Source organism: Capsicum annuum, chromosome 7 (genome assembly GCF_002878395.1).
Source record: "Capsicum annuum cultivar UCD-10X-F1 chromosome 7, UCD10Xv1.1, whole genome shotgun sequence".
In the NCBI taxonomy this organism is placed as follows: Eukaryota; Viridiplantae; Streptophyta; class Magnoliopsida; order Solanales; family Solanaceae; genus Capsicum; species Capsicum annuum.
In genome coordinates, this window is record NC_061117.1 from 51,490,208 (window position 1) to 51,562,296 (window position 72,089).

The following is a 72,089-nucleotide window of genomic DNA, read 5'->3' on the forward strand; positions in this document are numbered from 1 at the left end:
TAACAACACACGAGTTACAAGAGAAATAATACACCACACGACTACAAGATTACAACAAAGGAAATGATAGAGAGTGTGACATACATTACTAAAAAGACCAAGAACCTAAGTGTATTCAAGCACAAAGACCCTTGATAAAGATAGTATAAACACCTACACTATGTGGTGGGCACAAGAGAGGACCTCAATTCGTCTAGCACCCAACGATCCAAGCAAACAAACAACAAAAATGATTCCATATCTAAGTTATTTCCTAGTTTCAGCCAAGTTTCTATGGAAGAGAGAACTTGTGTTTTTCAAGTGTGTTATACAATCTTCAATACGAAAAAACTAAGTAAAGTAACCCTAAAATGTTTCTTATATAGTGTATTACAAATAGAAGGCAAAAAGTCCAAAATGCCCCTTAGAGATTAGGTGCTCCTCTAATATGAATTAGTGGATGTTTGGATATATTTTAAGACCTTAATTCCATTTCTCTTGAACACACAAATGGACGAATTCAATACACATCCTCATAAGTTCATATATGTGATCGTACTTGTATCATCCTCTCCATCTTGAGCGGAATTTGTCCACAAATTCAAGCAATTATCATCCGCAAGCTTTCCTCTTTAAATCATCTTTTCAACGTTCCTCCCAAGGTTAGGATGTTCAATTAAGGGTTCCATGAGGTCTTCAAGCTTGCTACTTAGACTAAAATGTTCTTTAACCTGAACATAATAAGAAAGGATGCTAGGCAAAGTGCTAGCATCTTGGTTAGTAGGAAACAAAGGGTCTTTGTGGGCAAAACCCATAGTCCTCGCTCTTGGCTTCTCTTCTTCACCCTCCTGACTCTCGGCTTCTTCTTCCACAACCTCACTAAGCATGATTCTCCTTGCATATACATAGTCACAACACACTCTCCATTCACCGGCCAAATATCTTCCCCATCTTCATCAATTTACACCTCGGCCTCAAGCTCTCCATCTTGAGCTTTTTCATCACCCTCATTCGATTCAAGTCTTACCTCCTCACCAAGGTAATACAATTTTTCCTCCCTAAGGATTACATTCCTCCGGTTTGGTCACTCACTAGCCTTGTGCCCCCACCCTTGACATTTAAAATATTGAAATCCCTTAGGACGAGAAGTAGAATTTAGTTTACCTTTATTTCTTGGAGGATACTTTTGGGAAGCATTGGTTTCGGTTTGTACAACCTTGTTCTCAGTTTAGTTGGCATTGAATGAATGCTATTGATGTTGGTTCCTCTCCATGGAAGGTCCTTGGTGATTCTTGGGTTTGGAGGCCGAGAGCTTCCTTTCAATTTCCAAGTCTGCTTGGAAAATACCATCAATCATGTCAAACTTGTAGAGGGTCATCTGAGAAGCTATGTCCCTATTCAACCCGACTTTGAATCGTATAATATCATGGCTCACTTGTTCTCCTCTATGGTCAAGCTTCAACATCAATTGTTGAAGCTCGTCATAGTATGCCACGATACTTTTGTTTCCTGACCTCAAGTTATACAACTTGGAAAGAAGTTCTTATTTGTAGCCCTCGGGTAAGTACCTTTGACACATAAGGTACCTCAATCTAAACCATGGAGGTGGCATCCCGAAAATTAACTCATCACCAAACATCTTCACATACTCCCACCAAGTGTTTGCATACCCCTCAAAGTAAACAACTTTTGTTCTCTTCGGTTAGATCATTCACTTGGAATATCCTATCACAAGATAGTGACTTCCAAGCAAGATATGCCTTGGGATCACTTTCACCCTTGAAGATCAGAAGACTAACTTTGATGGAATTAAGGCTAAGCTCTCGGGTTTGGTTACCACCCCTCACTTCTCTGCCTAAATCACCCTGCCTACCCTTCTCCTCTTTTTACCTCAAGTAAGCTTCACCATAACCACCATATCCCCATGTTTTTCCTCCCTACCATAATCCTCAAAATGGTTTGGTGGATTTGGATTTGGAGGATAGTAAGGCCTTTGGTTCAATGGAGTTTAGATTGGAAAGTAAGGTCTTTAGATAAGTGAAGGGTTCGAGTTTGGTGGTATTTGGGTTCCAAATCCGTCATGTTGGACTTGGTGAAGTAGATGGACAGTTGCTCTATCATACTCACAGTATTGGGGAACATTTGGTGGTTGGCTCGGTGACTTGTTCATTTGGTGCAAAGCTTTGGGAGTAATGGTTAGGGAAATATTTTGAGGGGTGGAAGGTTGACTCCTTTGACTTTCCACACGTTCTAATCTCCCACTCATTGATGCCACATCCGTATCTAATTTTTTAAGACGCACATTCAACCTATCTACATCTCGGGACATAGTTTCAAGGCAAGCCAAAATGAGATTGATGGCATTATTGTCCATTGTTTGAGCTTTTGAAGCCTTGGGTTCTATTATGGTTGTACCGAAAATAACCCTTCAAGTTTCTCCAAACTCAAGCTTAACAATGGTGGATGACTCAAATTACCTCCAATTTAGCTCAAATTTGAACCCTATACTCCTATAGTGTTATAGAACACAAATCTAACACTAAAAACACAAGAAAAACACAAAATCAAAAACTCAAAATTTGACCTAGGGTTAAAAACGGGTTTAGTATTTTTTTTTTTTATTTTCAAGATTACAATCCCAAGATTGATATTGTTGGAACAAAATCAAACCTTGCTTTGATACCAAATGATACAAGATCGACAAGGAGCACAAACAACACAAAAATCAGTCCACAAGTTGAAAGAACCGTGGACCCTTTTGATGACCACTCTCAGATTCGCTACCAAGAATAATAATACAAGATTTCGTGGTGTATTTGACACCAAATCAGAGACCAAAACTAATATTAACAACAATTTATGAAGAACAAGATGGACAAAACACTGTAATAATAACAACACACGGGTTACAAGAGAAACAATACACCACGTGACTACAAGATTATAACAAAGGAAATGATAGAACGTATGACATACACTACTACAAAGACCAAGAACCTAAGTGTATTCAAGCACAAAAACTCTTGATAAAGATAGTAGAAACACCTACACTATACGGTGGACACAAGAGAGGACCTCAATCCGTCTAGCACCCAACGATCCAAGCAAACAAACAACAAAACTGATTACACACCTAAGTTGTTTCCTTGTTTAAGCCAAGTCTCCATGGAAGAGAGAACTTGTGTTTTTCAAGTGTGTTATACAATCTTCAATATCCAAAATGCCCCTTAGAGATTAGGTGCCCCTCTAGGGTGAATTAGTAGATGTTTTGATATGTTTTAAGATCTTAATTCCACTTCTCTTGCACACACACATGGACAAATTCAATACACATCCTCATAAGTTCATCTACGTGATCACACTTGTATTAGGTTGGGACATGCCCAAAACCATAGCCAAAACCTATATCCAAAAAATAATCAAAGTATCTAGAAATATCCATAACATGAAATGGAGCCTTCCAAAAGAGTGAAAGCTCACCATTTCAGTCCAAATTCTGATCCTGAATCATTCACTATATAAGAGGAGTAAAATGGTCGGTTCCTGCATTGCGTGGGTATACAATCGCCAGTAGACGGGGTTAGGGAGTGACTGCTAGCATAATCTCAGGGTAAGGATAAAATAATGCCATTTATAAAACCAAGTAAAACCATCCATATGCACATAACCATACATATATATATATATATATATATATATATATATATAACCATGCCGGGAAAAGGGATTGGGTTTAGCATGCCTTTAAAACCTTTACCTAGGATGTGTAGCTTTGCCGTCCAAAACTACCCACGGGCTATATGGGTTCAGCTCCCCCTACTAAAAGGGCCTTGGAATGACTAGTACATCCCCCAAATATAGTGTGACATCATGTACACGATCACCAAGTCCAACCTCATATCGGCAAATATATGATTTCAATTTTGTTTCCTTGAGGACCTCCACGTTCCACAGTTTAGCTAAACCTCCTGCCATTATTTCCTAATTAAAACCAATTTCCAAATAGCCAAACCATTATCCATTTATTAACCAAGGTCATTAATATTGGTATCCTCATACCAATCCTTACTTGCTAGTATTACCCATAGCCAAACATATAGAGGTTTAAGGGGACTTTCAAATGCCCTTCCATTTACCATATTAAACCACTTAGGAGATTTCATGTACCCCACAAGCATAACCATTTAGCCATTTAACTTTCCAATCCATTTAAAGCATGCATAATTCCTTTACCAAGTTTTAAAACAAGCAAGATTTTCATTAAAAGTAGTCAATGCAATGAACATATCTTTATAAACATTTTGTCAAACATATTGGGGGAATAATATGACCAAAACGAATTCCAATTACCATTAAACCATTCCCATGCAATCCAATTATCCAAAATCACCATTAATGCATATAAAAGCATAATTAAGACCATGGGAAACCATAACCAACCATTTAATATCAAAATTCCCAAATCATATTTGAAAATCAAAATCATACAATAAATGAAATCATGAAAACATTCATAAAAACCATGCCTTTAGTTAGAATTAACAATGAGGGAAGAGAACATGCCTTAAACCAAGATGACAATGGAAAGAAAGCACCAAGACAAGCCCCAAATTGATCCTTTAGTCGAAACCCTAGCTTCCCTTGCCCAAAAGTTCTTGAGAGAATTATGGAGTATTTTTTAAAAGTTTCTATGTGCTAATTAATGGAATAATAGGGTAAATAAACTCTAAGTAGGTTACAAGTTATACGACCTTATTAGGATAAGTGGAAAAATATCAAGAATACACCCACTTAAATAGCACCAAAATCCCATCACAGGGGTACGACTGTCACACACGAGTCGTAACCTCCAATACGATTGGTATATTCTACTTGTATCCTAGCCTCAACCCTCGGATCCAACACTGTCCTGCATATGGATCATCCAACTAAGTCGTATTGAAAGCATATGATTCATACCCTTTATCCGTACCCCTGGCATATTTAAGCTTAAGAAAGATTCAAACACTGTCCACCATACAAGTCCATGGTACGACTCGTACCCTGACTTATGAATCCCAAAAGTAGAAAACAAATGCTTATATTTGGACTTCATCTCCTCTTCTGCTTCCCATGTATCTTTTTCCAACTTATGGTTCAGCCAAAGAACTGTAACCGAAGCCATATCGTTGGTCCACAACCGATGAACCTGCCTATCTAAGATCTTTACCAAGACCTCTTCAAAAGATAAGGAATCCATGAGACCTAATCCTTCCAAAGAAATAACCGAAGAAGGATCACCAATGCACTTCCTCACTATGGAAACATAAAAAACCATATGAACCAAGCTCAAGATAAAAGGCAATTCCAGCTTATAAGCAACATTACCAACTCTCCGCAAAATCTCATAAGGACCTACATACCAGGGACTGAGCTTCCCCTTCTTACAAAAATGCATTATTCCATCATGGGAGATACCTTGAAGAAACCCTTATCCCCAACCTCAAATTCCAAGTGTCTACACCTAACATCTTTATAGGACTTTTGGCAACTTTGGATAGCCTTAAGCCTATCTCGAATCACCTTCACCTTCTCCATAGCTTGGTAGACCAAATTAGGACCAAATATGCTTGCCTCACCAAGCTCAAATTAAACAATAGGGGATCTACACCTCCTACCATAAATGCCTTAAAAGGGGCCATATCAATTGTAGAATGATAACTATTATTGTAAGAAAACTCCACCAAAGGTAGATGCTCAACCCAACTTCCACCATAATCGATCAAACAGGCCCTAAGAATATCCTCTAATGTCAAAATAGATCTCTCTACTTGCCCATCTATTTGCGGATGGAAAGCAGTACTCAAACTCACCTTGGTCCCTAACTCTCTCTGAAAAGACCGCTAGAAGTGAGATGTAAACTGTGATCCATAATAAAAAATAATATAAATAAGCACCCCATGCAGCTTCACAATCTCCTGAAGGTATAACTTAGCATAATCCTCCGCCGAGAAGGTATTTTGCACTAGCAAAAAATAAACAGACTTAGCCAACCTATCCATGATGACCCAAATTGAATCATATTGATTTCGAGATCGAGGAAGACCAATAACAAAGTCCATATTAATCACTTCCCACTTCTATTTGGGCAAATCAATTTCTTAATAAAACCCTCATAGCCTCATGTGCTCAACCTTAACCTGTTGACACACCATGCACTTGGCCACGAAATCAGTCGCATCCCTCTTCATGCCATTCCACTTATAAATATCCTTAGGATCATATACATCTTAGTCGAGCCAGAATGAACAATGTAGCGTGACTTATGTGCCTCAGCCAAAATCTTTATTGCAACCCATCGACATCAGGAACATACAATCTCCCTTGGTACCGTAAAGTACCATCATCATTGATCTCTAACACCACTGTTTTTTTCCCAACATCACTCTTTATTTTTATCCAGATAGGATCTAATACTTGCTTCTCCTTAATCTCCACACCAAGAGATGATTGAACCACTTTTTTGTACCATCACACCACCATTCCTGGAGTCCAAGATTCGAACTCTAAGATTAGCCAAGCGATGAATATCCTTCACCAATTCCCTCTTTCCTTTCTCCAAATGAGCTAAGCTTCTCATAAATAACCTGCTAAGAGCATCAACAACCGCATTAGCCTTACTTGGGCAATATTAAAGACTCATATCATAATTCTTAAAAAACTCAAGCCATCTCCTCTGCCTGAGATTAAGATCTTTCTGGGTGAACACATACTGTAGACTCTTATGATAACAAAAGATATCCATGTGCACACCATACAAATAATGCCACCATATTTTTAAAGCAAACAAAACCACCAAAAGCTCTAAATCATATGTAGGATAATTTCTCTCGTGTACCTTCAACTACCTGGAAGCATAGGCAATCACCTTCTCATGCTGCATCAACACATAGCCAAGACCTACTCGAGATGCATCATAATAAACCACAAACCCATTATTGCCCTCCGCAAAGTCAGAATTAGAGCTGAAGTTAACTTATCCTTCAACTTCTCTTGACTCATTTCACTAGCATCTGACCAAGAAAGCTTGACCTTCTTCGGAGTCAACTTAGTCAAAGGAGAAGCTATTGGCGAAAAGCTTTCCACAAACTGCCTATAATACTCGGCTAAACCCAAGAAGCTTTGAATACCGAATGGAGTCGTGGGTCTAGGCCATCACTTTACCACAACAACCTTCTGCAGATCCACCATGATCCTCCTACTAGAAATAATGTGACCTAAGAAAGTTACAACGTTCAACCAAAACTAACACTTGGAGAACTTGGCCTACAACTGCTGTTCCTTTAAGGTTTGCAACACCCCACAAAGGTGATTAGCATGATCCACCTCGCTCTTTAAATAAACTAGAATGTCATCAATGAACATAATAATGAAGAATACTAATGAAAAATACTGTTCATTAGATCCATAAATGCCGCTGGAGCATTAGTCAACCCAAATGACATTACCAAAATCTCAAAGTGCCCATACCGAGTACAAAAAGCTATCTTAGGAATATCCACCTCCATAATCTTTAGATGATGGTACCCAGATGAAAGATTTATCTTAGAAAAGAACTTGGCACCTTGTAATTGGTCAAACAGATTATCTATCCTTGAAAGACAATACTTGTTCTTGACCATCACCTTGTTGTGCAAAAACAACACTATTGCACCCAAAGGAGATACCCCTTAACCAGAAGATTCTTTAGTTGCTCCTTGAGTTCCCTCAACTCAGTCGGAGTCATTCTATACGGAGGAATAGAAATTTGATGAGTGTTCAAAATTAGATCAATACCAAACTCTATTTCCCTATCCGAAGGAACACCAGGAAGATTATTCGAAAAGACCTCTGAAAACTCATCAACCACTAGAACCAACTAAAAATAAGTATCTTCCAAGTTAGAATCTTTAAACCAGACTATATGATAAAGACAACCTTTGGTGATTAACCTTCGAGCTCTAAGATAAGAAATAAAAATCCCCCTAGGAGCTAAAGAAACACCCTCCCACTCTATAAGCAGTTCACCAGGGAACCTAAAGATAACCTTACCGGTCTGACAATCAAAGGATGCGTAACAAGAGTGTAACTAATCCATACCCAGAATGACATCAAAATCCACCATATCCAACCCAAAACGATCCACTAAGGTGTGTTTGCCACCAATAGATACCACACACCCTCTATAGATTATCCTTACAATCACCGAGTAACCTATTGGGGTAGAATTAAAAAAGGATTTGAAATAACTTCTGAATCAAAACCAAAGATACAGCCATATAAAGAGTCACATAGAAAAGAGTAAACCCCAGATTAAGTAAATAATATACATCATAAAAGAAAAGCTGCAATGTACCAATAATGACATTAGGTGATGCCTTGGACTCCTATCGAGATTCCAAAGCATACAACCTGTTCTGACCAATGCTAGAACCAGGAGCAATAATAGAAGTAGATACAACACTACCAAGTCTAGGAGCAGAAGATGAAGTAACAAGAATCTTATTTGCCCCTGTAGCAACTTTATTAACCAGATAATCCCTGGGCTGATGGCCTGCCTGGCTATACTTGAAGCATTTGTCCTTTCTTTCATTGCAACAACCTAATAAGCACGACCACAAAACCGACAAGGAGGGCATGAAGAAACTGATTGACCTCAGCTTTCTTGAGATTGGGCACCATGTGCCTAGAAATTATCACCACCATGATGATGCCTGTTGCCCGACTGGTAAAGAGCACTAGCAGAAAAGAAGGAACCAGAACTGCCCTACTTCTTTTTCTGCCATTTGCAAAAATCTCGACCACCTGAGACTGAGCACCTCTTTGGTTAGAAAACCTACTTCTCTGAACTTGCCTATCTTTAAACTCTATCTACTTTCTTTTCTCATCCTCTACCTGTAATATATGAATAGTCAACATAGAGGTGTCCATATCTTTAATCAGCAAGGTAGTTTGGCTCTCCAAAATAAAATCCCAATTTAATCCAGAAGCAAACTTTTTTATCCTTGCTTGCATGTCAACCACTAAATCAGGAGCATACCTTGACACTTGATAAAACTTCAAGGCATATTCCTTGACATTTCTCCCCTACTTGAGGTTCACAAACTCCTCCATCTTTGCTTCCCTCAACTATTGGGGAAAAAAATTAATCTAAGAACGCCTTACAAAAAGTATCCCACATGACTGATTCTTCCACATCACTCCTATCCTTGTAGCACTCTTTATGCTACTAATAGGCAATATCTTTGAGTCGATAAGCTGCAAAGTTTACCCCCTCCATATTGATAGCCTACATCATCTAAAATATCTTTTCCATTTTATCCAAGAAGCCCTCTGGATCCTCCTCAACCTGTACTCCAGAAAAAGTGAGAGAAATTATCTTTATAAATTGGCCAACCCTTGTAGCCTCAGTAGATAAAGCATAAGTGATACCCAACTCAGACTAACCAGTGACCATCTGAGCAATAATATAAATAGACTGACAAAATTTTAAATTAGTCATCTCATCTTAAGAAGGAATAGTAAAAACCATTAGAACTCTAGAACTATCAGGGATAGGACCGTGACATCAAAGATAAACCCCAGAAGTAGGAGACACCCGTTCAGCATTACCCCAGATGGGGTAGAAGAATTTTCTTGAGTTCCAGATCTATTAGGCATAATCTGAAAGAAGAACAAACATGGATTAGAGAAGATTTGAAGACTGAGACTCTACTCTTAAAAATATAATACCAAAAAAGTGAAATATTCCTAAATGTCTTGTAGCCTCTTCCTTATGAATGTTGCACGCTACACACCCCTTAAAGAGACTCTACTTGACACAGCTTTGTGGACTCTCAATTGACCATGAACCTAGGCTGTGATACCAACTCGACATGACCCACCCTGGGGACTTGTCGTAATGGGGGCTTCAAGTCTGACCAGGACCGGAGACTACCCCCCATTACCCAACCCAACCTCCAGCCGCCTGCCCTAAGTTGGCTGAATTTTGAGAATATGATAAGATAATTCAATAGCTCATATAAATTCTATTGGATAAGATCACAACTGCGACCATCCCAACTAAGTACAACCATTCCATACCAACAATCCAATCAAACTAAACCAATACTGAAATAAGGGCTATAGACCAAGACATAACCAAGGATGTTCCAAAATATAATATAATTAACCCCAAAATAAAATAAGATGGAACAATGATAAATTATATCCTATGATGCAAACCTCAATACCAATACAAATCCTAAGGCTGAAACCTATACCGATCCCGCCCATTCTAACCCATAGAAGTGCCACAAAGCCTCTAACAAAAAAATTAATGAAATCTATTTGGGATATTCCCCCAACCATATCGAAAACCAATATGCAAAATAAAGTCAAAGTGTCTAGAAATATCCATAATATAATGTAAGACCCCAAAAAATCCTAAGCTTAATTCAGTCCATTAAAACTTGCCAAGGGATCCCAGACTTCGAAAATTCTAGCTAAGTTTTCAGACTTAGTTTATTTTTTTTAGCATTTAAAAGTTGGAAATCTCATTTTGTGACCTTAAAGTCCTTTAAATATCTATATCTCAGTTAATTCATGATCAAGGATGTCAATAGGTATTTTCGGATGAGTTTTAGATTTTTTAAACCTCGTTTAGACCTCGTTTGGTGTCTTAAAATAGTGGACCAATAGGATATTCGTGCGCCGCGTCGCCTATCCCATTGGTCAATATTGTTCTAGGATTTCCAGTCAAAAGTACTGAGGCTTGGTGCGATCATGGCGCGATGCGTCAAGTATCGCGTCAATGCGATTGAAGCGCCACATCGACCAATGCATCGGTGCCCCAGTTATCAGTCATTAAAACAATCATGACCCCAGGGTTATTTCAGTGTTTTTCCTAACTATATATAGCCCTAAAACATGATATTCATCCATTATTCACCAAAGTACACTTATTTTCCCTCAAATTCTCTCAAGAACAAGCATTAAGGTTCTTAGTTCAAGACTCGAAACATAAGAATTTCACCGTCAACCTTCTTGAAGTCAAGTATTAAGGTATGTTAGATGTTAATTCATAGGTCCCTTCCACCCAAGAAGTTCAAGAATCCCTTTTACTAAATTCAAAGATGTTATATATATTTGAGTTTTCATAAATTATGTGAATTGATATTCATGTTCATGTTGTTGTTGGGTATTGATTCATGTCTTAGATTACAAGTTTTAAGATTTGATCCTAGTATGTGTTGACTTACATAATATTCATGATAGATAATTAAATTTGCAAGTGAGTTGATGTAGACATGATGATTTAGATGTATTGATTGTTGTATGACCAAAACATGCTCCCCATATGTTTGATAAAAGGCCTATGTGAATGAGATAGAGTCATTATAGCATGTTGACAAGAAATCCAAAATTTTGTATAAGTTAATGCATGCTAAGTATATAATTAAAGACCTTATTAAATGAATCATGAGAAATTAGTATGCTTCTCTATACATTTACAAGTTTATAACTTTCAAATGCTAGAAGAATTGCCTCATTGATTATATTGTGAATGATAGACCATTGTCATGTTATTCAAGAATTTTCATGCTTTATATTATCCATGCTATCGAGTCGTGGGGGTATTTCATACCCGATAATTTAGTTATTTACCTAGAGCCAGTGTCAATTATAGAATAGTATCAGTCATGTCACTATCAGTACTTTCAGTCTATTATAGAACATAGTAGAACTCAATCAATTACATAACTTAGGAAAACTCAGTAAACTCAGTCTCAGTCCAGTCTAGTATACTCAGTTCAGTGTATTTAAGCTGGGAGTAGGACTCACCACCGAGCAAACCTAGGGATGGGGGCTCACCAGTTATATAGGAATGAGATCCCTAAAAGAAAATCCCTAAGTTCTACAACTACGTAGCCAGCGTAGGTATGAGATGTCACCCGTTAGATAGGATTGATATACTCAGAGATCATCTGCTAGTTATCGACTAATCTCAGGGTCCACCCATTAAATTAGGACTGACTCCATAGCAGTTGCCTTTACCCATGGCACGATATTGACACCCTTCCAGCTTGGGTTATAGGGTGGACCCCAAATAGTTCAGAAAGGGGCATGTCGGTTAGATGACTACCTCCCACAGTTTTAGTCTCAGTATTTAGAATAGAACTTAGATCAGTATTATGGAAATCAGGACAGTTAGACACAGTCACTCAGCTCAGTAAAAAACTTAGATATTTTGATAAATTCAGAGATCACCCGCTAGATAGGCTTGATCTCAGATTCAGTCAATAATTTTCATTATCAGTAGACTAATTATCAGAAATCTAGTTATTAGAATTCAGTATTTAGTGATACTACTATTTTAGTTATTGTTTATGTACCCATTCCTACATTCTCACTCAGTCATGTTCATGTTACGTAGTTAGTTACAGTTCATGCATATGAACCCTTGCATTCAGCCTTACCTCATCTAGTATACTAGTACATTCTCATGTATTGACACATACTTTTCTCTTGCGCTGTGCTTTCTTATACCATAGGTTCAGAAGCACGGGATCACGAGCACCCTTAGCAGTTTAGATTCAGTATGTAGTAGTAGACTTAGGAGTGAGTCCTCATCATTCGATGATGTTCTTTATTTTATTATTACATTATATCTAGTATTTCATTAGATGGAGTTAGTTGGGGGATTGTCCCATCAACTCCTTATTCAGATAGTTTAGAGGCTTTTTCAGACTAGAGTACTTTCAGACAGTTTTTTTAGTTTTTGTATTGTTATACTTTATTCAGTTTTATTTAAGTATTGAACCTTATGGTAGGTTTTTTGCTAGTTTTCTGCATTTTACAATATATTATTCAGTGCTCAATTACAGATATCAGTCATGGGTTAGCTTAAGGTCCTTTCAGGGTCATAAGTACCGTGTAGCATCTGGGGTTCAGAATTTGGGGCATTACAAACTTAGTATCAGAGCCTAAGGTTCAATAGTGTCCTAGGAAGTCTATAAAGTCATATCTAGTAGAGCCTTATGCATGGGTGTGTTGCGCGCTACATTATGTACAGGAGGCTATGAGATATTTTACGAATAATATCCCTTCATTCAGTATTCATGTCGTGCGAGTGAACATGAGCTCAAGTTAAAATCTCAGTCTAATATATTTCTTCCTTTCAATTACAAAATATGCCTCCTCACAAAGCTAATGCCTGTAGAAATTATAATCAGCCACCTCAGCCCACAGATTCTCTAAATGAGAATGTGTCACATGTAGAGTTTCGGGCAGCTTTCCAGGCGCAAGCCCAAGCTTTGACTACTAATGTTCAGGGTAACTATCAGGATTCATCTCCACCTCAATAAGATGGGGGTTCAGCCACAGCCAAAATCAAATATTTTATGAGAATGAACCCGCCAGAATACTTTGGGTTAAAGGAAGATGATGACCCATATCTTTATCTTGATGAGGTTAAGAAGATCACCCAGGTTATGCATGTTTCTGAAGAGGAAAGTATAGAATTGGCATCCTATAGGTTAAAGGATATTTCTTATGATTGGGTAGTGATGTGGAAAAAGAGTAAAGGGGAGGATGCAACTTCTATGACTTGGCAAATATCTTAGGATGCGTTCTTAGATAAGTTTTTATGACTTGAGATAAGAGAAGCTAAGATAGAAGATTTTATGAACCTGAGGTAGGGATCTATGATAGTGAAAGAGTGTTGCCTCAAGTTTAACTAGTTTTCTTAGTATGCCCCTGAGCAGATGGCTAACCCTAGAGCAAGTATGAGTAAGTTTATGATCAGTGTGTCTGGGTTGGTGGTTAAGGAGTGTAGGACTGCTATGCTCAATAGAGACATGTATCTTTCTAGGTTGATGATACACGCTCAGAATATTGAGGCAGAGAAAGCTATGGAAAAAGAGAGAGTAAATAAGAGAGCCAGAACAGATAGTTATAGTTTTTCTTAGCCACGGTCACAGGGTGGTAACCGTTCTCAGCATAGTCAGAAGTTTTCAGTCCCAGCTCCATCTTCAGCTGGTGCATTAGTACCAAAGTTTAGGAATGACTGTCAAGATGGGGCGCCAGGCTCCAAAACCTAGGGTAGTATAAGAAATGATTGTACCTATCCAATTTGTGAAGAGTGTGGTAGGAATCACCTAGGTGCATGTAGAGAAGGCAATGAGGTATGTTTTGGATATGTTAAGCTAGGCCACAAGCTACAGGAGTGTAGATTTTGTCTCAGAGGGGCAAATATTTATGTCAGTAGGGTGCCACTTCCAGTACTACTAGTGGTCAGCGTCAGAATAGATTTTATGCACTTCAGGCTCTCCATGATTAGTAAAGTTCCCTAACATAGATTCGGGTACGTTATGAGTCTTTCATCTTCATGATATACTTTGTTAGATCCTTTGCACCCAGTTGAGCTTAAGTTTTTAGAATGATTCAGTCAGTAAAGCCATAATTCAGTTTAGCAGTCAAGAAGTCAAATTCGTATGGTTTGTTTTTCCCATCTTTCCATCTAGTCATTTTATTAGAAATCTCAGGAATGTAACTATTCCCAGATAGAACATTCTAGTAGTTGTGAGTTTAGCTCAGTTCATGAATTATGTATTAGTTTTAGATCTCAGATATTCATTCTTGATTCAGTTCGTAGGTGCCTTGTATATCACCCCAGTATCTCAGTGAAGTAAGCTTTCTTATAGGGACATAGTGTCCCAAAAGGGGAGATACCCTATTATTTCGCCTATGCTTTCATGTCCTTAAACCCATCTAGTTTCACACTCAAATTTTCCTTACAAACTCGATATCAGTCACCATTGCATATTCATTCATCCATTCATGAGTCACGTATCCATGCATTAGATATGCATGTCCAGTATGAAATTTCAGTAAATTAGAAATGTCGGTTATATAGTCATGCTTCAGATGTTTATTTCCAGTAAGTAGGTTCAGTCTATCAGAAATCTCAGCTTAGTAAGTAATATTCGAGGAAGAATATTCCCAAGGGGGAGATATTGTAAGACCCCACAAAATCATAAGCTTAATTCAATCCATTAAAGCTTGCCAAGGGGTGTCAGACTTAGAAAATTCTAGCTAAGTTTTCAGACTTAGTTTATTTTTTTAGCCTTCGAAAGCTGGCAACCTCATTTTGAGACCTTAAAGTCCTTTAAATATCTATATAAGGTTAATTCATGATCAAGGATGTCAATAGGGATTTCCAAATAAGTTTTTGATTTTTTAGACCTCGTTTAGACCTCATTTGGTATCTCAAAATAGTGGACCAACACGATATTGGCACGCCGTACTGCCTATCACGTTGGTCAATATTGTTCCAGGATTTCTAGTCAAAAATACTGAGGCTTGGCACGATCATGGTGCGACGCATCGAGTATCACGTCAATGCCATCGATGCGCCACGTTGACCAATGCGTCGGTGCCCCAGTTATCAATCATTAAAACAGTCATGAGCTCAGGGTTAGTAAGTCTTTTTCCCACCCTTATATATACCTAAAACATGAGATTCAGCCATTATTCACCAAAGTACACTTGTTTTCTCTTAAATTCTCTCAAGAACAAGCATTAGGGTTCTTAGTTCAAAACTCGGAACTCAAGAATTTCACCGTCAACCTTCTTGAACTCAAGTATTAAGGTATGTTAGATATTGATTCATGGATCCCTTCCACCCACGATGTTCAAGAATCCCTTTTTCTAAATTCAAAGATTATAAATATATTTGAGTTTTCATGAATTATGTAAATTGATATGCATGTTCATGTTATTGTTGGGTGTTGATTCATGTCTTAGATACAAGTTTCAAGATTTGATCCTAGTATGTGATGAATTACATAATATTCATGATAAACCCTTAATTTGCAAGTGAGTTGATGTAGCTATGATGATTAAGATGTATTATTGTTGTATGACCAAAGAATGCTCCCCATATGTTTGATAAAAGGCCTATGTAATTTAGATAGAGTCATTATAGGATGTTGACAAGAAATTCCCAATTATGTATAAGTTAATACATGCCAAGTATTTGATGAAACACCTTATTGAATGAATTATGAGACATTAATATGCTTCTCTATACATTTACAAGTTTATGAATTTCAAGTGCTATATGAAATGCCTCATTGATTGTATTGTGAATGATACATCATTGTCTTGTTATTCAAGAATTGTCATGCTTTATTTTATCCATGCTATCGAGTCCTGGGGGTATTTCATACCCGATAATTTAGCTGTTTACCTAGAGCTAGTGTCAGTTACAAATAGTATTAGTTATGTCACGATTAGTACTTTCAGTCCATTACAGAACTCAATAGAACTCAATAAATTACAGAACTTAGGAAAACTCAGTAAGCTTAGTCTCATTCCAGTCTAGTCCAGTATACTCAGTTCAGTGTCTTTCAACTGGGAGTAGGAATCAGCACCGAGTGAACCTAGGTATGGGGGCTTACCTGTTAGATAGGACTGAGATCTCAAGAAGAAAATCCCTAAGTTCCAGAACTACGTAGCCAGTGTAGGTATGAGATGTCACCCATTAGATAGGACTGATATACTTAGAGATTACCCACTAGTTTAGGATTAATCTCAGGGGTCACCCGTTAGATTAGGACTGACTCCATAGCAGTTGTCTTTACCTATGGTCCGGTACTGACACCCTTCTAGCTGGGGTTATAGGTTGGACCCCAATTAGTTCAGAAAGAGGCATGTTGGTTAGATGACTACCTTCTATAGCTTTAGTCTTAGTCTTCATAATAAAACTCATATCAGTATTATGAAAATCAGGACTGTTAAACACAGTCACTCAGCTTAGTAAAGAACTTAGATAGTTCTATAGATTCAGAGATCACCCGTTAGATAAGCTTGATCTCAGATTCAGTCAATCATTTTCATTATCAGTAGACTCAGTTATCAGAAATCCAGTTATTAGAATTCAGTATTCAGTGATACTATAAATTTAGTTATAGTTTATGCACTTATGCCTGCATTCTCACTTAGTCATGTTCACGTTACGTAGTCAGTTACAGTTCATGCATATGAACCCTTGCATTCAGCCTTATCTCATCTAGAATACCAGTACATTCTCATATACTGACACATACTTTTCTATTACGCTATGGTATCTTATACCATAGGTTTAGAAGTACTGGATCATGAGCACCCTTGGCAGTTCAGATTCAGCCAACAGCAGTAAACTTAGCAGTGAGTCCTCATCATTCGAGGATGTTTCTTATTTTATTATTACATTAGATATAGCATTTCAGTAGATGGAGATAGTTGGGGGATTGTCCCATCAACTCCTTTTTCAGATAGTTTAGAGGCTTTTTCAGACGAGAGTACTTTTAGACAGTTGTTTTAGTTTTGGTATTGTTATACTTATTCAGTTTTATTTCAGTATTGAACCTTATGGCAAGTTTTCCTCCAGTTTTTTGCATTTTATAGTATATTATTTAGTGCTCAGTTATAGATATCAGTCATGGGTCAGCTTGTGGTCCTTCATGGTCATAAGCATCATGTCGCATCTGGGGTTCATAATTTTTGGCGTTACATATGAATAGAACCTTCCAAAAGGATGGAAGCTCACCACTTCAGTTTAAATACTAATCTCGAGTCAATCACTATATAGGAGGAGTAGAATGGACAGTTTCTGCATAGCGTGGTATATAATTGCCAATAAACGAGGTTAGCGAGTGAGAGTTACCGCTAGCATGATCTCATGGTAAGGATAAAATAATGGCATTTATAAAACCGAATAAAATCATCCATATGCACACTATCATACATACATATATATATATATAACTATGTCAGGCAAAGGGACCGAGTTTAGTATGCCTTTATAACCACTACTTGGGTTGTGTAGCTTTGCCGCCTTAAACCATCTATGGGCTATATAAGTTCTGCTCCTACTACTGAAAGGGCCCCAGTATGTGTAGCCACATGACCAGGGACACACGGTCACCAAGACCAACCACATATCAGAAAACATACCTTAAACTAATATGACGACGGAGAGAAATCACCAAGTCAAGCCCCAAACTAATTCTTTAGTTGAAACCCTAGCTTCCCTCACCCAAAAATTCTTGTGTGAATTATGAAGTGTTTTTTAAAAGTTTATAAGTGTTAATAAATGGAATAATAGGGTAAATAACCTCCCAAGTAGGTTAGAAGTCATGGGACCTTACAGGATAAGGGGAGAAATACCAGAATACCCCCTACTTAAGTTGCACCAAAATCCCATCACAGGGGAACGAATTACCCACACGAGTCGTATCCTCCAATACAATTGGTATCCTTCACTCATATCCTGGCCTCAACCCTTGGATCTAAAATTATCCTACATAAGACTTAACCAACCAAGTCATATTAACAGTATACAATTTGTACCGTTCATCTGTACCCCTGGCAGATTTAAGCTCAAGGAAGATTCAGACACTGTCCATTATACGAGTCCATGGTACGACTCGTACCCTAGCTTATGCCTGATGGTGAGCCTCTCGTACTCAGATCCATCCCAAGTAACCAAGTCTAAGATTAATTTAAGGAACCAAATGATTCATAACCACCAATAAGACTCATACCCCTTGATGTTCCGAATTTTGACGAAATATTTTGCATCTTTTTCTTGGGAAAATTATGTTTTTTCAAGCAACTAAAGTTGTATTTAACACTGGATTTGAGTGCTTTCAGGTAAAGGAGTAAGTCATAGAAAAAACCTAGAAATATAACATAAAAATACATTTGAGGGGCAAACTGGCAGACTATCGGCCATGTGACGGACTGCCAGGGTGACCACCAGAACAACACAAAATAAAGAAACCAAATGAGCTCTACGATGGTCAAAGTGGAAGACCATCATACTTGTGACGATTTTCCAACTTGGCCCTCAGGCTTAACCAGAATTCAAGATTTCAGAAGACCCAACGACAGCCAAGGCGACGATTCAGCAGTCCAGCGATGGTCCACCAACATAACCGTCAGACCTAAATAGAACCTGGTATTTTTAGACATTAAATAATGGCTCGTGCGATGGATGGTCAGGCCTTTGACGGGCCGTCTATCATACGATCAACTTGGATGCGGCTTTTTCTGAGTTTTAATTTTAAATCTTCTATACCTGGGAGAATATAAATACACAGCGTTTTATTTCTTTCATCTTGGATATTGTTACCTTAGTTTTCCATCTTTAAAACCATGTAACGTAGTATTCTGTGAATCAAACAAAACATGTGGATCTAAACATTCCATTTCTATTAAAGATTAAAGAACTAATCATTGTAACTTTTATAAGTAAATTCTAAATTTATTAAGGAATAACACAAAGACTTTTTATCTTTCTTCTATGGAGATATGTGGCTAAGCTACCATAACTAGGGTTATGGGAGCCTTGATATGAAAAACTGATTTGGGTTGTCATTCTAATTGAGTTCCATGGGAAATTGATATTGCATAAACCCTTCTTCATTTTACTGACTTTTCTTGATTGTAAATTTGAAAGGTGAGCCCAAGAACATCACTTGTTCGAAAAGAAAAGTGTTTGTTGGGAAAAGAAAGAGTTTACATGGAATCTAGAGGCTTTAATCTTTAGATTAATGGTAAATGCCTTAACAGGATTGACCTACATGAGAAAGTAGTTGAATAATTAATGCATTCTTTAAGTTTGAGAGAACTAAATAATAAACTATCTATTTAGGTTGAGAAACTAAAGGATTCAACTACTCTAGCAATTGAAGTTATTAATTAGAACTCTAAAGTGATTCACAACCCTAACTGTTGAAGCATCTCGATAACCATAACTCTAGTTTGTTTAATATCATTGAATTAATACTTCAACAACAACAACAACAAACTCAGTGTATTCCCACATAGTCAGGTCGGGGAAGGGTAAGATGTACGCAGTCCATACTTCTACCTCTAAAGAAGTAGAAAGGTTATTTCCGATAGACCCCCGGCTCGAGACACGGAATACTACACAAATACATAGTAAAGCATGGAACAAGATGGCATAACATAAATACGACACCCATAAGTAATAGAAAATAGAGAAAAGTAAACAGATTCGGAATAAAATATGAAACAAGGTATCATAACAAGAATAATACCCCCACAAAGTAATTCCCTACACTAGCGACCCAAACTGACCCTAGCCTTCTGCCCTAATTCGAGTCCTTCAGATCTTCCTATCTAGGGTCATGTCCTCAGTGAGCTGTAATTGCTCCATGTCTCGCCTAATCACCTCTCCTCAGTACTTCTTTGGCCTACCCCTACCCCGTCTAAAACCATCCAAAGTTAGCCTCTCACACCTACGAACCGGGGCATCCATGCCCCTCCTCATCATGTGTCTGAACCATCTCAATCGAAATTCCTGCATCTTATTCTCCACTAAAATCACACCAACCTTCTCCCTGATAGACTTATTCTGAACTCTATCCTCCCTAGTCAGTCCACATATCCAACACAATATCTGCATTTCCGCCATCTTTATTTTTTGAATGTGGGAGTTCTTAACTAGCTAACACTCAGCTCCATACAACATGGTCGGACGGACTGCCACCCTGTAGAATTTTCCTTTAAGCTTGGGCGGCACCTTTTTATCAGACAAAACCCCTAAGGCAAGCTTCCACTTTATCTATCCTGCCCCAATACGGTGCAAGACATCCTCGTCAATCTCACCATTACCTAAATCACGGCCCCGAGATACTTAAAACTATCCCTCTTACATACCACCTGTGATTCCATTTCACTACCACCTCATTCTCCAGCCTCACGTCATTAAACTTGCATTTTAAATACTCTATTTTGCTCCTACTCAACCTGAACCCTTTAGACTCAAGAGTTTGTCTCCACACCTCTAATTTATCATTCACACCCCCCTCGTATCTTATCAATCAAAACTCATCATCTGCAAAAAGCATACACTAAGGCACCTCTCTTTGAATACGCCGTGTCAACATATCCATCACCAAAGCTTGATGCAATCCTATTAAGACAGTGAAATGCTTTGAGTCTCCTCCTGCCATTCTCACCTGAGTTTTAGCTCTATCATACATGTCCTTAATTGCTCTGATATATGCCACCGGGACTCCACTCACCTTCAAGCATCTCTAAAATACCTCCCTGGGGAATTTGTCGTATGCCTTCTCCAAGTCGATAAACACCATGTGAAGGTCCTTCTTCCTTTCCCTATACTGTTCTACCATCCTCCGTACCAGGTGAATTGCCTCCATCATCGAGCGGCCAGGAATAAATCCAAACTGGTTCTCCAAAATAAAAACTATCCATCTCAGCCTCACCTCAACCACTCTCTCCTAAATCTTCATAGAGTGACTCAATAACTTAATACCCCTATAGTTATTGCAACTCTGAATGTCACCCTTGTTCTTATAAAGAGGGATCATAGTACTCCACCTCCAAGCCTCGGGCATTTTTGCCATCTTGAAAATTTTGTTAAACAATCCAGTCAACCAACTTAAATGAATCATTAGTTGGAATAACTCTATTGTAATTATTTAGAATATAATCCATAAATCACAACCTTTTTATTTAGGAACCTTTTATCAACAGTCTGATAATAATCACACCACTTAGTGAACACAGTATTCCCTGTGGGATTCGATACCCAACCTAGTTGGGTTCTATCTTTGACAGCAACTGCTTACTCTCTCATAAGAGAGGTGTAATTTGGTCATATCAAATAAACTGATTTCCTTATCAGCAGCCCCTTTTCTTTCTTTGGTAAGGGAACTCTTTTTCCCTCTACTTTCTCTTTTGTAGTAGTTGTACATTTTTCAATATCAGAGTCCAAGAACTCATCTTCAGAGTCACTTAAGCCTTTAAACATTTGTTCACTCTCACTATCCTCACTATTAGTATCTTCAGCATCTGGTTCACCTACATTTATTCAATATTTCTTTTGCATTCGTATTTCTTTAGTATTTTCCTTGCTTTTTTCCATTGCTTCCTTCATTATATCCGTGGAACTTGACCTTGTCCATGGAATTGGGGAGGTTGATCTTTTTTTAATGTTTTCTAGGACAAAGATTCGTTATCCTTGATATCGAAAACATCCATGCTACTTTTGTTATCACCAGATAGATCAAGAATAGGTGGAATCACTATGTATTAATCATCAGCATCTTTAAAAAGATCATTCTATCTTCTAGTGGACAGAGTTGGTGGATTGCTATTAGAAACCTTATTGGGATTAGCATCATCAGCCCTTTTATAAATGAAGTTTTGGGATGGTTCATCTTTGTTTGAGAAATGTGATCCTTGGTAATTCTTTGTAAGAAAAGAGGAAAAAATTTAGTAATGAAAAATTGCTCCTCTGGGTCTAAAGAAATAGAGGGGGTGTCTATCACTTTCAAAGAGAGAGGGTTATCTTTCTAAAAAGATGAGAAAGAGTAAGACATTTCATAGGGGTTGGATGAACTATGAGAGATAAGAAGATCTAGCCTTTTGTTTTCCTTTTGAATGGTTGGGGAACTAATGAGGTTGGATGTGAGAGGATTTTCAAAATGAGAGAGAAAACAATCTATTTTTAGTCTTTATATAGGGCATGAGAGAACGGTTGAGATTAGAAGATAGGATGCATCTGATGGGACGTGTCCGATCAATTGGACGGGTCTATTAAGTTTAAAGTATAAGTAAAAGCTTTTTGAGAGGGTAGAAGAGTGATGTGACACAATTACTAAATATTAAAAATTGTCATTATTTAGTAATAGAAAGTGGCACCAACCTGATTAGGAACTTGGTCCCTAAGCGACGATAAATTTTAATGACTTTGTGCTATCTCACTACTCCATAAAAGGAGAATCATGAGGGTCTCCTACATCCATCTTGATTCCATCAGCCATACTTCTTCTAATGTCTCTCAACCAGTTTCCTACTTACTTTAGCCAGAGATCTACTGAGGATTAGTATTTCAAAATTTAAACATGACATTTTTCTCATTGATCTATGATACAACCATCTTCAATCATACTCCAAATCATGATTTCATCACTTAGGAGACATGTCTCCCTTAAAGGCCTTTCTTCAAGAGGTGATCTTCATGTTTTTAATCAAGTGGTTTGAGCAACCGTTGTTATCATCCTTGTTATTTTTTCCCCCGTTTGACTTTCCCTGCATCATTAATCACTTATCAGCTTTGGGAACCCATTTGAGTCTGAGTTCCTACAAAGGTGATAGAGGAGAGATTAGCTTTTTCTTTTTCTAGTTAGGTAGTCTATGTTTCCTCCTTTTAAGTGTTGTAACACTTCTCTATTCTATAAGAGCTGTAGTTTTAGAGGGACATATTTATTAGAGTGACCATCCTTTCCACAATGGGTACATGAGATATCAATTTTGCTCATTGCAGGTCTAGCTGAAGCACTAGATCCATCTTCTTGACTATTGTATCCCAAGCCTCTTCTTTTACTGGACTCTTGGCTTGCATGGTTGGTCATTTCTTGTGAGTATGTAGTCCAATTGAGAGCTTTCTCAAATTCAGTCTTTATCCTAGTCAATTCCTTCTCAAGAATAGAGTTCTATCATAGATGGTAGCCAATTCAGCTTTGGCATTTGTCAATTATTTTTCCAGTTAAAATAGTATTTTGCTTCCTTCATGTTTACCTTATAGATTTTGATTCTGCTTTGATATTTCATCTACTCTTTTATTTAGTAAATTATTTTCACAAAAAAAGTCTTACATATGGATTTATGCTCAGCCACTTGAACATTCAGTTCCACTATTTTTTTTTCACATTGTGTTAGTTCTTCATTCAATCTTTTCTTTTTTATTTGTGAGTTCATCCACTTAAACACTCATTTCAATTACTTCTTCCTTATATTTTTCCAAGGCCTCCTTCTAATTTTCCTTGTCTCTAGAAAGATCACTCAGAGAGTCAATCAATGCAGAGGTAAGAGATCTTAGCTTACTTAGGGAGTAGTCCTTTAAATTTTTCTTGATGTCAAGGAGAGTAACTGGTTTATCTTCCTCATTATCAGTGTCTATCATTAGAGAAAAAGTGGATCTAACACTGATACTTCATCTTCCATTACCATCATGGAAGAATCTTCTCTTTATTTTGACCCTTATTTAGAATCACTTGAGGAGTCACCCCAACAAGCTGCCAAAACTTGATTTACAACCTTGTCTGCTTCATCCTTCTTGCTAGACCTTATAGAAACCCGATCATTCTCTCTTTCTTTACCAGTATTTTGCTTAGCATATTCCTTGTATTCTATCTTATGTATAGGGCAATATTTAATGTAGTGGCCAAGCTTGCCATATTTGTGATATATGTCACTTCTCCTTCCTTCCTTTAAGATCCTGCTAGAATCTTCTCTTTTGGGCAAGGTTCCTGACTTTCTCAAGGCTTTGAGAATCCTCTTTGGAATATAGGTTGTCTCCTCATCTTCTACACTGTGTTTTTTTTTGTTGCCTTGAGGACCAAATTTCTTTTAGCCTTGGGGTCAATTTTTAATTTTTGAAGTTTCTTCAACATTCATAGGTTTTTAGATTGTATATGAGCTTATCCATGGGCTTTTTATTTAAATCCCTGGCTTCAGTGATTACATCAACTTTTCTTTCCCACCTCTTTGGTAGAATGCTCAAGAATTTTCTAACCTATTTGTGAGTAGGAATAACTTTACCAAGACAGTACAGTTCATTGGTAATTATAGTAAACCTTGTATGCATCTCTTGTATGGACTCCCCTTCCTACATGGTGAAAGTCTCATATTGATTTGTCAACATATCCACCTTTTATTGCTTTACCTGAGTTGTTCCTTCATGGGTTACCTAGAGACAATCCCAAATTTCTTTAGCAGTTTGACAGTCATAGATCCTGTTGTACTCATTAGGACTAATACCACACACAGGGATCGTTTTGTCCTTGTAGTTTTTCTCTATCTTTTTTCTGTCAGCATCATCAAAATCCTTCTTGGTTTTGGCGACTTATGAGGTCATATCACCAATCTTCACTGCCCTTGTAGAAATAGAAGCATCATCGTCAATGACATCCCAAAGCTCAGAATCTTCAACTATGATAAAGTCGTGCATTCTTATCTTCCACCACCAATAATATTCATCATTTAATCTTGGAGGTCTAGTGGTTGACTGGGTTTCTTCTAGATTTAGGGAAGTAGCCATTTTTCAAGATCCTTCCAAGGTGTTAGCCTTTTTATGGTAGATCTGCTCTGATACCAAATGAAGAGTTGCAGTATGTTGCTCCTCAACTAAGGGACTAGTGTTCAAATAAACTCATACAACAATAACTAGTAGAAATATAATCTGTGAATTACGGGAATAAAGTAAATAGTTGACAAAAGGTTTTTACATGGAAACTCTTGCTCAAGAGAGGAAAACCACGACCTGCCTCTAGGATTTTTAAGCTCAACTATATCCAAGCAACATCTTGAATACAGACTCTAAGGATTAACCTCCTAATCCTTTGTCTCCTAGCAATAACTCTATTACAAGGAAACACAAGCAGTAACTCTACTGCTTCAACCTCCAACTAACTCTAACTGGTCACAGCAAGCTAACTCTATCTTGAACAATCACCTAACTCTAGATGATTATAGAGGAAAGACTTGCACCTCAACACCTACTAACAATCATAAGCAAATGTAGTCAAACATTTAAGAATAATACACAAAGACTAACCTACAAGAAGGAAGTAAAAATACAACTCGATGAACAATCAGTTTCCTGTTGCAAGAGGAGTCTTTGATTCAGCTTTAGAAAGATATTTTGTTGTGAGAATTATGGAAGCGCTGGTTTTCTTGTTGAGGCAGATGAGCAATATATATTATGACACAAGAAAATCAAGGAGAGATCCCATTGGTTGAGGCAAAAGGGTGGCAACAGATTTTCCACCAACTTTTGTACTTTGTGTCAGCTGAGACTATTGACCGTGATAGTGATAGGTGAGCCAATCCATTCCCTAAATTGTAGCAGCTTTATCATCACAATCTCTCTAGGAAACAGGTCCTAAACTATAAGTTGGTCAATCATCAAAACTAAGGACTTAGCAGTTTATGTTTTGTATTTATTTTTTCCAATTTAGCTTCCACTAGTTTAAATTTTATCATATGTTTTATCAAGTTCTATAATGTTATACTGAATAGCAGCATAATACTGAAGTGAACAACAATAGCCAGTCCATGATTCAAAGCTTTCACGTTACTTTTTTGAGATCTTACCCCATTTTAATTATAGAATTTAAACTAGACTGTATGCAACACAAAATGTAAGATGATTGAATTGTAAATTAGATTATATAATCTGAGAATTTGTTCGAGGCTAAAATCACTTCTTGTGAAATTCGAGATGTTTGGCCAACCAAAAAGAAAACAATTTTAATAACGACAAAAAGAATTTTTGTGCTGTTTAATAGCGACATAAACAAATTTGTGCTGTTGGAAATAAGCTATAAAATTTCTTCCATTTCAGGAAGTAAAAGAATGCAATAGATATTAATAGTGCATGTTGTAAGCAGAAATTGGGATTTTCATTAATAAAAGCAAACACAACTTGCAATATTTGTTTTCCCAAAAACTCAAACATAACAGTGAAAGATAAAAACCCTCTATGCAGAGGTTCATAGAGGAAGGAATTGCATTCAGAAAGAAAAGGGATTTAAAAGAAAAAAAAAATCAAAAGCAACAATCTCTCCTTCATTGTGTGTTCGCATCTTCTTGGGGATGCCTCTGTCTTTCCAACTATTCATCAATGGCCAATGGAACTTTCTCGGCCTGAAATACATAAACAACAAATATACACATTAGCAGCAGAGTGACAAACTATATTAACAAGCTCAATCAAATACATAAGTTATACTTACACATTTCTTTAACATGAGTTCATATAACATTTCGAGATAGCGCTTCTTTGCACTAGCAACTTTGTCATTTTTGGTTGCATACTTCCAGAATCCATAAATCCCAGATAGTGTCAGCACTTTCTGTGAATAAATTTGCCATGTGTACCTATCAAAAGAAGAAATTAATAAAGGGTTAGTTTTTCGTTAGTAGTTCAAAAGTTAAATCTTGGTTGTGCACTTGTGCTTAATTAAATTGCAGAAATCATACTTCTCAATGATACGTTGTAGGCCTCCCTTGGAAATGTTTTCCCAATAACTTGGATCTTCTTTGGATTTCTCGAAGAAATTCACTAAAAGATCAGCATTCTTGTCACCTTGATTAGGATCAATGTGGAATCCAGATTTTCCATGCACTATAATCTCAAATGGTCCACCATTGCAAGTAGCAAAAGTTGGCAATCCACAAGTCATGGACTCAACAACTGTCAAACCAAAAGCCTCATAGAAGGCTGGCTGAACAAAAGCACCCCTCGTGTCTGCAATGTATCGGTAAAGCTCTCCATTCCTCAGACGATTCATTTGGGAAGAAATCCATCTGAATTGTCCATTCAGATTGTAGGTCTCAATAAGGTCATACATCTTCTTCATCTCTGCTTGCTCTTCCAAATCCTTGGATTCTTTCCTTCTGTCTCCACCAACAACCACAAGGTTAACAAGCTCCCTCAGCCTAGCATTCTTTGCATACCATTCCACGAGCCCTGTTAGATTCTTCACGCGATCTAGCCTTGCCATGGTGAAGAGAATTGGCTTGTTCTGGTCCTTCAACACACATCTGATTAAGTCAATATGACAAATGATTAGTCTAGTTCGAAAATAAGTAGATAAATTGAATGAAATGAAAAGCAAATTAAGGAGACTAACAGGTGTTCCGTATTCTCAACAGGACTGTAGAGAAGTTCTTCAATTTCCGGGTGGAAGTTGGTTAGCCTTTTCTCCTTCTCAGTGTAAGGGAAGTAGATTGACATATCAGCACCAGGGGAGACGATGTTGAACTTTGGATCAAATGAATCGATTCCATGGACTACTCGGTACAATCCAGGCATGGTAAAAGCAGTGTGACTCTCATATTGCCCTACAGTGTTCTTGCTGCAAATCAAGAATTTTGAATATTAACAGAAATACAATAATGAAACAGGACTTTAGATCAGCAACTTCATGCCATTTGTTTTTTCTTCTTTTTTTTTTTTTACCTTCCAGCAATTTCCTGGAAAGTGCTGGTGATGATGAAATCAGCGTGATTCATGGCAAAAAGATCAGCAGTGAACTGACTTGAGAAATGATACTTGTCATCAAATTTCTTCCAATAGAGGTCAGAGTTTGGATACTTGGTTTTCTCCAAAGCATGAGCAATAGTACATTGTGTAGCCCCAAATTTCTTAGCCAACAAGGAGGCAGCAAGGTTTCCCTCACTGTAGTTTCCAATGATCAAGTCTGGTTTAGCTTCCAATTCTTTGACAAGTTCTTCTGCAACATCCTGATCATTAATTTAAAATGTATACTTGTCAGAAAACATTTTCTGATCTTGAACGCCCTGCTAACTAATGAGAAATGTCAAATAGAATTTGTTTGTTTTATTCTGAACCTCAGTGAAAGTTTCCATGTATGGCCAGACTTCGAATCTTGAGATCCATTTGCGCAACATTCCCTTCTCAGTTCTGAATGGAACACGAATTATGTGAGAATGTTCTGCCCCATATACTTTCTCCATGCGCTGACCGCAAGTGGTACCTACTGCATCAGGCAGCAGCCTGGTTACCTGGATAAAACAACAACAACAACACAACAAAAGATCAATTCAAGAAAGCAAGAAACTTGGACAAACAATTTTATTCTGAGGCAAATCAAACAGGGATACTTACAACAAGGATGCGAGGGATGATCTCATCAAGTCCTTGAAGCTTCAAACGGAGACGAATCTCACTCTCCATTGCTGGAACTTGATCAAGAATGTAAACAACCTATTCACAAGATTGTATAAGGAACTTGATTAAGAATGAAAATTTCTTTCAAGTATAAAACACTGAAAAAGGGAGATATGTCATTGGACACAAACCTGGCCACCAGTGTCAGGATAACCGAGTACGTTTTCCTGAGCGAAATAACCATGTGGGGTGAGAATGACAACGTTGAATATAAAAGGGATTCTACCGAGGAAATTTTCCAAGGAAGATGCATTAGGAGCCTCAAGGAGGTGCAACAGATGACTGATGGTTTTTTGCACGTATGCAGCAGTGTTTCCCCAACCTCTTTCCAAGCCAATCTCTTCAAACTTGGATTCAAAGTTGGAGTATGGAGTTTCTGGATTCAGGGTGTGCAGATAATCCTCTGCTTTTTTCAGGACAATTTGGAAACTTTCCAGGCTTTGGATGGTTTCTTTCACCATCAATGACTGTTCACATTGACATGGTTAGAAAAACACACATAATAGTCAAACTTAACCAAAAATAGCCTAGATTATTTATCAGTTTACTTTGCTACCTTCCCTTTGTAGTTATGGTGTCTGAGAAAGTCAAGAAGGCACTTGGCAATCTCCTTGTCATGGAACATTGTCGAAGCAATGTGGCGATTAAGAAACTCCAAACCATTACCAATGGAATCCGAAAGTGTCTTTGGAGGAGTTACAGTAGTAAATGGTTCAAAATCCATTTCCAAGATGTTTCCACTGGTAACATATTTGTGACACAAACATTAAGAATCAAACCAGAAGAAAAAAAAACCTCAATTCACAAAGCAAAAACTATAGAGTACTATTATCTTCAAATTCTTGACTTAAAACTACCTTTCATCAACTACATTCTCTTTTAGTTGAAGGTATTCAGGGACGGTCAATTCAGCCACTTTCCTTGTCTTAAGATTCAGTGACAAATACTCCCACACACCGGGCCTTGGACGTACAGCTAGTGCAAGTCGTGGCGGTACAATCACAGCTTCCTGGCTGCAACTGAGAACTTCTACAAGTGCACTGGAAGCAACATTTACTCCATTCTTCTTGCCATTCACAGACATCAAATGGTTCAAGAGATCAAGTGGTTTCATGACCCCTTTCCCTTCACTTTCAATCCTGTGCCAAAACAAAAACAATTCATACCCATCTTCTTTATTTTTCTTTTCAGAAAACAATATAACTATCACAAGCAAAACAACACAAGAATTAACGATAAACAAATTCTATAATTAAACAACAAAATCCACGAATTAGCAACAGATTATCAAAAATATCAGCTAGCTACAAACTATTTAGCGACAAAGTTCATAGCTAAGTCCAGCTTTTTGTGGTGTAATGTATTTAGCTTACACTAGCTATAGTTCTAAACAAAATTAGTAGTATTGTACCTTGATTTGAGTGCTGAAATTTCATCTGGATGAGCCAAAATGGCTTCCTCCAAACGTTCCTTAATGCTAAGACCACTGACTGCCATTACTTTTCTCTGAAACTGAACTTTGTTTCTGTTCAAGAAGAAAGAAAGAAATAATGGAATAAACGTTGATGTGAAAACCAAATCAACCAGGCCAAATTTATAAGGCTTTTGCAGCTAATATGTTTAACTGTAGATGGCCCAAAAGTGAAAAAAAAAAAAGGTGATAGATTATTTCAATGATGAGAGATCTCAATTTGCACTAAACTAATTTTCTAAGCAAGCCACTATATATGGTCATTGATTGGTGGAGCACCAAAAAAGATGTAACACAACCACCAAACTTTAGGTGTACGATTAATGATGACATTAGACACTAATTATCAACCTAAATGAACTTTACAAAAAAATTTAAAAAATAAGCTGCATGAAAAAGGTTATAAATATGGCGAAATATGACCTTTATCCCGCAAATATTGGAAAAACGACTAATTAAGTGAATGCAACACTACAACGATAATGATACTGAAAGTCTGAATGGGAAAAAAGAAGCAAGAGAGAAAAGGACCGATTAATTGCTTTAATTTGCCGAAGGAATTAGAACTTGATAGTAAAGAGCAAATGTAGTGGTGAGGATGGATAAAATTTATAGGGAAGAGTCAGTTAAATAATTCTGAAACTGTAAACGGTAAGTGTAATAAATAATGTTGTTAGACTGCAAACAAAAAGGAATTGTACCTTTTCCTTTTCAAGATATTATTTACCAAATGAACTAATTCTTATCCGCCAAGAAAGCACCTTATAACTAACTATTTACGGTTTGCTAAATCTTCTATTTTCAGTGCTGATAATATCCTTTGCTTTCAATTTATTTTGCATGCAAAATGCGGTGGCCTTTTACCTCTAACCATAACCATAGTCCATAAGGGGAAAATGGAATAATGAAAAAAGAATCATAAATTAAAGAGGAAAAGAATTAATGTGTAGCTAAAAATAAGAGGACATAATTTCGGGATTAATGCATGCAAACATGCACATCAAAAAATATTATTCCTACTAGTTTCTCAGACATAATCTAGAACAGCGGTGTACACAAGAATTTTTATAGGTGATCACCATATTTAAAAAAAAAAAAATGAACAATTGATATAAAACATTATATTAATAAAAACTATTTAAAGTGTACTAATGAAACATATATAAAGTAAACTACTACCTCTCTCCTCGCCGAGTTTTCATATTTTAAAATTTATTCATAATAACCTCTGGAGATGGTACTAAATATTTCTTTTTTCTATATAAGGTACGAAACAACCACTCATCATTCATTTGATTTGGGAAATCAGTCTTAATCGACATAGCAGCAGCAACTGGCAAACGTAAAGCAAACTTAACAAGTCGAAACACAAGAGGATAAGTTCCATGCTTCTTCATCTCTACGAGTATTGAAAAGATTAAGAAGTCCCTTAAGACCGAAAAATCTTTTATCAAGATCCCTAACATCAATAATGTAATCCTCGTGCTAAAAGCGAAGATCAACAATAGAGTATTTATCAAAATCACTAGGGTATAACTCAGCCAATCTCAATATCTTTTCAATATCAAAGTTAGAAAAAGAATTAACTATGTTCAAGAAAACAACTCCAAGAAGCAAATTAGTTGTCACCTCATAAAGCAATTATTGAGTTCTTGACGTTAACAATCAATAATTTTATAAAATAATTCATCTCGATAGTGATGTAAAACAGTTTACTCAGCAACTCTACGACGTGATCTTCCAAGGATAACATAAAACTCATCAAATTTAGGTATCAAAATGTTATATTTGATAAAAAATTTGGATAGCTCATTCATAAGTGGATCTCAGCCTTCAGCGGCGTAAGCAAAATTTTTCATAAGTGATATCATCTTAAAAAATTAAATAGAAGTGTAAATCACTGCAGTTACAATATTATATTATACTTCAACCTATTATACTCAACAAACCTTTGAAGATTAGATGTATGATGCAATGACCATAAAAATATGTTTTCAAAAAAAAAAATACAGTGATTCGAGGTTGAAAACCGTTGTTTGAATAATATATTGAAATGCTAAACTTTTTGGGTATCAACTTTTGAAGAATTTAAATAAAACTCTTCTAAAGATCGATATTTTATTATTAACTTATCCGTCCATTCTTCCTAGCTAAATGATCTTAGGCAGATTTATGCACCTAAGTGTGATTGTCTATTCTTGTTTAACCTTGTTTTGAGGACATCTTGTGTGTTTAATGAATGGTTAATTATATAAATAAGCATCTAAGTGTTAATGTACTTGATTACAATGTTTAAGGTGTGTTTCAAACAAGTTTAGAATCAATTTGGTCACTTAGAGTTTAGACGAGAAAGCTAGTGTTACTAGCATGAGCTATGTGTTGTTCTAGTTGATCTCGATGGATTCTAGTGTGTGTAATGAGTTACTAAGGGTATTATTGTGTCATTATGTGTGGAATAACTTTTTTATAGTATTTAAGGTTCAATTGAAACAAGATAAGAGACAAAACACTAAGTTTAAGATCAAAAGACAAAAGCTAGTACTCTTAGCTGAAGTCACTATTTCATCGTCTTGGAATATGTGTTATTGTGAGCTCTAATCCATGGTTTCTTGGTAAGTTGATCATGATTATATGCATTATACAAAATCTATAATTCAATTAAAACATCACTACAAAGCTTGGAATGGATGGACAAAAGCACGGGACAAGATTTAACTAAATATGAATGTTTTGGAGTCTTTGGCGTGCCATGGAACTTAGGCACCACGTTAGGGTCGTCATGGACCTGGGGTCATCCTAGGAAGTCAATTATAGTATATATCCATGATAAGGGAATTCCATGGACCCTAGGCACCGCGATATGGGTGTGGTACCCCGTTACGTCAAAACTGACAGCTTGTGTCCTCCTATAAATAGGACCCTTAAACATTATGTTACACACCTTGGATGACCTTAGTAATTGAATGGAAGATTTAAAATACTTAAATTAGGGTTCTTCTTCCATTAATTTAGTTTTTTTTAATGAATTTTAACATGTATTCAACAATTGCAATTATAGTTATGTCCATGAGCGGCTAAACATACTTTTTTCGGGGTTAAGACCAAGAACATGATTACTCTTGATATGAATTGACTTGGTTGTGATTATTTATCATATTCGGTTGTTTATTTATCCTTGTTATCACTATTTTAAGGATCCACGGCCCTTAAAATACATTTATTATCATTTTGTTAGCCCAAAAAGAGGAATAAGAGGATAGAACATGAGATAAATAGAATAGGATTGTAATCTTCTACAGAATAAAGTTATAATTTGCATTTATGATAGAAATATACATACGTTACCTATTTGGTTCACTTACAAAATGAAATATGAATGCATTTAACTTAGTTCTCATAACCCCGCTCAACGATGTAGTTGTGGGTCTATGTTAGGTGATTAGAGGCACAAAAGACCATAATCATAATATCAACCCCGTGAATCAACAACCAAGATAAGTAAAATAATCAATGAAGTTTAATAGCATAGTATGATTATTAGTAGAACCTTAACCCTGGGTTTCTCTCCATTGATTGTCCAAGACCTTTAATTTACTGCATTGTTAAGTTTACTTTATTTTTAAACTTCTAATTCTTTTGGTTATCTTTTCACCAATTTAATGACAATAGTTAAACTTGAATTAGATATTTGTTAACACAAGTCACCATGGGATCGATACTTGACTTGAAAAAGTCCACTTTACTACTTGGTGGGACCACTACACTTGCGTGAGTGCTTAGGTACAACAAGTTTTTAGCGTCGTTGCCAGAGACTTGTAAATAGGTAACTATCTTATTTTAAGATTTCTATATTGAGTTATACATAGTTTTATTTTTATTTTTATTTTCTTTTACTTTTTTATCACACTTCGTGATATGTCAGCCTGGGATAAATGGTTTGCAAGTGATGATGATTATTGTTATTTTTGTAGAGGAACCCACCGAGAGGATTATTTTCCAAATTTTTAGGGAAGTGAGTGGTTGGAACCTTCACTAGATGAGGTGGCTATTAGCCAACCTGTGGAGCAGATACAAGAATTTTAGCCATTCAACTGTCAATTTTTTCTTAAGACTGATATTGTAAAGGTGAATAAGAGTAAGTGTGTTGTGGATGGTGTAAATTTGGAAGTGGGATTGGTTGGGTCTCATTCAAAACACTTTTCTATATTATGTTCAAATGATGAGAAGTCTTTAGAGTTATCTGAAATAGTGAAAGGATGAGAAGATGAAGAACAAGAATCCTATATTCTTAAATTTGCACCACACAAGCAACACAAAATCATACCTCACTTCAAGGCCGAATGGTTTATCATGCATCATCCATTACTCAATTTTTCATCTTTATACCACCACCCTATGAGCAAATAAGAAAATGGATATAAGGTTGGGGTGAAATTCATATCCTTGAGGTGGAGAAGTCAGTTGATGTGGATCGTACCGCGATACTAAATCAGGGGTTGCTTGATAGGCAACCCAAGTAAAGGTAGATATTTATTTTTCAATATTTTTACTTTTTACTTAATGTATTTTTTGTTATTATTGAGCCACAGGTTGATGGGATGTTTTAGAAATATGAAAATAAAAAAGATAAAAAATAAAAAAATTCAAAAGGTCCAAAAACCGAAGCTAAGGAGCATATTAAAGACTGAGTGTGAGTCCTCGGACCCTCTTGAGGTATAAAGATGCTACTAGCTAGGCCTAGAGGCCTCAAGGAGTATTTCTATCCCTACTTTTAATTATACTTTGGGAAAAAATAGATTTTTTAGTGTGGAGTGGAGAAATTTCATTGTATCGGGTAAAGTATGTAGTAGGATCTTGAGTCTTAGTTATTTTTTTAGTTTTTGGGTTAAATTTGAAAATTTTGAAAAAAATTACAAAAATATTTTCTCTTTCTAGCTTTTAGTTGTTTGAGTCAGTCTAGTAGGTGCACACTTCACCCATGTTATGGTTGATTCTTTTTATTCTTTTCCACTAGGGCGTCCCTTGAACCCATTATCCTTTTTCCTTTTTTAGGAGTAATTTTAAATTTTTGTGTTAGGAATGAGTAAGATATTTTTGTTGGTTCTATGGGTGATTACATTATGCAAGTGGTTTGTTTGTAAGAGCATGTTGATTATGTGAATTCCTACTTTTGAGAGTTCCAGCTCTAGTTTATTACTCTTGAACGCTGTTGGCTTAATATTGAATTCATGTTGTCACTTGATTGAGAGTCTATGTTGATCCTTTGTTATTTGAGCATGTGCCATGTATTTGTAAGGTTTTTGTGTATTCCTTTTTGCATTTGATGTCAAGAACTTATCTGGTGTCTGTGTAGAGCAAATTAAAGAGTGTGGGTTTAGGAGATGATATAGGCATTTCTTTTATAGCCATGGTTCATACCCCTTTTGACCTACCATTGTTCATAATCCTAGTTAGCCCTATTGAGCCTCTAGCTTGTTTTCTTTAGTATCATTAGATGTAGCATGTATACCCTTGTCTTATTCACCTTAATTTGATCCAAAGCTCCTAAGCTCTATAGTGTAAAATTAGTTTGCTTAAGGAGTTGGAAATCAAGATAGCAGAATGGTAAAATTAAAGCCCCAAAGTAATAGTTATTGGTGTGTACAATTGATGTGTTGTGGTTGGGAGTGAAAGAAATTCATGCTAAAATTGAATCATGAATTAATAGACAATATTCCCTTCCAAATTGTATATGAGTGAGCTTAATAAAATGGGGGAAAATAAAAGATGTGGGTAGACAGAAGTGGTGCAAATTGGTTGTTAGAGGTTAATAGAATGAAAAGTATGATATATTAAAGCGCTTAGGGAAGACAGTCATTATTCTTGGCTAAAATACTCCCTATCCATCCCTTAGCCTGCAATACAACTCTCAAAGACCTATTTGATTTTAAGATTCATCATTATGATATTATTGGAGTATTACACTAAGAAAAAGCCTATGGTTCATTCTATGTAACTTGTGAATTCTTTGAGAGAGTGAGTGTAATTTGATTCTTATACCCATTTTGTAATAAACTGCATCCTTGTGAGTACGTATGGGTAAATTTCTTATGGTAAGGGAACATGTTTAATGATAGTTGGGTGATTTGTATAATGTCTTTGAGTGAGCAATATGTATGAGTTTGCCAACTTGGTGAGTCAATTCTTGAGGATAGGGTGTTTTAGAGTAGTATTCTTGATCTGTAAATTATGTATAGCATGCTTAGAGTAAAATATTGAATTTGTGTAGTCATGTAGTTCTAGATTGAGTGTCTTGATTGTTGTATAGGTGTGGAGTATTCCCTTACTATAATTCTTAGAGTAAACAGTAGTTCGAGGACGAATAAGGCATTAAGTGTGGGGTGATGTTCTTAGGCGGATTTATGTACCTAAGTGTTATTATCTTTGTTTGTTAGCCTTGTTTTGAGGACTAATGGTGTGATTAATGAGTATTTAATGATATAAATGAGCATATGAGTATTAAACTACTTGATTACAATGTTTAAGGTGTGTTTCAAAAAAGTTTATAATTAATTTGGTCACTTAGAGTTTAGACGAGAAAACTAATGTTACTAGGTTGAGTTATGTGTTCTTCTAGTTGACCTCAATGGATTCTACAGAGTGTAATGGGTTAATAAGGGTATGATTGTGTTATTATCTGTGGAATAACTTTTTATAGTTTCTAAGGTTCAATTGAAACAAGACAAGAGACAAAAACACTAAGTTAAAGATCAAAAGACAAAAGTTAGTACTCTTAGCTTAAGTTACTACGGCATCGTCTTGGAATGTATGTTGTTTTGAGCTCTAATTCGTGGTGTATTATTTTATAGGATTCTTGGTGAGTTGATAATGATGATATATGGATGATTCAGAAGCTATAATTCAAGTAAAACCATCACCGCAAAGCTTGGAATGGATGGACAAAAGTACGGGACAAGATTTGACCAAAAACGAACGTTTTTGGAGTCATTGGCGTCCCACGAAGTTTAGGAACCACATTAGGGCCATAAAATGTACTTTGGGGAATCCTACTAAGTCAATTACTGTATCTAACCATGATAAGGATATATCGCATACCCTAGTCACCGTGGTATGGGCGTGGCAAGCCGCTATGTTAAAATCGGGAGTTTGTGTCCTCCTATAAATATGATCCTTAAATATTATGTTACACACCTTGGATGACCTTGGGACTTGAAGGGAGGTTAAATAACAGTTAAATTAGGGTTTTTATTCCCTTAATTTAGTTTGTTTATAGGTTTTAACATGTATTCAATCATTGAAATTACGGTTATGTCCATAAGTGGCTAAACACCCTTTTCCGGGGTTAAGGCCAAGAACATGATTAATATTGATTTTGATTATTTATAATACTTGGTTATTTATTTATTCTTTCTATCACTATTTTAAGAATTTGCTATCCTAAGAATACATATATTGTCATCTTGTGAGCCCGAAAGGAGCAACAAGAGGATAGAACATGGGGTAAATAGAATAGGATTGTAATTTTCTATACAATAAAGTTATAATTTGTAAGGATATAGATATACCTACGTGCCCTGTTTGGTTCACTTATGGAATGAAATATGAATATATTTAACTTATTTCTCACATCCCCGCTCAACGATACAGTTGTGGGTCTAAGTTAGATAGGTGATTAGAGGCTCAAAAGACCGTAATCGTAATATCAATCTCATGAATCAACAACCAAGATAAGTAACAAAACAAATAAAATTCAATAGCATAGTATGATTGTTCGTAGAGCCTTAACCCTGGGTTTCTCCCCATTGATTGTCCAAGACCTTTAATTTACCGCATTGTTAAGTTTACTTTAGTTTTAATCTTCCATCTCTTTTGGTTACCTTAGCACCAATTTAATCTCAATAGTTAAACTTGAATTAGATAGGTTTTAACACAATTCCTTGTGGGATTGATACTTGACTTGAAAAAGGGCACTTTACTACTTGGTGGGACCACGTCAACTTGCTTGTTCGCTTGGGCGTAACACTAAATAAATGTTGAGATGTTAAATTTGATATTAAAAGTTTGAAAGATACTTTTAACAAGTATTTGTTTTCCCACTAAATTACAAATTAAAAGTTTTATTTATAAATCCTAAGCACTTTCATAAAATTCAATTAAAAAGGAAATAATGAATTTCTTCAAGTTTTTAAAATTCTATCTAAAATGAAGAAAAAATGAGTAACAAAATTAACTTAAAAATCTAAAAAATTTAAGTGGAGAATGATTAAGCTTCAAAAACTATGAAAGCACCTCGGTCAGAATTAAACCCATGACACTGCAAAGAAAATAGTGGTCCTTTACCGTTGAGCCAGCTAGCAATTAGCTAACAAGCGGTGTCACTGATATCAATTTTATACTTCTCTTTACAAGTTCTTATAAGCATATCTAATTTTTTTTCCAACGAAGCATTATCGGGTGACACCCCTTGTGTCAAGGTGAGTCAGCTCCTGCCAGGCTTCATCCTGTAATAGCTGCAATCGATCCTTTGTCACTCCAACAAGTAATATGGCATTTACAATGTCTTGCTCTTTCTTTTCAAAAGCTGCATTTAGATCATTTATGATTGTTAAAGCATTGCGCATGAAATGCAACATAAAGACAACCTCAAATGCTAAACATTTGTTAAGATATTCCTTTATCCTACATTTCTCTTCAAGAAGTGCATTAATAGCAATAGTATCAAGTACATCAATGATAGAACCAAACATAAGAATAAAATTGTTAAAGGATTTATAATGAGATCTCCATAGAGTATTACTTGCTCTAGCAAAACCTAGTTCTTGATTCAAGCCCTTACTAATTTCAAGTTCACCTTTACGTAATGACTCTTCAATTTCTTCTTCTTGATCTTCACGAAGTTCATTTGTACGATTAAAAGAAGCTTCCGTCATATTTAGTATATAAAAAATAAATAATAAAAGCTCTTGAACTTCACCACATTTTCTAGAAATCAGCAAAAGAGTTAATTGAAGTTGTTGAGCATAATAATGAGCAGAATAGCACCACTACTTTCTTGTTGCATAAAATTTTTTAGGCCATTTATTTCACTTTAATAAGTTTCATGATTCAAACTGTAAGGGTCATGATGGCACCTATTGTGGCAAGCCTTTGCAAGTAAGCCTATCACTCAAACTGATATGAAATGAGAAAATAACACAAAAACCTATGGTAAGGTTTTTAGAAGAAAGCCGAACCACACATATATAATGATAGTAGAAAAATATATAATAATGAATACCATAAATCACCCCAAAATTTAGTGTCGTAGTGTAAGAACCAACTAAGTACATCTTGAAGTCAAAAATATACAACTGATAGTTCAAAAAGAACATAATCTATCTCTGAATATGAAAAGAAGACATAAATTAAACAAGAGGTGGTAGTAGATCAACTCTGAAAGAATAGACCAACCGCTACCTCAAAAATGCTCCAAGAACCACCCTAAATCAGATATCATGCGGCGTACTCATACCTAAATCTACACGAAAGAGGCGTAGTAGGGATGAGTAAGGTTTACTTGTACCCAGTAGGTGCCGACTGAGAAAAGTAGAAAATAAAGTATATTAAATACATACTATGAGTTCATCAATTGCAATAAAAAAATCCCAAATGGTAGCCCCAAGACATCTCCACTAATAGTTCTATAATATACACATATACTAAATACAAGTACGAGAAACAAACACAAATAGATGGACATCAAATCAAGTACGAAAATACAACACATAATGTACACAATGTATGAAATGCAATGAAGAAGAAGAAGATGATGATGATAATGTGATGCGTCCGAGATTGTCTCACAACCTCCATATAAACCTACCGAGATGTGCTCCTGAGGTAGGACCCATGGGGAGTTCATCAATCCATAAAGAATCCAATAACCAATACTAATCCAATATTCATAACTCGACTTCAGCACATACATCAGCAGAGAGTTTTTAAAGATGTCAAATTATCTATCAGAAAATCAGTATTTTCATGGTGGTACCAATGTTTCATGAATTTATATATATGAGAATGTAATGGTCATAATAAACTAGAATGAGAATTTCCAAATCCAACGAATATACCAAGCACTTGAGCCAAAAATCTATGCAATAAGCCAACCATCCATGATCCAATATAATCCATATACTATTAGAGCAAGATATACAATAATATTCCATCACTACCACATAAATCCCCTCTTAGAAAATTTCCATCAAGAAGAAAACAATCAATTACTTAAATACCAGGCCAACAACATCATATTGACCACACACGATCACACATAACAAATAAAGTCTCAAACCCACAAAACAACAATACCATAGGCCCCCATATGGGCACAAAATAGTATTACAGCCATTTCCATGAGTAGTTCCCACACCCATAACATGATTTTATTTCAGTATTAACTACCCAACCCATTCTGAAGAAAGTTAAGCCATAGCCTACCTCGAAAGAAGAAAACCGGGTCTTAAAGCCAACACAGAACGTTTTCCTTATGAATGGACTCAAAATTAACTAAAATATAGAAATATAGAATTTATGCATAAAAAGGAAGCCAACAAGATCCATATTGACCATTTTTTAGTCTGGGTCAAAATAGACCATAGAAATGAGTTTTCAAAAAAGAAAGGTAAAGTGGAATATTAGTTCACAAATATATTACCCCTGATTAAAGGAACCCATAGAAGAAAACCCAAGTGAAAATAGATTAAAGTTGGGGTTTAAATTGAAGAATACTAATTTAGGATTTTCGGTCCAAAATTCCTAAATCCCATATTTAAAATCAAATTTAACTAGCTTTGATGACAAGAATTGAAGAAAAATAACTAAAATAGGGATTTGGAGCTTTCCCAAGCTTGAAAATGAAAGAAATCACCCAAAACTCTAAAATCCAAAGCTCAAAGTATCGAAAACAGTAAAAAAAAAAATGAGAACAAGTTATATATATCACCCAAGTCTTGCTTACAGGTAACTATGCCACTTAAGCGGCCATTTCTTAGGCGACCGATTGAAACTATCACGATATCGGCCCCATATGCATACGTTGTTGAAGTGGACATAATGTCATTTAAGTGAGTTGTTCTTGCTTAAGCAACACTCAACTGGTTAAGCCAGGTTACTTAAGTGATCGGCTGGCCACTTAAGCAGATGCACTAGCTGAGTGGTGTATCGGCTGGGGACTTAGAGAATTTCAAGTGTACACAAACCCCAGAGGATTCATACAAAATACTGTGAATGCAAACAAATTATGTTACCTTACCAAATATGATGCTTCAGACTCAATGGCGATGTCAGATTTTTTTTTAAAATGTCATTTTCACAAAATTGACCCTCGAGATCTAATTTCACAACTTTCCAAATTGATAGTTGAAATGTGATATAAAAGTCGTAAAATCACACCAACCATGTCACTAACCTAAAATCAATATTTTGAATCTGCTGGCACAGTTTGTTTTTCCATCCGATGCACAGTTTAGTAAATATTGATTGAAGTCAACTATAAGGCCTTTTTAACATCCAAAAACCTTAAACTCAGATCAAACAAAACGAAATATATTGGAAAATGTACCAATCATACCCATACCTCAAAAATATTATAAATCAACCACGATAAAAGGTAAAATAGTCAATTCATATAGAAATAATAATTCATAAAAATTAAGTCAATACATCATCCACCACTAAAAATCTAGTTCATTCTCAAACTATAGGTAACAAAAATACCTGAATCAGTTGGGGGTAACTACTACACATATTGGACTCAACCTCCCATGTATCCTCATCTATAGGTCGATGTTTCCACTGGACCTTAACCACTGAAATATCTCTAGAGCAAAATCGCCTAACATCTCTGGCTAAAATGGAGATTGGCTCCTCAACAAAAGAAACCTCTTATCTAACTGCAGTGAAATCCCAACGAATGATATGAGACTCATCTAGAATATAATCCAAAGCATGAAAATATGTAAAACTAGATGAAAAGCTAATAAATATGAGGGCAATGCTAACTTATCTATCACTTTTACAATTGTCTGAAGAATCCTAAATGGTCCAATATACCTAGGGATAAGCTTACCCCTCTTTCCAAACCTCATCAAGACTTTCATGGGAAACACACAAAGGAAGACTCGATCAGCAATACTAAATCTCAAGGCATGAAGTCTACGATCCATGTAGCACTTTTGCCACTCTAAGCAGCTCAAAGTCTATCCTGAATTACTTGAAATCTATCCAAGGACTCCCAAAGAAAGCCTATACATCGAGATCTAATCTCAAAAACCTCAAACTAACCAATTGGAGAGCGACAATGCCTACCATAAAAAGCCTTCAAAAGGAGATATCTCAATACTAGAATGGTAGTTATTATTATACACAAACTTCACCAAAGATAGATGTTGCTCCTACTAACCTCCAAAGTCCATAACGCAAGTATTGAGCATATCCTCCAAAACCTAAATAGTTTACATTGATTGACTGTTAGTCGGGGGGTGAAAAATTATGCTAAGATCAACCTAGATTCCCACTCCTTCTAAAAAAATCTTCTAAAAGTAAGATGTTGACACTAAACCTCTATCCAAAATTATAGACACCGGTACACCATAAAGATGAACTATCTCATTAATATAGAAATGAGCCAACGTCTAAGCACTGAAAAAAGCTAAACAAAAATAATATAAGCATATTTGGTCAATCAATCCACGATGGCGCAAACACTATCAATTCATGAGAATTATAAGGAAACTTAGTCACGAAGTCCATAGTGATATGTTCCCATTTCTGCTCAGGAATGGGTAACCTCTTGTAAGACCCCATAAAATTCTCTCATAGTCTGAACCTTAGAACGTGTTCAACAAAGTGTAAATCCAGCCCTAAAAGGTTGAGAAGTGTCTTCCCAAGTGAGAAATATATTGAACCATGTAGAATTTTCCTAATATCGACATTTTTTCATGTAGAGCATTGAATAATCTTTCCATCGATACTAATTTTATCAAAATCCAGCATCAAACCAGAAAGTTATGGCCATTTTACTAAAAGCAGTCGGTACCGCCCAGGTGCGATGCCAGGTTAACGAACCTTCGATCCTGCGACGGACCATTGCCCAGACCATTACAACTAAGGCAATGACTGGCCAAAGTAAGACGGCCAGGATAACGGACCGTCAAGAGTGCAATAGACTGTCGCTAAAACCATTGCCGCTGAGGCAGTATGGCCTCATCCTGGCTAACGTGCGATGGACCATCGAGTTTGCGATGGTCTGTCGCTGAGACCGTCAATCGAGGTAGTGTATTTTTTTTGTAATCGATGTGCGATGGATGATCCAATGAACCGTCAGACTAAGAAATGGACTGTCGCAACCCCCGTTTAATATTTTTTAACTTATTTTTTTAAAAGGGTTTTTTGATCTTTCTCCCACTCTTTTCAGCCCCTATTTATACCCGATAAAGGCTCACAACTTTATTTCTACTCTTCAATATCAAAAGCTAGGGTTTCAACAAAATAAAAATCCTTATTTCTTCTTCAAGAAAGATCAAGAGAAATCAACAAACTAAGAATCTCTCTAAGATCCATCAGGAAGGAGTTTTCTAAGTTATGCAGATGTTGATTCTTGGGACCTTTTCATCCAAAAAGCTCAAGAACCCTTTTTTAAATTTCAAAGATCTTATGTTTATGAGTTGTCATGATTCATGTGAATTGAAATTGGAGTTCATGCTATTATTGAGTTTTTAATTCATGTTTTGTTGATGAGGTTTCAAGATTTGACCCTAGTATGTGATATTCATGTGATGTTCATAATAAACTATCTTCAAGTTGCTTGTTAAGTGATGTGTTCATGTCAATTAAGTGTAGAAATTATTGAATAAGCAAAGCATGCGCCCCATATGTTTGATAAAATGCTTACGTAAAGGAATTCGAGCCATTATAGCATGTTGACTAGAAATCCCCAATTGTATGCAAACCCATGCATGCCAAGTGTTTGTTGAAAAGACTTAGTGAATGAATTGTGATATGATAGCATGAAATTTCCCAATTATGTGCTCTTCGATACATGCTAAGACTTTAATACATGCTGAGTGTTTGATGTAAGACCTTGTTGAATGGAGTATGAGCCAATAGCATGTCTCCCTATACTATCATATGTTTATGATTTCTAAATGCTTGAATAGATGCTTTACTAATTGTGATGGTGAATGAATGTCCATGATCTTGATTATCCAAGTATAGCTAAGTTTTACTTATATGTTATCGAGTCTTAGGGGTATTTATACCCAAAAAATTAGCTGCAGTCTAAAGCCCGCGTTAGTTTTCTCGATAATCTCAGTCAAGCCATGATTCTCAAAACTCACTGAGTTATAGAACTATATTCTCTCAGATAGATACAGAACATAAGAAATCTCAGTATTCTCAATAATCTCAGTATCACTAGTATTCTAGCCTCAGTTCAGTACTCAACTCAGATCTAGTAGTATTTGAGGGTTCAGTTCAAACCTCAGTTGTATTCGAGTAATATTTTTAGAGCTTAGTATCATTCAGTCAGATAACGAGATTCAGTAATATTCCATCAGGTATGAAACCAAATAAATCCAGCTTAACCCAGTCAGATCATTCGAGAAACATAATCAATATCAGATTTAACTCAGTTTAAGTTTAGTTAAGAATCAGTTCAGAGTCTTTCAGTTGGGAGTAGGAGCTAGCACCGAGCGAGTGCAAGGATGGCGGCTCCCTGTTAGAGTGGCAAAGTCATTAGGAGCAATCCCTAAACTCCAGAACTGCATAGCCAGTGCAGGAGCAGGAGTCACCCGTTAGAATAAGGATTGACTATTATACTGCCTTAGGCTTGACTTTCTATGAAGGTCACCCATTAAAGAGGCTTAACCAGAGTTGAAGTCTTTACCCAAGGCACGATATTGACACCCTTCCAGCTGGGGTTATAAGTTTGACCCCACCAGTTTAGATTCGGGGCATTTCAGATAAGTGAGCACTCCCATAATTGCAGATTCAGTATCAATCTTTAGAGTAGAACTCAAAAATTAGTATTGTCAGATACAGTCACCTATATCAGTAAAGAACTCAAATAGTTCCATTGATTCATGGACCACCCGCTAGATAGGCTTGATCTCAATCTCAGATTCTGTTGAGTAATCTTATTATCAGATCCAGAGATCACCCATTAGATAGGCTTGATCTCATTCTCAGATTCAGTTGAGTAATCTTATTTCTGATCTAGAGATCACCCATTAGATAGGCTTGATCTCAGTCTCAGATTCAGTTGAGTAATCTCATTATCAGATCCAGCGATCACCCGTTAGATAGGCTTAATCTCAGTTTTAAATTCAGTTGAGCAATCTTACTATCAGATCCAGAGATCACCCGTTAGATAGGATTGATCTCAGCCTCAAATTCAGTTGATTAATCTTATTATCATATCCAGAGATCACCAGTTAGATAGGCTTGATCTCAGTCTCAGATTCAATTAAGTAATCTTATTATCAGATCTAGAGATTACCCATTAGATAGGCTTGATCTTAGTCTCAGATTTAGTTGAGTATTCTCATGATCAGATTCAGAGATCTTCTGCTAGATAGGCTTGATCTCAGATATAATCTTTTCTTATCATTGATAGTAGATTTAGGGATCATCCGTTAGAGAAGTTTGATCTCAGATTCAGTCAGTCGAGAGTAGTAAGGTCAGCTTTTAGTCATTGATATGAGTAGATTCAGTTAGTTAGCTTCAGTACCATCAGTTTCCAAGGTCACTCACTTGATGGGACTGATCTCAATTTTAGTACTTAGTTTTCTATATCAGGAGATTCAGTTGTTCAGTATCTCAGTATTAGTAGTGAGTTTAGATATTAGTAAATCAGTATCTGAGTTGCAGTATTTCAAGTTGCGATGCTTTCAGTTATGGTTTGTGCATTCATGTATATGTCCTTATTCAATATTCTCATGATTATTCAGTTAAGTAATTGTTCATGAATAAGCCCTTACATTTAGCTTTACCTCATCTTTATACTCAGTACATTCCCATACTGACGTATTTGTGCTATGGTGTTTTATTTGAAACTATAGGTTCAGAGGCATGAGATCTAGAGTACCCTTAGCAGCTCATTTTATTATTGTATTAGATTTAGTTTATTTTTAGTAAACAGAGTTAGTTAGGGACATGTCCCATCAACTCCACAGATCAGACAGTTTAGAGGCTTTTTGGATAGATGTATCAGTATTCAGTTTTTAGTTTTGAGTATTCTAGATATTTTAAACCTTATGGCCAGATTTTGCCAGTTTTCTGCATTTATTATAGATATTATACAGTGCTCAGGTATAGTTATCAGTAAAGGGTTAGCTTGTGGTCCTTCGGGATCATGAGCACCGTGTGACATTTCGGTTCCAGAAAAATTGGGTCGTTACACCTCTGAAGCAAACCACTAGGCTTTAAATGCTCGACATTCACTTGCTGGAAACATAGGCAATGAGCTACAAAATATGCTACATCTTGTATCATACCACCCCATCAGTAGTTTTGTCTCAAATTATGATGCATATTAGTCACAATTGGATGGATGGACTACCTATAATGATGAGCCCCTTCTAGTATCAACCTCACCCAATCATTTACTCTCGATATGCAGACTTGAACTTCAATTCTCAAAACACCATATGGATCAAGCAAGGCTTCCTTAGCCTCACTACTCAACACCTTATCCCAAATCACACTCAACCCAATATCATCAAAACAACGAGCCTGAATCTGGTCCCTCAAGAAAGACTTAGCCTCCATAAATATCAAAACAAGATCATGCATTAAAATATTAAACCTAACTATCTATATATCTAAAGACTAAACCTCTAAGTCCAAGGGCCTCTCCTAGGTGAAAATATATTCTAAGCTACCCATGCTAGTCGAATTCCAGCTAAATCCATCCGCAACTACATTAGCCTTGCCTAGATAAAAAATAATAAAGCCATAATCCATAAAAAACTCAATCCAATGATGTTGCCTCATATTAAGATCTCGCTGGGCGAATAAATACTGAAGGCTATAATGATCCGAGAAAATCTCACAATGGACTCCATACAAGTGGTGCCTCCATAACTTCAAAGAAAAAATAACCATGAAAAACTCTAAATCAAGAATAGGGTAATTTTTCACATGTGACTTAAACTGACGAGAAGCATAAACAATCACATTACCCTTTTACATCAACACAGTACCTAACCCAACACCTAAAGCATCACAGAAGACGATAAAATCCATGCCCTTATTGGGCAAAGTCAGGATTGGAGTTGATGTCAATAATTTATTCAACTTTTTAAAACTCACCTCACAAGCATCAACTACTAAAACAAAACTTTATTCTAAGTCATCTTGGTAAATGAAGCCGTAATTGATAGAAAACCCTCAACAAAATATCAATTGTAACCTACTAGACCAATAAAACTCCAAAACTTGGTATGAGAAGAAGTCTTAGCCCAATCACTCACCACTGTTATCTTAGTTGAATTGACCATAATGCCATCTTGGTCACTACATGACCTAGGAAAGATAAAGACTCCAACTAAAACTCTCACTTAGAGAACTTAGCATACAACTTCTCATCTCTCAATCTCTAAAGTAAAATCCATAAATGCTCCTCATGATCGTCCTCTCTCTCGGAATAAACAAAGATATTATCTATAAATACAATAATAAAAGAGTTGTGATAGGATCAAGATACCTAGTTCATCAACTCCATGAATGTAGATGGGGTGTTGCTCAACCCAAAGGACATGACCAAGAATTCATAGTGATCATACCGAGTCTAAAAAATTTTCCTTACAATATTTGAAGCCCTAATCCTCATTTGGTATTACACAATCCTCAAACTAATCTTTGAAAATACCGAAGCACCTTGAATCTGATCAAATAAATCATCAGTATGATAAAAAAGATACTTATTCTTAACCGTCACCTTATTTAATTATTGATAATTAACACACATAACATAGATGATATATCTTGGTTTCATGGAACTTTCTATTCTTAAAATAAGAAAATCATGCAAGTACTTAGGGTTTTTTTGTAGATATGATGCGTTTTATACTAGTTTTGTAGGGAAACAAGGTATGGAGAGAAGAAAAGAAGAAGGCTACTTACAAGACCCATCTATAGGCCGTAAGTAGAACTTAAGGGTCTAGGTTGAGACCGTAAGTAGCAAACTAGAGTTTCTGAAAGCTGATATTTTCTGAGGCCTATGAAGGCCTACTTATGAGGAGTAGGTGATACCTATTTACCCATAGGTACCACTTGTAAGTAAGCTTTTGAAAGCTGCAGATTTCCTCTAAAACCTACGAACCCACCTGTGGCACATAGGTACTATCTATGGCCCATATGTTGGGTCCTAGGTCGATGCCGATATTATTTTCCTACTATATTTTGGATAGAATTTATGGGTTTTTTGATGTAATCTATAAATACCCATTGATGTTTTAATATTAGTTTACGTATTATTACATACTTATTATATTATTTTTATTGTAAGATACAGTTTTGATCTTGGGATTATTCTTGTTCTTGCTTTTTAGGGTTTGACATAAATTTGAGATTTTGGTTTTCATTCTTATTTCATTATGAGATTATTCATATGCTTTCAACTATGAATTCTATTGGTGTTCTGGAATTATGAGCAACTAAACCTCATAACTAGGGTTGGGGAACCCTAATGGAATAATAAAATAGAGGAAATGAAACATCTTTCTTGATTAGCATTCTTGCATGTATTGTAGTTTTTTGATATTGATTGCTTTCTTGATGACTCTAGATGTTAAGAACATTCTCGTATTCAATAATAGCTCGAGAAAGAGGTTGAAATTAAGATAAAAGATCACAACAGTAATTTAAAGCTACAAATCTTCATCTAATTAACTTGAGATAAAAAGGAGGTAGTCAATCTGGGATCCAAGATAATGGTTAGTAATATGACATTTTAAGATTGAGAGGTGATAAGTGAAATTCATCATATAGTGTCGAGAGACAGTTGGTGATACATAACTTTTTAGATTTTGTATGTAAGGTAATCGAGATAGTTTGATAAGTATGATAAGTTTGTTGAGTTAGGAAGTCAAGGGGAACACAATCCTGGTGATGATCTTATAGTGATTTCAACCCTACTTACCAAACATTGCTACTATTACTACTGACTGTTACAAAACCCCCATTTACTTTTTATATTTTTTGCCTACATTAGCCAGTTCTTAAAAAAGATCCATCCTATTTCTTTTGGGTTCGACTCTAACCTTTATTGGGTTTTATATTTTATAAGTGACTGTGCTATAATTTTTAGTAGGTGTAATTTGGGTGACATCGCAATTTAGCATCATTGCTGGTGAATACAGATATGGATTGATAGACTAAGCTTATTGAGGCAGTTAGTTTTTGGGTTTTTGCTATTTTTAGGGTATACAGAAGTGTATGCCTAGTATTCGGAGTTAAGGTAATCCCTTGATCACATATGATCTTGAGCTTGAATAGAACTTATAACAAAATCATAAGATGGAAGAGTATGATCATGGATCACGGCATAATAGGGTTTAAGATGACCCAAATCCCTTGAATCTGCAACCTCTATATTATGTTCAAGAAAGAGCCGCACAAGCCACTATTTAGTTATTAGCTAAAAAGAATACAAGGTTGGCAGTTGACCATCATGTATCTCAAGAAGAAAGAGCTAGACAAGATGATGATCATCAAGTATCACTTGACAGAGATAGGTCTAGAAGGGATAGAGTTCAACAACCCGATTATCAGTACTTACCAGTATTTGATGATTTGGAGAAAGATTTAGGGTATTGTTGAACCAATTAAGACAAGATCCATCATTCCTTCTGAGTTTCCTAAGGAGTAAAGTTTGACATTATGAGTGCAATACTCTAGTAGATTAATTTGAAGGCTGTGTTTGCTGGTTTGTTGACTAATGATGCAAACATATCCATTCTGAGTTTTGCTGGTAGTTACACTTTGTATAATCTACCGGGGTTTGTTAGGAAACTTTGAAACTCAGGTTTTTTCCATTCTCTCTTATAGGTGAAGTGAATTTTTAGTTAGGGGAACTACCTCAAGGGTCTATAACTAATTGGAATGAGTTGCATGCACAATTCTTAGACCTATTCTTCCCACTTTCTAGAATGTTGCAGTTGAAGGATGAGATTTATAATTTTAAGTAATTGTATTTAAAGGCATTATGCGAGTCATAGTTGAGGTTCAAGAAGAAGTTGATGACTATTCCTAATCACAGAATTTCGAGAAAAAACCTGCTCGAGATATTTTATAGAGCCCCAAATGAAAACACTGAAATTATTGCTAATATTATTACTGGCACGACTTTTATGAACTTTTGTTGTGAGTTAGCTATGGAAATCTTAGATCAGATCTCTAAAACCAACTGAGGATGGCATACTCGGGAGGCAAAAAGAGGTGCCGGTACATTTGCTATTGGTCCTTCCAATTAGTAGAGAGACCTAGATGATATAGTGGTTCAAGAGGTATCACAACTGAGAATGGAGATAGGGTTACTTATAAAGAAGTTTGCGACTATAAATGCAGAAAATATGAATGCAGTGGGCGTGTGAGGTAAATCTATTTGACATAATAAGTCTGACTTTAAGTAGGAAGCTAAGTACTTGGACAAAGAGATGGTGGGTTTTTGATCCAAGGTCTAAGGGTATAATGAGGACACTTGGAACTCGAGGCAAGAGAATCAAGGTTGGAACTATCACGGGGACAATTATAGGGATATGAGAAGAGAAAGAGATGGTGACTAGAAGAGAAAGAATGGTTATAAGAAGAAAAGAAGTATGTACATTCCATCGGGGAATTGCGATACTGATTCAAGGATGGAAGCATTACTTGCAAAGTAGGTTAAGGGTTTAAAGAGCCAAGAGAGTTTCCTAAAGGATATTAAGTTAGATATTTTGGAACTGGACCAAAAGGTAGAATAGCATGCTACAAAGATTAAGCAACTTGAATAGAAATTTGGACAGATGTCGGCTACCTTGAATTAGCATCAATTGGGCACTCTTTTGAGTAATACCATTCAAAATCTGAAGATAATTGTCACTTCCTAGACATTACTACTCAAAGTGGTAAGGCTACTATTGATCCACCTATGCCGGCAGTTGATGAGGTAAGGGATGATAGTGTTGATCCGGGATTCGTGTCATGGTTAAGAGAATTTTATGTGAATATCCCTATTGTAGAAGTATTGGAGCAGATGTTAGGTTATACGTAGTTCATGAAGGATTTAGTGACTATGAAGTGGATGGTGAGTTTTAAACCCCTGATAATATGCACCACTTCTATGATGTTTCTTTTTTGTCTTTGAATAAGAAGAAAGATGATCTCGGAGCTTTAATGATTTCTTGAACTATTGGGTCCCAAAATTTTTCACAAGCATTATGTAACTTAGGAGCTACTATTTATCTAATGCTGCTAGTTATGTACAAGAAGTTAGGGTTCAGATCACCTAAGCCAATATCTATGAGACTATTGAAGGCTGATTATAGGTAAAAAAAAGTGAACTGGTATTTTGTTTGATGTGTTCGTAAAGGTTTCTTCTTTTATATTACTAGCTAATTTTCTGATTCTCAACTATGAGAAGCATTTTGATGTCTCTATAATCTTAGGAAGGCCTTTTCTACCCACGAGTGGAGCATTGGTTGACATAGAGATGAAACCTATGAAATTCAAGTTTAATGATGAATAGGTTACTTTTAACGTGGGTCAGTCTATGTGGTAGACAAAAGATAAGTGTACGACCCCGTAATGTTCCCTCATAGTCTGAGCCTTTAGAACCTTTTAAGTGAAGCCTAATTTTTCTCTTAAAAGACCAAGGAATGGATTCCAAAGTGATTAGTGTTTAAGCCATATGGAATTTTCCTAATTTTGACTTTTTATCATGTGATAAATTGAATAATCTTTCCAACGATACCCTTTTTATCAAAATCCAACACCGGAAGAGAAAGATATGGACATTTTACAGAAAGTAGTCTGAACTACCAGGTGCGACCGATAGGTCCGATGGACCATTGAGCTAGCGACGGACCATCACCTAAACTATCGTAGAGGAGGCAGTAAGACCTCATTCTGGTTAGGCGTGACGTAAAGGACAATGGACCATCGATCCAGCGATAGACCTTCTACCCAACCGTAGCAGGCAAGGCAGAAAGTCCAAATCTGTCCCAGGTGCGACGGTCTGGACCGACGAACCATTGACCCAGTGATGGACCATTGCACCCACCATCGCGTATTTCGTTTAGTGATTTTATGTCATTTTTAAAAGGGATTTTTTGGTCATTTTTCATCCTTTTTACATCTTAATATACCCAAACAAACTAGATGACTTCAGTTCATCCAAAAGCATCTAAAAGCTAGGGTTTCCTCCTCAAGAACAAACCCAAATTCCTTATCTAAGAAATTTACAAACTCACCATAATTTATTCAAATTGAGTTGAGATTCAAAGTTCCCAAGTCAAAGCCTTTAAGAACCTTCCCTCAAGAGTTCTAAAAAAGAGTCTCAAGAAAGCTTGTTCATCTAATTTCCCAACCTAAGGTATGTGGGGTTTGAACAAGGGTAATTCTTTCTCCCTTGTGCCCAAAGGCTTATTTTAAATTACAAGTTTTCTATAATTTATGAGATTTTACATGAAATTGAGTTAGGATTTTTCACCCATTATCATTGGTTGCAAGGTTTTGATACTTCACATGAATTGAAAGTCAAATAGCATAATTTTTCATATGTTTCTATGCTTATTGATGAGACTTACAGATTTCAAGATACCTTATGAGTAATTGCATTCTTAAGCATGAATTTTGAGATGTTGACTTGAGATTTACTATTTGGGTCAATATTCCCCCATTTTAAGATTTATTGTTCAAGACTGTTTGGGTCATGAGTACCCTATAACTAAGCTATTTTCAGATTTTAGTTAAAGATTTAACCCCTGGGGTCTAAGCTAAGATAGGAATCCATATTTGATTATGATTTAAAGAAAAGAGGAATATATTTTGGTCGTCATTATAGAACCTTGAGTTATTTTGAGGTGAATTTCCTAAAAGTTCTGAGCTGAGTATGGGAGTAGTATTTAGCACTGAGTTGGGTATGATTCCAAGGTTTCATGCCCCAAAACTACGTTCCACCGTAGGATTGAGATTTATGGGCTTGAGGCTTAGATAGTGATCACTAAAGTTAAGGTTATATTCCGATGGCAAGAGTAGAACAACTCTCCCCAATGTAGGCTAGACGTTGGACTTCATGTCACTCACATGGTTTATATCGGTTAGAGGAAACTCCCGCGTCTAAATGTGTTCTAGAGTTCCCAAGTGTTAAAAGTTCCTAAAAGTTCCAAGTCCTTAAGTTTTAAAGAATTTTTACTCTCCACAAGATAAAAGAATAAGTTTGAAAGTATTGTTTAAAGCTTCCTTTAGCCTTCAAGTACTGAGAATAAGAGGAGAGTATAGATTTTAAAGCTAAGTATAATGACTTATGAGATTTTTGTTACATGTTTCACTATTTATAATTTATGAGTTTTATATTTTAGACTTATTCAAGCCATGTGAGTCATTCCTATTTGTATGCATGATTTTATTAAAGAGTATTGGTATTGTTTTATGTAAATGCATACACCCCGATAGACTCAATACATTCCCAAAGTGCTGATCCACATATACTTCTGTGTGCTACATTGTCTCATAATGTAGGTTCAGTTGCTTAGCCTCAGTAGTGACCGTGACTCCCGAGTACCTTTGTCTACATTCCAGAGTTGGTGAGTCCTTATGGTTTGAGGACCTATATTTGCAGCTTTCCTATTTTCATAGTGTTTTGAGTTCTACTTTCAGGTCATAGTGAGTCAGTTGGGGGTCTATCCCAATGGCTCTCCAGTTTGAGTAGTAGAGGCTTTGTCTGACTAGACTGTCAGTTGAAATTGTGTTCCAGATAATTAGTATTTTTGCAATTCAGAAATTATTTCCAGTTATTTCAGATTATAGTCGACCCAATGAAGTATCACTGTTTAGCTTATTTATCCTGAGGCAAGTGCTAGAAGTAGTAACAGGCCAAAGTGTTAGCTTAGGGCTTCTTGTAGCCTTAAGCACCGTATGACGTCTCGGGATGAAATTTCAGGGCGTTACAATATGTTTGTGGTATTTGTGATAGACATCAAAGAAGATGATACTATGACTGTACACATTGAGGTGATACGTGGTATAGAGGCATTAGCAGAGATAATCATGAACTTTTATAGTGATATTATTGATGAGTATGAAAGATAGTGAACGCTCTTGTTGGCAGAGTTTCTTATTTTTATGTGCCAATGAAGTTGGATCTTGATTTGAATAATAGATTGACTCTACCATATCGGTCATCCATTGAGGAGCCACTATTCTTGGTATTGAAATTCCTCCCTTCTCACTTTCGTTATGTATTCTTGGGGGCCAACAATACCTTGTGGGTTATTTTTGCTACAAGTTTGTTGGATACTCAAGTTGAGACCTTGATTTTAGTTTTGTGGAGGTTCAAATGGGATATTAGTTGGACTATTATGGATATTATTGAGATTTCCCCCAGAATTTGCACTCATAAGATTCAGCTAGAAATAGAGTGTGTTCCTAGCATTGAGCATCAGAATTGTCTGAATCCACCTATGTAAGAGGTGGTGAATAAGGAGATCATCAAATGGTTAGATGCAGGTGTAGTTTACCCTATTGCTGATAGCAAGTGGGTGAACCCTATTCAGTGTGTGTCGAAAAAGGGTGGGATTACTGTGTTCCCTAATAAGAAGAAGGAGTTTGTGCCCATAAGACTATTTAGAGGATGGAGGTTTTGTTTGGATTATCGAAAAATGAATACTTGGATACAGAAGGATCATTTTCCTTTGCCATTCATGGAAAAAATGTTAGACTATCTTACATGTAGAGAATGATATTATTTTCTCAATTGTTATTTGGAGTATAATCAAAATTCTATCATCCTCAAATACTAAGAGAATACTATTTTCATATGTCCATATGGTACATTCGCATTCAAGAGGATGCCTTTCGTACTTTGTATTACTCTCGGCATCTTTTAGTGTTGTATGATGTCTATCTTTTTTTATATGGTGGAGGATACTACAGAGGTCTTTATGGATGATTTGTCAGTGATGATTTGCTTATCCGATGATTGTTTGGCTAACTTGGATAATGCACTTTAGAGCTATGAGGAGTGCAACTTGGTGTTGAATTTGGAGAAGTGTTATTTCATAGTTAAAAGAGGGATAGTTCTTGGGCACAAAATGTTGAATAAGGGAATAGAGGTTGACAAGGCTAGAATTGAGGTGATTGAAAAATTGCCTCCATCGATTTTTGTTGAAGGTATTCAAAGTTTCTTGGGTCATGCAGGGTTCTATAGGCGATACATCAAGGACTTCTCTAAAATTGCTAATCCATTGTGCAAATTATTAGATAAGGAGGTGAATTTTGTATTTGATGATGCTTGTGTCAAGGCCTTTGTCATAGCTTGAACTGGGGCCTAGACATAATGGGCATCCCAAGTCCAACCAGGATAGGGGACCGCCCTCTGTTACCCAAGCCAACTACCATATTCTCCCTATGATGGGCTGAATTTCGAACATAGAACAATACAACATAAATGTTCTCATTAAGACTCTGGGATAGGGTCACAACCATGACCGACCTAATAGAGTCCAACCGTACCCGTCAACCGCCCAACAATACCAAACCAAAGACCATAAATCAAGCCATAACTAAATAAGTTAAACAATATTTAATATAATTAATCCCAAAATGTAATAGGATGGAACAACCAACAATATCGTCCAATGATGTCAGCCCTTCAACATATTGCAATTCCAAGGCCAACATAAATACCAATCCCGCCCATTCCAACCCCAGAAGTACCATAAAGCCTCTATCCAAAAGAGTAAATGGATCCGGTTGGGACATGCCCTAAACCATGGCCAAGATCAATTATCCAAAATAAAAGATAAATGTCTAAAAGTTTCCATAACATGAAATGATTCCTTCGGAAAGGATGGAAGCTTTCTACTTCAGTCCAATTGTTGTCCCCGAGTCAATCACTATGTAGAAGGAGTAGAATGGCCGGTTCCTGTATAGCATGGGTATACAACCGCCAGTAGACGGGGCTAGCGAGTGACCGCTAACATGAAAATCAAGATAAGGATAAAACAATGCCAGTTATAAAACCAAGTAAAACCATCCAATGCACACAATAATATTATATAAATATATAACCATGTCGGGAAAGGGGACTGGATTTAGCATGCCTTTAAAACCATTACCTGGGTTGTGTAGATTTGCCGTCCTAAACCACCCACGGGCTATATCGGTTCAGCTCCACCCAATGAAAGGGCTCCAATGTGTGTAGCCACACGACCAAGGAAGTATCTCATAGGATAACTAGTACATCCCCCACTAGTATGACATCGTGCACACGATCCACTAAGACCAATCCTCATATCGGCAAATATGAGATTCCAATTTTGATCTGTCCAGGACCGCCACCTTACACGGTTTTGCTACACACCCCACCATTAATGCCTAATTAATACTAGTTTCCATATAACCTAACCATTATCCATTTATTAACCATAGCCATTGATATTGGTATTGTCATTTCAACCCTTACTTGCAAGTATCATCCATAGCCAACCATTTTTAGGTTTAAGCAAACTTTCAAGTGCCCTCCATATACAATATTAAAAAACTTGGGAGACTTCCATATTCCCTACAAGCATAACTATTTAGTCTTTAGCCTTTCCAAACCATTTAAACCACGCATAATTCTTTTACCAAGGTTAAAATACGCAAGAGTTCCATTAAGAGAAGTCAATACATTGAACATATCTTTATAAGAATTTTGTCAAACACATTGGGGCCATAAAATAACTAAAACCAATTCCAATTACCGATATACCATTTGCATGTAGTCCAACTATCCAAGACCCCCATTAATGCATAAAAAATCAGAATTAAAACCATCAAAACCATAACAAAATATTTAATATCAAAACTCCCAAATAATGGTTGAAAACCATAACGTGCAATAATAAAACCATGAAATCAATCATATAAACCAGGACTTTAGCTAAATTAACCATGAGGGAAGAGAAACATGCCTTAAACCAAGAAGACTACGGAAAGAAATTACTAAGACAAGCCCCAAAGCAATCCTTTAGATGAAACCCTAACTCCCTTGACCCAAAAGCTCTTGAGAAAATTATAGAGTGTTTTGGAATTGTTCTAAGTGTTTAAGGAATAGAATCGGGTAAATAGCCTCCAATGCGTATTAGAAGTCGTGGGTCCTAATTAGGGTAAGTAGGGAAATGTCTAGAAGACCCTTTCTTAAATGCCTTAAAAACCCATCACAAGGATACGATTGACCCATACAATTTGTACTATCCCAATACGATTGGTATCCACCACTCTTATCCAAGCCTTACCTTTGGATCAAACACTATCCATTAGACGAATCATCCAACCAAGTCATAACCCCATCTTACGATCCATACTTATGATCCTTATTCTTAGCAAAATGCAATACCTGGATGATCAAACACTGCCCTCCATACGAGTCCATGATACGACTTGTACCAAGCCCTACGAACCACACCTCTAAGTCGTACCCCTTCCAGTGAGAAAAACCATTCCACCAACTAACACTGGTCAGCATACGATAGGACCATACTACTCATACCCTACTATACGGCTCGTACCCTTGAGTCGTATTAGGTCCATAGAACAGAATTCGAGGAAATTTTCTAAGTGTTAAAACCTAGGATCTTTCAGTCTTCCCCACTAGGAACATTCATCCCTAAATGACGGGCAAGGTAGGGGTAACCACACACAGAGTCATTTGCATTATCAAACATCCCTTTAACAAAGTTTGAAAACAAGGAGGCAAAGATGTTAATCTTTTCTTTAACAAAATTAGAAAATAAAGATTTGTTGAAGACACGTACTTTCTGCATGAATCCCAGAGAAGAAAATAAATATGGATATTTGGACTTCATATCCTCTTCTGCTTCCCAAGTAGCCTCTTCCACCTTATGGTTCCGCCAAAGAACCTTAACTGAAGCCACCTCCTTGGTCCGCAATCAAGAACCTACCTATCCAAGATTTCAATCGAAATTTCTTCATAAGACAAGGAATCTGTGAGACCTAATCCTTCCAAAGGAACAACTAAAGTACGATCACCAATGCACTTCCTCAACACGGAAACATGAAAGACCAGATAAACAAAGATCAAGCTAGATGGAAACTCCAATTCATAAGAAACTTTACCAACCCTCTGCAAAATCTCGTAAGGTCCAATAAATCGAGGACTGAGTTTTCTCTTTTTTCCAAACCGCACCACTCCCTTCATGGGAGACACCTTGACGAAAACCTTATCCCCGACCTCAAGCTCCAAGTCTTTATGCCTAACATCCGTATAGGACTTTTGTCTACTTTATGAAGCTTTAAGCCTATCTCGAATCACCTTCACCCTCTCCATCGCTTGATTAACCAAATCCGGGCTAAACATGTCCACCTTACCCAGCTCAAACAAACCAATAGAAGATCTACACCTCCTACCATACAATGCCTTAAAAAGAGCCATGCAAATACTACTATGGTATTTATTATTGTAAGCAAACTCCACCAAAGGTAGAATCTCAACCCAACTACCACCATAATCAATCACACAAGCCTGAAGCATATCTTTCAATGTCTCAATAGTTCTTTGAGCTTGCCCATTTGTCTATAGATGGAAAGTAGTACTCAGACTAACCTTAGTCCCCAATCCTTTTGAGAAAGACCGTCAAAAGTGAGATATAAACTGCATACCATGATCAGAATTAATCAAAACAGGCACCCCATGCAGCTTTACAATCTCAAAAGATATAACATCATATAATCCTCCACCAAAAAGTTAGTCCGCACTGGCAAAAAGTGCGCAAACTTTGTCATCCTATCCACGATGACCCAAATCAAATCAAAATGATTCCTAGACCGAGGAAGACCGGTAACGAAGTCTATATTGATTACTTCCCACTTCCATTCAAGCAAATCAATTTCTTTATGCAACCTACCTAGCCTCATGTGCTCAACCTTAACCTACTGACACACCAGGCACTTGGGCACAAAGTCAACCACATCTTTTTTCATACCATTCCACCAATAGATCTTATTTAGTTCCTAATACATCTTAGTCAAGCCGAGATAAACAATATAGCATGACTCACATGCCTCAACCAAAATCCTTTATCGCAAACCGCCGGCATCAGGAACACCAACCTCTCTTTGTACCACAAAGTACAATCACCACTAATCTCAAACACCACCTTTTGCCCATCAATATTACTCTTGATTTTCATCAAGATAGGATCTAACACTTGTTTCTCCTTAATCTTTGCACCAAGAAATAATCTGACCACTTCATGGACCACCATACCACCCTCTTTGGAATCCAATAGACAAACTCCAAGATTAGTTAAACGGTGAATATCCTTCATGAATTCCTGCTTTCCTTCCTCTACATGAGCCAAACTACCCATTGATAACCTGCTAAGAGCATCAACAACCATATTAGCCTTACCTAGGTGATAGTGAAGACTTATATCATATTACTTAAGAAGCTCAAGCCATCTCTTCTGCGTGAGATTAATCTCTTTCTATGTTAACCCATACTAAAGATTCTTATGATTAGAATAGATATCCACGTGGACAATATACAAAAAATGCCACCATATTTTAAAAGCAAACACAGCCGCTAATAGATTCAAATCATGAGTAGGATAATTCCTCTCATATACCTTCAAGTACCTGGAAACATAGGCAATCACCTTTCCCATACTACATCAACACACAACCAAGACCTACTCGAGATGCATCACAATAAACCACAAACCCATCATTGCCTTCCAGCAAAGTCAGAATAGGAGCCGAAGTTACCTTATCTTTCAACTTCTCAAAACTCCATTCACAAGCATCCGACCAAGAGAACTTGACCTTTTGCTAAGTCAACTTATTCAAAGGAGCATCTATCAAAGAAAAGCTTCCCAATAACTGCCTATAATACCCGGCTAAACCTAAGAAGCTCCAAATATCAGATAGAGTTGTGGGCCTAGGTGACCTTTTCACCACAGTAACCTTTTATGGATCCACCATGATCCTCTCACTAGAAATAATCTAAACTAAGAAAGTCATAGCGGTCAACCAAAACTTATACTTAGAGAACTTGCCCTACAACCATTGTTCCTTAAAGGTCTATAACACTACACAGAGGTGATATAAATACTGCTTGACTACCATGTTTATTAGATCCATAAATGTTGCCAATGTGTTAGTCAACCCAAATGACATCACCAAAATTTCAAAATGCCCATACCAAGTATGAAAAGCCATCTTTGGGATATCCATCTCCCTAATCTTAAGTGGATAGTACCTAGACCGAAGATGTATCTTAGAGAAGAACTTGGCACCTTGTAACTGGCAAACAAGTCATCTATTTGGGGAAGAGGATACTTGTTCTTGATCGTCACCTTGTTCAACTGCCTATAGTTAATGCACATCCAAAGGTAACCATCCTTCTTGCGCACAAACAACACCAGTGCACCCTATGGAGTAATACTAGAATGAATAAACCCCTTATCCAAGAGATCCTTAAATTGCTCCTTGAGTTCCCTTAACTCAGATAGAGCCATTGTATATGGGGGAATAAAAATTGGATGAGTGTTCGAAAGCAAATCAATACAAAACTCTATTTCCCTTTAGAGGAACACCAAGAAGATCGTTCAAAAAGACCTCTGGAAACTCATTAATCACAGGGGCCAAAGACAAAGAAGGACCTTCCAAGTTAGATTCTTTAACCCGGACCAAGTGACAAAGACAACCCTTAGAGATTAATCTCTAAGCTTGAAGATAAGAAATAAACCTCCCCCTAGGAGCTAAGGAACTACCTTTCCATTCTATAATCGGTTCTTCAAGGAACTTAAAGATAACCTTACGGGTCTGACAATCTAAAGATGCGTAACAAGAATATAACCAATCCATTCCTAGAATTACATCAAAATCCACCATACCCAACTCAAACAGATGTGCTAAGGTTTTTTTATCACCAATAGATACCACACACCACCTATAGACTCTCTTAGAAATAACTGAGTCACCTACTAGGGTAGAAATAAAAAAGATCCAAAATAACTTCTATATCGAAACCAAAATACACAACCATATAAGGAGTCACATAAGAAAGAGTGGACCTCAGATCAAGAAAACAATATATGCCACAAGAGAAAAGCTGTAATGTACCAGTAATGACATCTGATGCCTCAAATTCCTGTCAGGTCGCCAGAGCTTACAAACTATTCCAACCAATACCAGAACTAGTAGTAGTAATAGAAGGAGATACCATACCACCAGGTGCAGAAGTAGAAAATGAAGCCACAAGAATCTTATTCGCCCTTATAGAAACCTTATTAACTATATAGTCCTTGAGCCGATGGCCTACCTGGCCACACTTGAAACATTTGTCCCTTCCTTCATCATAATAACCCCATTGATGATGACCACAAAATTGACAGTAGGATATGAAGAAATTGATTAACCTCCACTTGCCTACTTTTTTCTGCCACTTGCCACCATTTCTACCACTTTGAGACTGAGCACTTCCCTAATCAGAAAACCTATTCCTTTTTTCCTGCCTCTCTCTGAACTCTGCCTGCCTCATTTTTTCATCTTCCACTTGTTATATATTAATAGTAAACCTCAAGATATCTATATCCTTAAAGACAAAAGCAGTCTTGCTATCAAAGATAAAATCTCGATTCAACCCAGAAGCAAACTTTCTTATTCTTGACATCATATCAGCCACCAAGTTAGGAGCATACCTTGATAGCTGATGGAACTTTAAAGCCTATTATTTTATCGATATCCTCCCCTACCTAAGGTTCATAAACTCCTCCATATTATCTTCCCTTAAATCTTGAGGAAAGAATTGATCCAAAAAGGCTTTAGAAAAGGCCTCCCATAATCCTTCTTCTTCCACATCCCCTCTATCCCTGTCCTACTCCTCATACCACTAATAAGCAGCATCCTTAAGCTGATAAGCTATAAGGTTAACCCCTTGTACATTAGTAGCCTTCATCACTTAAAAGATATTTTCTATCTCATCCTAGAAGCCCCATGGATCATCCTCTACCTTCATTCTAGTAAAAGTTGGAGGACCCATCTTTATAAATTGGCCAACCTTTATTACCTCCGCAGACAAAGCACCAGACACATCCCGCTCATCTTGAGCAGCTACCAATTTCGTATAACATAAATAGACTAATAAAATTCTACATTAGTCACCTCACCTCGAAGAGGACTAGTAGAAACTTGTGGAACTCTAGAACTATTAGCGATAGGACTGTGAGATCGAAGATGAACCCCAAAAGTAGGATGCACACCTTTAGCAGTACCCCCAAATGGGATAGAAGAATTTTCTTATGTTCCAGATCTACGAGGCATGATCTGAAAGACTAACAAACAAAGATTAGAGAAGATTCAAAGACTGAGAATTCAAGCTTAAAGATAGAATACCAAGAAAGTGAAATATTTTTAAATGTCTTGTAGTCTTTCCCTTATGAGTGTGGCATAATACACAACCCTTAAAGAGACTCTAATCAATGTGGCTTTGTGGTCTCCTAATTAATCAAGAACCTAGTCTCTGATACCAACTTGTCATAGCCCAAACTAGGGCCTAAACATAATGGACACCCCAAGTCCAACAGGACCAGGGATCTCCCCTGCTACCCAACCTAACTACCATATTCTCCCTATGATAAGATGACTTTTAAACATATAACAAGATAGAATAAATGTTCTTATTAAGACTCTGGGATAGGGCCACAATCAAGATCGACCCAACTGAGTCCAACTGTACCTATCAACCGCCCAATATACCAAACAAAAGACTATAAACCAGGCTATAACTAAATAAGTTAAACAAAATTTTATATAATAAATCTTAAAATGTAATAGGATGGAAAAACCAACAATATCATCCAATAATGTCATCCCTTCATCTTATTCCAATGCCAAGGCCGACACCAATACCCATCCTGGCCATTCTAACCACCAGAAGTACCATAAAGCCTTTATCCAAAAAAGTAAATGGATCCAGTTAGGATAAGCCCCAAACCATGGACAAAACCAATTATCCAAAATAAAATATAAATGTCTAAAAATATCCATAACATAAAATGATGCCTTCTGGAAGAGTGGACACTCACCACTTCAGTCTAAATATTATCCCCGACTCAATCACTATGTATGAGTAGAATGGTTGGTTCCTACATAGCATGGGTATACAGCCGCCAGTAGATGGGGTTAGCGAGTGACCGCTAGCATGAATCTCAAGATAAGGATAAAATAATGCTAGTTATAAAACCAAGTAAAACCATCCAATGCACACAACCATACATATATCTATAACCATGCTGTGAAAGGGTACTGGGTTTAGCATGCCTTTAAAACCATTACATGGGTTGTGTAGCTTTGCTATCCTAAACCATCTACAGGCTATATGGGTTCATATCTCCCTACTGAAAGGGCCCAGTACATGTAGCTTCACGAACAAGGAAGTATCTCATAGGATGGCTAGTACATCCCCTAACAGTGTGAAGTTATGAACAGGTCCACTAAAACCAATCCTCACATCGACAAATATGAGTTTCCAGTTTTGGTCCCTTCTAGACCGCTACCTTCCACAGCTTTGATACACACCCTGTCATTAATGCCCAATTAAAACTAGATTCCAAATAACCAAACTATTATCTATTTATTAACAATGACCATTGATATTGGTATTGTCGTACTAACCCTTACTTGTAAGTATCATCCATAGCCAATAATTTTTAGGTTTAAGGGGACTTTCAAGTGCCCTTCCATATACCATATTAAACAACTTGGGAGACTTCTATGTTCCCCACAAGCATAACTATTTTAGCCTTTAGCCTTTCCAAACTATTTAAACCATGCATAATTCCTTTTCCAAGTCTAAAACGTACAAGAGTTCCATTAAAAGAAGTCAATGCAATGAACATATATTTATAAGCATTTTATCAAACACATTAGGGGCATAATATAACAAAAACCAATTGCTATTACCATTAAACCATTCCCATGTAGTCCAATTATCCATAACCATCATTAATGCATATAAAAGCATAATTAAAACCATAAAAACCATAACCAAATATTTAAATCAGAACCTCCAAATAATAGTTGAAAACCATAATCATACAATAATAAAACCATGAAATCAATCATATAACCATGTCTTTAGTTAAATTAACCATGAGGGAAGAGAAACATGCCTTAAACAAAGAAAATAACACAAAGAAATTACCAAGACAAGCCCCAAAGAAATCTTTTTTTTGAAACCCTAGCTCCCTTTCCCTAAAAGCTCTTAGGAGAATTATGGAGCGTTTTAGAATAGTTCTAAGTGTTTAAGGAATAGAATAATAGGGTAAATAGCCTTTAATGTATATTAGAAGTCATGGGTCCTAATTAGGATAAGTAGGAAAATATCCAGAATACCCTTACTTAAATCTCTTACAAACCTATCATAGGGATATGATTAACCCATATGAGTCGTACCCTTCCAATACGATTGGCACCCACCACTCATATCAAAGCCTCACCCTTGGATCAAACACTATCCAATGTATGAATTATCCAACCAAGTCATAACAGTGGTATATGATCCAAACCCATGATCTGTATCCTTAGCAAAATGGAATACCAGGAGGATCAAACACCGCCCATCATATGAGTCCATGATATGACTCGTACCAAGTTCTGTGACTCACGCCTCCAAGTCATACCCATTTTTTTGACCAAAATAATCCCACCAACTAACAGTGATAAGCATACGATAGGACCATACTACTCTAACCCCACTATATGGATTGTACCCTTAGTGGTATTAGGTTTAAAGAATGGAATTCCAAGAAATTTTATAGGGGTGAAAACCCAGGATGTTTCAGCCTTTGAGTTCCTAAAAGAAAGGTTGATTTCTTCGTCTATCATTATGTCTCCAGATTGGAATCTCCTATCTGAGGTGATGTGTGACACCAGTGGTCTGGCTTTGGAGCTGTCCTAGGCCAAAAATGCAAGAAGATTATTCATTCATCTATTATTCTAGAAAAACACTCAACTCCATATTGAAAAATTACACAGTTACTAAACATGAGTTACTTGTGGTGGTGTTTTATTTTGAGGAGTTTTGGTATTATTTGGTTGGTACCAAAGTCATTGTGCATACTAACCATATGGATCTTAGATACCCTACGGAGAAGAAGGATGATAAGCCTAAGTTGATTAGATGGGTTCTATTATTGTAGGAGTTTTACTTCGAAGCAAAAGACTGGAAGGGCACAATAAACTAGGTTGTAGATTGTCTATCCCACCTAGAACAGAAGGTGATGCTTAAATTAGGGGATCTCCTGGTTTCCTATTTTTTTCAATTATTCAGAAAGTGATGTTATCTCAGAAGATTTGTTATTTCAGCTGCAAAAATGATTTATGCATGAGGTAGAAAAGTTTTTATAGGATCAACCTTAATTATTTTGGGTGTGTGGGGGTGGTGTGATTGGAAGGTGAGTTCATGAAGTTGAGATAATGAGCATTCTTGAGGCTTTTCATCTGTCTCCAGTTAGGGGTCATCATGGAGGTACTCGTATAACCCATAAAATTATATGTTTATTATTAGATAGCAATTTATAAAGATGCACATGATTATGCTCGGTCCCATGGCCAATGCCAGCAGCAAGGAAATATCTTACAAAAATATGAGCATCCCATGATATCTATTCTTGAGCTTGAGTTGTTTGATATATGGGATATTAATTTCATAGGTTTGTTTAGGAGTTCTCATGGTGTGAAGTATATATTGGTGGTAGTCGATTATGTTTCTAAGTGGGTGGAAGCGGTTGTGCTTCCTAATAAATGAAGCTTCAAGTGTTAGTGCATTTTTTAAGAATATTTTCTCTTACTTTGGTACTCCATGGGTTATTATTAGTCATACTAGGTCAAATTTTTGCAAAACATCTATTTACGGCCCTACTTGAAAAATATGGTGTGAAACATAAGGTGAAAACACCTTACCATCATAGACAAGTGGGCAGGTTGAGGTCCCTAATTAGAAGATCAAGTATATATTGGCAAAGATTGTGAACGTCAGTCAAACTGATTGGTTAAGGAAGCTAGATAATGCACTTTGGTCCTACCATCCAATTCTTAAAATGCCTATAAGTGTCTTTCCTTATTAGATTGTGAACGGAAAGGTATGCCACTTATCGGTCGAACTTGAGCATAAGGCACTATAGGTATTGAAGAAGCTAAATTTTTAGTAGAGTGATGTTGCACACTTGAGGTTGGACAAGATAAATGATCTAGATGAATTCTACCTCCATGCATATGAGAGTTCAATATTGTATAAGGAGAAGATAAAGTTGTACCACGATAAGAATATTGAGAAAAAAGGTATTCGATCTTGGTGATATGGTCGTGTTGTATATTTTAAGACTTTACGTGTTTCCTAGAAAGCTGAATTCTAGGTGGTCTGGAGCATTCACTGTGGCTAGACTATTCCCATATGGTGCAATTAAGTTTAAACGAGATGGAGATACCCTATTTAAGGTGAACAATTATCATTTCAAGCATTATATGGGAAGTATGGGGAAGTTGAAGGTTTGTAAGGATGTAAGCTTAGCAAAGTCTGAGTAGCCAAGGCAATCTAGTCATGTTGTGAAATTAAATCAAATGCTTTATAGAAGGTAACCATGGGCTTGTTAGTCAAGTCTGAGTATCTAACATAGCTACATTGTGCCACGACGTTAAATCAACTGTTGCTTATGAAGCAAACGAAGGTGTTAGCATTCACTTATGCTTCTGTAAAAGCATGGAGAAACACTTAAAAATGGTAAAATCACAAAATTTCAGATAAGTCAAGGTAAGTGGACCTACAACCCTACTTACACAGTTGTAGGTCTAACCCGCAATATGTATGTTTGGTCGTGGGAATCAGAAGTAATTTTTAAGGCTTTGAACCTCTACTTATGGGCCCATAAGTACTATATTCAACCCGTAAGTAAGGATTATAGAAATTAGAGCCCATAAAGTTGTAGGACCCAACATACGACCCCAACTTATAGGAGGTGTAACTAATTCCTACAACCCGTAAATAGGGTCATAGGTAGGGTTTTCTTAAATTGAAATTTAGTTTAAAAGAATTTGGGTAGATCCCATGCAACTTAACTCTACCGACCCTTCCTCTTCTATTTAACCCTAAATCTAAGCCCCCAAATGCCCCACTTGTTCAAATTCAAAACTCCCACTTTCCTTAAAACTCTCCAACTTTCACTCTTCTATATTAAAAGCAAAACTCATTTCACAACCACCCTACTTGAATGAAATCTCTCTGAAATTATGGATAAAATCAAGTGTTCACCTTCTACTTCTAAAATCTACATTCAAAGAAAGAAATTTAGGCTCAAACTTGTTTAAATTTGTTTTCTTAAATATGGAACTTTAGATAGTGTGTGATATAAACATGAATTATTAAATTCTCATAATTCTTGAAATATGTAGAGCCTAAAATTGGTGAAAGTTAATATTTTGCATGATTTCATTTGGGAAACTCGTGATAAGAATAAAAATTAGAAGTAGAGGTGGAATTAGGCAAAAGAAATCCTAAAATACCTATGGCAATTGACTTTTTGTATGTTGTAGTGTTCAAAATTGATCTAAAATTTGAAATTATACCTGTATGGAATGAAAATTTTGAGGGAGATCTAACTTACTATCATATTGGTACATATAAAAGCTACTTATGAGCTTGTAAGTGGTACCTACGAGACCTTAGGTAGCCTCGTTGGTATAAGACTTGAAGCCTTAAGGCTTCAAGGCTTTTTCTAGTACCTACAATGGCTACCTACTACCCCGTAGGTACTATCTATGGCCCATTGATAGAAGATGTAGGTAGCCCCTACCTTGGGTAGTCAATTTTCTTCTAATTGTTTTTTTAGTTTTGTGTTTCAATCACTAACAACTCCTTTTTAAAGTACAATACAACCCAAGGCTGCTCAAAAAAAGGGAGTACATTCCAAGTTACATGATCAATATCCTGAGCAAAGTAGATCCATTAAGGAGTATCCAGTTAGTTTAGATGGTACCCCATTAGTCGCACACTATACTCGGTGTCGTGTACAGAGGCAGGCTGCAGTAGCTGTTGTAGTTGTTCAGTTGGGCACTTAGCCTACAGCAGTTGCTATTGAGTCAGGCTCTCAGCCTTCACCACTATAGACACCACAGGCAGGGCCCCGGACTCCACTAGTACCTTTTGTTTGCATTGGGCTCCAGATGAAGTTAGCCACTACTTTACCACCACACTCTTTTTAGATAAAGAGGTTGAATCGGTACAAGATTTGGTGATAAGAAGGATGCATCTAACTCCCAATCTAAAGAAGGGTTGGATGCTCATTTGGTTTAGTTGAAAGTGAGTCTACATTATGTTTAGCTATACCTTACTCTGATGCAGGAGATAATATAGCTTAGGTTCTGATGGAGATTCCTTCATCTTTTGCTCGGGGTACTCAATCCACTGCTCAGGGTAATCAGGCTACAACTTCAGCATCTGTTACTCAAGATGTAGATTTCACACATATCTACATCATTTCTATAGATCAAGTTCATCCGAGATAGTTTATGAAGGGCATGCAGCAGATTTATGACAGAGAAAACTTTGTTACTGAGGAGAGTCGACCACGACATTGTATTATAGGGCATATCAAAATTGAGTTGGTTAATTTAGCAAGAGCTCTAAACCTGCAGGCTTTATTTAAAATATGCCCACTTGGGTGGATGACTAGCCTTTCAGTTCCTAATGATTTTTTAAGGGTTCTATACTTCGTAGGCATCGTTAGTAAACTTGGTTACTCTACTTGAGGGTAGAGAATTTGACCATCCCTAACCTATATATTAGTTAGAGGGTTTAGGGTCAGTAATTTTGAGGAGACAGTCAGGCGGGCATTATTTGGAACAGAGTATGTAGGACTAGCCATCATAACTTAGCTCGACTACCGTATGAGGTTAGTGCATAGTAGGCGCATAATAAGGGATGCTAAGAATATAGCATAGAGGGTAGACTTGGATAGATGGGTAGCCTAGCAGATTGTATAGTTGGGTAATGATGCCCCTTGGGTTGAGGAAAAGGTGGAGATTAAGAAGGCAATGCTATAATTTGCAGCAAAGTTCTAAGTGGTGAGACATTATTTAAGTTTGACATCTACGAACAAAATTCTCACCTGGGATAGAGCAGTATTGATTGCCAACTTGATAGTTAGTTATGATACCAATTTTTCTGGGTGGATCCAAACTAAGATCCACGAGAGAGTATTTAGGGAGTTCACCACCCTTTCCTTCCCATGTTTCTTGTAACATCAATGTGATGCGAACAGAGTGATGCCAAGTCCAAAGATAGATCAACGGACTGAGATGAACCTTATGGGCATGGAAAATATTGACATGATTAATGATGCATCCAACTCGATTGTGCTATATCGAGTGTATCTAACTACTTTTTTTGTAGGGACTATTTTGAAGGGCCTTCTATTTTGGGTAGTCAAAGAGCATATTCCATGATATTTACATGCGGTGAGAGGGACACGGGTGCATTAGCACAAGCCTCGGCTTCTACTTCAACACCAGTTGGGACTTTTACTTTTCCCTCTCACCTAATAATTATTGGTGTTATGAGTGTTCCACAAGAATTTTTTAATATGTAGTTGAGTGAAAGTATGAGGTGGCTTATCGACTTACCCAGATAGAGACCTAGTTGGCCATACTATTCAGTAAGAATAGGCCTTGGGTCTAGACCACTTAGGAGGCTTTTAAGGCTATAGTCACGAGTAGGAGGATGATAGCCCTGGAGAGTTTCATGAGAGAGTTGTATGCCCTAATAGATAGTTTTGAGACCTGATGATTTTGTGATCTTATGAGGTTTAGGTTTCTAATTTATCATACCTACTCGAGGGGATGACCATATTGAGCACAGAGGTGTGATCCTTAGCTGAGAGCCACATTTTGATCGTCCCTTTAATTATCCCTACTTTTATATAGAAACTATCCAGTCTAGCACCTATAGTGTTTGATTTGTTTGTGGATGATGATGAGGTCCCAATTGTTGGGGGTAAGAGAGGACAGAAAGAGACTTTACATTATCCTGAGATGGATTATCAGTGGACAATGAAAAAGGCCACTGTAGAGTTGGTTTTTAAGATTTCTATTGATGATCAAAGGCATGCCGAGATGGCCACAGGTGCCTTTTCTATTAGCGCACCACCACCTCCTCCTCCACATGATCCATGAGATTCCCCAGATGGGGTGAGTCAGCTTTGAATGCCTAGAGCATCCCAAGTATGTCCCTACACCCTGTTGTGTTCATTCTCTAGCATGAACTAGGGACAATGCATCAGCTTTCAATTGGGGTGGGGGTATACTTTAGACGAGAGTTTTCCATGTTGTGTGTCTTTTTTCGTAGGTTGCAATATCTTATTAGAACCAACATATATAGGACTTGTTGTATTATTTTATGTTTTCTATTTTTTTCTATTAAATTAGGAGGAAATTAAGGAACCTAAGAGCAGTTGATAATTGTTTTGCATTTTTGAACTATTTTGAGAAAAAAAATAATACCACTCTTAAACTTTTTGTGAACTATGTGATGTAAATATATGTGTAACCATCATTTGAATCTTTTCATGGCATTAGTATCATGGATAAAATAACCATATCTTAGCATTGCATGAATTGGATAGGTAGTAGTTGGTGATATAACCTTGTACCATATGTGTGTGAGGTACATACCTAGTTCCTTGAGTGCATTTAATTCAACAATTGCCCGGTCCTTGCCCAATTAGTCTTGCCTAGGTTGTAGGATTATTAGTTAGAACATGATCATAGGCCATTTTTAAATTAGTCCAGTCTTAGCCTAAATGGAGATCTAAATGTGAATAAGTATCCCTTGACCCCTAATTTGAGCCCTCATTGACCTATTTTCTTGTTTTCACCCTTTCGCCCTCCCAAGTGATTATAATGAACTTGTTTTGGTCCTGGTCCCTCCTTGGACACTGTGCACCTCAACTCAAGCAAATCACCTAAGTTAAGGGTGGCTATCATACAGGTGAATAGGTAAAGTAGGGTATAAAGAAAGTCGTGAATAACAGAAAAGAAAGTAAGGTTGGGTGTGATGGAGAAAAAAGGAAAAGAAAAGAAATAGAAAAATTGAAAAGAAAAATAAAAGAGAATAAGTGAAGAAAATAAAACCACACCCAACCCACAAAATCTATAAAGGAGAAATAAAAGAAAAATTGTTAAGAAGTGGAGCCTAAAATGTAAGTGTAGTGTCGAGGAGGGTGAGTCACTCTATACCAAATATATCATACCTGCCCCCAAGCCTACATTACAAGCTGACCAAAGTCCTATAGGGATCCTAGTCTAGCTGTCCAAAAATTTAACGCATAGAAAATAAGATCAAGCCTATGGTATTTTATGCACATTGATTGGAACTTATTTTTTGAACGTGAGTATCATTATATAGTCCCTTGCATGGACATGAATGATGATATTATGAGAGTGGGACTTCTTTGTTATGAGGGTACGTGGTTGTATTATTGATTGCTTATCTATTAGGGTAGTGTAAATTCTATATTCGCATGGTTGCTTGTTGCTAAT

At 36.6% G+C, this 72,089-nt stretch overlaps 2 protein-coding genes across 2 annotated transcripts; both read right to left on the reverse strand.

Moving 5' to 3' along the window:
* Window positions 1-26,464: 26,464 nt before the first annotated feature.
* LOC107877893 (sucrose synthase) lies at window positions 26,465-30,470 on the reverse strand. The gene is made up of 11 exons (XM_016724684.2): window positions 30,189-30,470; window positions 29,635-29,916; window positions 29,334-29,517; window positions 28,909-29,244; window positions 28,715-28,813; window positions 28,438-28,611; window positions 28,046-28,329; window positions 27,717-27,941; window positions 27,064-27,627; window positions 26,817-26,961; window positions 26,465-26,727 (listed from the first exon to the last, which is right to left on the reverse strand). Exons 1-11 carry the CDS (start codon window positions 30,272-30,274, stop codon window positions 26,695-26,697), a joined length of 2,412 nt encoding a protein of 803 aa, XP_016580170.1. The 5' UTR covers window positions 30,275-30,470; the 3' UTR covers window positions 26,465-26,694.
* An 8,225-nt stretch (window positions 30,471-38,695) lies between these two features.
* On the reverse strand, window positions 38,696-39,178 carry LOC107876504. Its single transcript, XM_016723413.2, has one exon. The coding sequence runs from the start codon at window positions 39,176-39,178 to the stop codon at window positions 38,696-38,698; it is 483 nt and encodes a 160-aa protein (XP_016578899.2).
* Between the last annotated feature and the right edge of the window lie 32,911 nt (window positions 39,179-72,089).

Bases quoted from the DNA above. Each gene is read 5' to 3' on its own strand.
- LOC107877893 (XM_016724684.2), bottom strand. From the start codon at position 30,274: ATGGCAGTCAGTGGTCTTAGCATTAAGGAACGTTTGGAGGAAGCCATT. The intron at 26,962-27,063 runs GTATGATTTCTG...TTCTTTTGATAG, and splicing joins CTACAACGTATCATTGAGAA to GTACACATGGCAAATTTATT. The intron at 26,728-26,816 runs GTAAGTATAACT...TATGTATTTCAG, and splicing joins AACTCATGTTAAAGAAATGT to GCCGAGAAAGTTCCATTGGC.
- LOC107876504 (XM_016723413.2), bottom strand. From the start codon at position 39,178: ATGACGGAAGCTTCTTTTAATCGTACAAATGAACTTCGTGAAGATCAA.